General features: G+C 42.1%; 1 protein-coding gene across 1 annotated transcript; it reads right to left on the reverse strand.

Annotated features, from left to right (window-relative positions):
- Positions 1–32,119: 32,119 nt before the first annotated feature.
- CD83 (CD83 molecule) lies at positions 32,120–46,543 on the reverse strand. Its single transcript, XM_030487938.1, has 5 exons — positions 46,424–46,543; positions 46,164–46,294; positions 35,908–36,124; positions 35,689–35,792; positions 32,120–33,877 (listed from the first exon to the last, which is right to left on the reverse strand). The coding sequence occupies exons 1-5, from the start codon at positions 46,464–46,466 to the stop codon at positions 33,719–33,721; spliced, it is 654 nt and encodes a 217-aa protein (XP_030343798.1). The 5' UTR covers positions 46,467–46,543; the 3' UTR covers positions 32,120–33,718.
- Positions 46,544–64,645: the final 18,102 nt, after the last annotated feature.

Genomic DNA, 64,645 nt, shown 5'->3' on the forward strand with positions numbered 1-64,645 from the left:
AATGTTGTGGACAACCACAAAAGTTTTTTAACATAGGTTTAACTACAAAGCCTAGAAAGATGTTTTGGCTCTGAAAAGAAGCTAATAAGGAGCACTTCAGTTGAAATAGGTTGTTCCATAGCTGTGAAGTATGCACAAAAACTTCATTTATTAAGTTGGGAAGAACTTTAGCAGAATGGATGTTGTTATTTTTATATTGTGCATTTAGATTAGTACTGCACAAAATACTTAAATAACTTTAGGTCATTTGCAATAAGGAAAGTGTACTTATGCACATTATATAACTTTATGCAGGTATTAAAAACATTTTGGGTCTCTAGAGCATTTACTGAATCAAACTCCATATTTATTAGTAAATTGTATGAAAAGCCACTTTCATATACACACAGCTTGATTTCTCTAAAACTAAATGTGAACTAGAGATATTTCCATGACTCTTGCATTTAATTGCACGATAGAGAAAGAAAGCACAGTTGGAAAGAGAATAAAACAGTCCCCTGTAGCATATTATTAGCTTTTGAGCCCAGAAAAGGAGATTATGGGCAATAAATAGAACAGGACAGTCTGATGTACTTATTACATCAACAAGTGGAAAACCAATATGAAAGAGAAAAACGTGGGGGGTTTTAAGCCTTTTTCTTGCAAAGATTGAGTGGGTTATCCATTTAGCTATCTGGAAAAACATCTTAAATCAGGCTTACGTTCAATCTTTGATGCACCTTTGCGCAGCTTGAAGGAATAAATGGAGTGTAGCAGTATCCTTTAGAATATAAAGGATCACTAAGCGTGGCACTCATACCCCTTCCCTCTTGAGCAGTTCTCCATCTTGAGTAACAACCTAGTAAGTGTTATTTGTAATGCAAGTCAAGGCATTTCTACATACTCCTTGATTTTGATCTTTGCAGCTTCCACTTCAGTTTTCAAGGGAAAACATTCATGTAAAATGATGCCCTTTGACTGATGCATGACAAGATTCTCCTACATCCTTTGAATCTGGCAGAATACTTGTTATGTTCTTATTCTAAAGAATATGAACTTCAACATTAGCACCAACCAGCTTGGAAGAACCAGAGACCTGAGAGCATAGGGAGCTCTCTAGGCAAAGGCAAGTGTATAGGTTTGATCTTACTCACAAGCTCAGACTGCCCTTACTATAAAATCGTCATCTGGGGCAACCAGCTCAAGCTTTCTTAGTTGCCCCTAAATAATTTTTCGATGTCGGAAATGTGTGTGCATACATGTACCAACCTTTTGAGTCTCCTTGAAAAGGGGGATTTTTGGGTATGCTACTGAGTCATTCTGTGCTTTTTTGGTAAAAAAATGCCAAACAACAACAAACTTTTGAAGTAAATAAAGAAGTGGGTTATCCCCTGTGTTTATGCAGCACTGAGCATGGTGGGGTCATGATTCAGAACGAGGTCAGAGCAACACAGACTACAGCCAGAAAAGAGTTGGTGAGCAAAGTTATTTCTGCTTTACCTGTATGCCCATGTATTTGTCACAAAGCATATGGCCCGATTCTGACATAAGGGTATAAGAAGTCTCCATAGTAAAAAGAACAATATCAGAGGAAGCAAGGGAACAAACTGGCCAACTTATAATTGCTCTACTACCAATTTACTCCTTCAACAGCTTGCCCGGATTAGACATAATTGTTCATACTCTCTGGAAGAGTGATTCTGAATCCTGTATGTATAACATTATCTCTTGTCAGAAGATGCTTTTATAATGCAATCTGTATTAACTGGATTCTACACACCCTATTACATGGATACTTTTTAACATTAACAACTTTGACCTCTGTTTAACTACAGGGTAAGGAGACGGGGCTTTTCCAAGAATATAATTCTTTTCATTTTTCCAGAGAAATGAATTTTGTTTTAATTTTGTTTGTCTCCAGTCACTGTAACACTTGTCTTGTTCCCAGGGTCCTTTTATAAGAGGAAATGATCTTTCCATGTGAGCTTTTTTTTTTTCCCCTCAAAATCTCCCCTCAGACTTCCTTTCTATCAACAGACAGAAAAGAAACTCTGGTTTTGCTGGAAAAACAGCAAAACCCCAGGTTCTTGCAAGTACCCTGCCAAGCTGCTGTCAGCCACTGAGCAACAGAGCTGCCTGGCTTTACTTCGGGGCAGGCAGGGGAAGGAGGTTGCATGGTGCCTCTTTCTGCAGAGTATTTAACTGCTATTAACATGCAATGTGTCAATATTTAACATGGAGCATCATCCACGTGTGACTGCAGATGAGGCAGACCAGGAGAATCCTCATCTGCCTACTGCTTCTACAGCAAGTCAGAGAGGCAGTCACCTTGCTGAAATCACAGGCTTTCCCTTTATTGCTGTTCCCCTTCCCACCTTCATTCTGCTTTGCCTAATTACTGTGTGAGCTCTTCAGGGCAGTCCCTTCTGCCATATGCCCAGCACAGAGGGGCTCTGATGTGGGTTAGGGCCCTTGGGCACTGAATGCAATGGATGTCATTAATAGGTCAAGGAAAAAAAAAAAGTATGCAGTAAGGATGGAGAATAAGCAAAACCATGAAAATTCCCAAATGTTTACTGGCCTGAGCTTGGAGCAAACTGTTCTTTGAAATCTTAAGATTTGGCTTAACTCTTTGATGCTGCTTTTACCTGAGTGAGGATCAGTGGTTTTGGCCAGCCCCTCTGCTTCCTTCTTCTCTTCCCTTCTGTCTTTATACACTGACAAATCCTCTGGATGGGACAGGGTTTTGGCTTGCAGGGGAGAGATCAGAGAATCCTCTGATCCACCAGCCTAGAGGATTACAGTAGAGCAAACACTTCATTTTGTCATATCAGTGATTCCCATATAGGATGCAACCATTAAAAAAAACCAAAAAACACAGCAAACAAAACCCCTGGTAGCTAAAACCTTTACAATGACAGCACCAAGGCAGAGACTTCTCTAACCTAACTGGAAATGAGGATGGGGAAGGTGCTGCATTGCAATGACTGTATTACATGCCACATAAGCAGGCATTCATCTGCCAATACCCAAGAGGGAACTAATGTTCCCTTATTCCCCCATCCCTCCACCACCATCTAATCTGTGCCTGCCCTTCTAATTTCCTGGCAACTGTTCTAATGTACAGGCTAATAACGCTTGCAGCAATCCTGGGAGACATCAATGCGCAGGCTAGCTATGGGGTTACAGGGTCCAAAGGAGGATTAATTAGGGGAATTGTGGCATCTGGAAGGGGGGAGCTCTTGAGAAGCCCTTCATCCAGGTGCTATGAGCAGGAGTTCCAATAAGCACCCAACTATTTATGTGGAGAACCGGAATGCCATCCCTAACTGAAGTTCAACCACTAGTAAATCCCCTTGATAATTTCTCCTCCTTTTTTCCTCAGACTATCTCTTTGTTGTTATTTCCAACTATAACTTAATGAAAACACATTTGAAAGTAAAATGATGAATTTCTCAGGGACTCTGACCCTTGGGGACGGCCATGGAGATACTGCAGAAGGAGCTGAGTACACAAGCTCCTGTTAATTAGAGCAGAGTGAATGATTCATAGGAAATAATTTATTCAATTAATTTAGCCTCTCTTTCTTTTGCAAATTATCTATGAAATGTTTATGATTTTATTGCATTAAGTTGCTTGACAGTGACTGATTTCTCTGCATGTAGTTGACCCCCATGCAGTTTGAAACGTAAGCTCTGGCTTTTCATTTTTTTACTGGACAGAGGTTCTGGAGTTAGTGTTCTTCCTTGATTAAACAACTGGCTTTTAATATGTGCCCTGAGAAGCTGATGTTCATTGTTACAAATGTAGAGGTGACCTTCTGTGAATATTATTAACTGTGGCATAGAAATAGTTCTGCCACTGAACCCATTTGCTAGAACAATGACCTGGAAAGTCTGGCACTTCCCCTCCTGTGTCCAACATGAGTGTGTCTTTGTGAGCCTTCCCCTCTGGCATGCTCAGGGAATTTTCTCTCTTTCTCCTTCACCAGACCTGTGCAAAGTCCTTTGCTTAAGCTTATCTCCATGTTGAGGCAACCTCTCCAGAATATCAATTGTCTGATCAAAGCAGCCAGGAAGCACAGTTGTTAAAATCAGTGTCATAAAATTCATTGCCAATAATCTGATGCCTACTTGCTGGAGTCCTTGTCAGCAAGGTGGATATTTACTCACCAAGAAGCATTCATGATACTTACTGTTTCTCACAGTAAAGATTACAGAATGCTTCACAAGCAGTAGAAAATCCAAAATTGTACCTGTAATGCCCCTCCACCATCAAGCAGCAAACAACCCTGCTCCCTAGTCTTGCAGCATTTCCATTTGTCTGGCTTCCACACCTAGGGTAAATTAAATTCACACAGACGTTAAGTATGGGCAACTGAATTCACTTATCTGTCTGTCCAGGTTTAGGGCAGGCTCATTGCTCCAGTGGAATTCTGCTGCCCTGAGAAGAGGGACACATGGTGAGCCTGACCCAAGGTGGGCAGACTTTTCTTGAGATGCGTCTGAGTGCATGGGTTGTAACTCTGCTCTCAAGGTAACGTGAGTTTTGGTAACAGCGTCTCTAACTCCATCATCAAAAACATCTTTAAAGAGCAATGGTGCTGCGTGAAAATTAATGCACGGCAGCATTCTTGTAACAGGTGCATAATATTTCAGTAATAGGCTTGTGGGATGTTTATTCACTTGCCAAGTTCATTTATCAGGTATTGGATTCAAAGGATTTCCCAACAGGACATCTGTGGAGATTAGTGAGCTAGGCAAATGTGCTTTGAACAAATGCATCCTTTCATTAGGCAGTCATTTGGATAATTCCAGCATCAACATGCTTGCTGCTGGAATTGGTCAGCTGGTAATTGCATTAACCATTTTTCCAGTTGTGTATGTGTCTATACTTTTAGATCCTACAAGGGCAAAGTTTGGCCTGTGACCTGTCAGTCAACAGGCATCTGCCCATTGTTGACTGTACATGTGCAGTTTCAGCTATCCTGGTGTTGCCCGAAGTAACCTTTCTTGCCTGGAAAGTGCTGCTGTATCAAAAAAGCAAAAATGTGCTGTGAGATTTTGTCAGCACAGGTTGGCAATACTTTGTTTTGAAAAATAATTGAAGAAAAATTGTCTTCAAGATGTAAGAACATTTTATTTCAAAGCTGTGTAGAATAAAGTATTCATTGTTTTCATTTTCTTGTCCTTTGCAGGTAATTTTATTTTGTTTTTGAAGGTGAAAGTAAAATTAAACATACTTTTAGCAGAAGAAATTTGTCATTTGATTTGAACTCTTTTTTCCCCTGGAAATTTTTCTTAGGAGAAATTTTGAATGGATTGTCATTTTGATGGAGGATAAATTAATATTGAAATAAGAGGAATTTCCATGATAGGAAAAGTTCAGAAGTTCAGCTTTAAGATAGCAAGTTGTATGACAGATATATTGGAACCCATGTTTTATTAGCAGATTAATGAAGAAATAACAGAATTTTTTTATAGTCTTGTTCCAACAACTAAATGGCTCATTCCTTTTCTTATCTGCTGCATCCTATAAAATTTCAAGTCTTAAACACTGCAGTGACTAATCATGGAAAAACTAATCAGCTTGCCTTACTAACTGGCCAGTTATCTCTTAATAAATGAAGCTTTCTCCTTTTTAGGAAGATCAGCTTCTGGGTCTATGAAAATGAGGTGCTATTTGGGATATCTGAAGGGGAGAACCATCATTCTTTCATTGATTTTTGAAAATGTGGGTCACCATACATAAGGTATCAAGCTTATAGTTACTTGAATGTGGGGTTTCTGTGCTTTGAACTGTAGAAGTATAAACATAATGGAAGATTTAAAGGTTAGCACATGGTTTTTCAGCCTGCTGTTGCTTTTCTTCTGATCTTTTTTTTGAGCCTTTTAAATTGTCGGTGGCTGATAGACCATTTAATAAATGAATTTTGGAGCACAAGTATGCCTTATGAAACCAAATCTTACCAAGTCTTTAGTGTGAACGGAACCAGGGCCACGGAGACAGCACAAAAGTAAGAAGGGCTTTGTGGGAAACAGAAAAGGAACAAAGAGAGTAAAAGCATTTGCAGAAATTGGAAGGTGACCTAAAATGCTTGTGTTCTGCTTTCCTTTTTCTTAAGGGACATAGTTTGTTGTTAATTTTAAATCATAATATTTTACTGTCAATGCAATGGTACCCTCCCAGCAACCCTCCTCCCTTGTTTGCATCCTTTGGAGGCCACTAGCTGCTCATGCAGACTAGCGAGTGGAGGTTTGCTCCCAAGTAGAGACCATAAGCCAAATTGCTTTCTTCTGTTCATGGTAATAACTCAAGAGCAGATGTCTCGGGCCGTAAGGCTCGAATTGATTTCTGAGAACCCCAGGAATGGTGAGGTACAGATCTGTGGTTTGGGCTTGGCCTGCTCCGAGGACGTGTGCCAGTTGTGTGCTCCACATCTGGGTTCAAGTCCACATTCCCCAAAAAGCCCTGCTCAGAGCGCAGGGACATTCCCAAAGGCAGGCTTTGCTCATGCCTATCTCAATGTATCAATCAGAAATGGTGCGGGAGAGGGATGACAGCCTTCACACACAGTTTGCCATGGCAATGGTGCAAACAGGTAGGGCACCACCACCTCAGCTTTCCCTGCTGGACAGCCTGCATAGAGCCATAATGTCTTCTTGTGTCCCACCATGATTTCCCTGTGGTCTCCCCAGGCTGGGCTCTACTGCGGGACCAGAACCTTGCACCCTGCACCCAGCCATGGACAACTGGCAGGAGGCAGTGGGGAAGGATGCTGTCAGGCACCCTGCTCGCCGTCACGAGCAGGCTCCTCTGGATGGCTCTGCCATGGAAACATCTGTGTGCAGGAGCCCTTCAGCAGTGAGGAAAGCCAGAGTGCACTGCTGCTTTCTATCAAGGAGGGTTTAAAAGCAACTTGCTGGTTGATAGAAGCAGCAGCTGCAAGCAAATTTCCCCACCCCCTCCCCACCTTTTTTTTTTTTTTTTTCTTAATGACAGCAATGTTTTAATCAACTTGGGCTGAGCATGAAAGTCAGATCGGGAGGAATAGCTGGGGAGGGGAAGAAGAGTGGAGGAATGGCTGGCTGCTGGCATATGTCTGAGCTGAGGGATGCTCTCTGCCTAGGACAGTTAACCTACACAAAATGTTCTGGCTTCTTGCCTGTGTCAGCCACATCATGCTGCTCCAGCCTTTTGTGCCAGATCTCTGAGATGGTGACTGTCACTCTGACAGAGGGAGAGAGAAGGAGGAAAGATAGAAAAGATGGGAAAGAAAAAACCACCAAACCACTGAACCCAACACCACAGCCCAGTAACAAGCTTGCTGTCAAGCCCAGGTTGAGCAGCAGTTTTTTTTCAGAAATGAGCTCTGATGAAAAGGTAGTGAGCCTGTTGTGTGCTTCTGCAGAATAAATCAAGGCCAGGCTGAAGGCCTCAGAGGGTGAAGGCAGCAGAGCTCCACAGAAATGGCTCTGGGTGTATGGTATTTAATGGGGAACCTGAGCTCATACAGTCTAGCCCTGAGCAAACCAAGACTAGGGCTGGGATTTATGTTTTGTTCCTGTTAAATCCAGGTGGAAGAAACATATTGATTTAAAGAAAATAAAAATTCATAGTCAGAAATGCCTTGATAACACCTTTGTTTATACCCATGGATGTTCTTATGCAAGGGGGATTACAATAGCCAGTTTATCAAAACTGCCCTGGACTTGGGTTAAATCTCATGGTGGTCTCAGGCCAGGATTTTTGCCACCTCCTCCCTTAAACTTCATCTTCTGGAGAAGGCCGTTAGATCTCACAAAGAAGCAGCTCCCTCTTCAAATTGTTCTGGAAAACCAAGTGGTTGCTCTCTGCCCCCACACTTCACGTGCAAGAGTTTAGACCCATGTCATTATCCAGTCTGCAAAAAGCCTTTTATCATTAACAACACAACAGGTTACACTGCACAGCATTCATGGGCTTCTTCAGTACCAGTGAATTAGCTGGGCATCATCAGCACAAAGCAAAAATGTCCTCCTTGGGCCACAAATGGCTGCAAATGTCGTCTTGGCCTCCACGGCTTGAGACTGGAGCTGGTGGGTCCCCTAGCAAAGACAGGAAGCATGGAGGAGGGACTGCCCTTGCCCTGTGAATGTTGGGGTGGGAGAAAGGGGGTACAGCAACTTCACGAAGCACAGGGGGAGTTGCAGCTGATCCAACAGTGAGTGTTCGGAAGTGAAGAGACTGCTGCAAAACACATCTTAATAGCTAAAAGCTGTGTGCAACTTCACTTTGAGACCTGGCTGCTGATCCCATGGCTTGCGCTCAAATTGTGCTTTCAAGCTGTTCTCCAAAACCACTTATCTACTTCAAAAATATTTTTAATGGGACCTGAGATCCTCCAGTAGCTTGAGTTCTAAGGGAAAAACACCAAATAAAGCAAGATTCAGGTCAGGATAACACATTATTCTGGGATATTTGAAGATGAGGGAAGATCTCTAAGGTCATTTGAATGAAAGGACTTGAGGTGGGGAGGCTTGCAGATCATTTTGTTTCTTTTATTTAGACTTATCACAGAACAAGAGAAGCTTCTTGGGACCATTAATGTGATTTTTTTCCTTTTTTTTTTTCTTTTTTTCTTTTTTTTTTTTTAACGTCTCCAAAAACCACAAATCAAGAAATTTGTTGGAAGTGAATAGACAAACCATTGGTTTAAAGTACACATTCGGGGAGCACAGAACAGCTGCTTTTATTGTGACTGCCACCTAAGGTATGGGTCTTTCCTTGAGCTAGCCTGTCACACTAGGGCCATGCCGGATGCTTTGCAAAAACCCTCTCCGCACCTCCCTCTCCCATGCCAGCAGCCTCCAAGGGGGAGAGAAAGAGAAGGTGGACAGCAGTTTACAACAAGCGCCTTCCAGCTGGTAGGAAACATTCATCTGCTCCAAATGGATGGTAGGGCTGCTTAAACAAGCTGTGTATTTATCTAACATATCCTCAGAGAATTATAAAAGCGACACTGCTGTACTTCAGTGGAAAGGTAGCAGAAGTTGAAAAAGTAAACAGAAAAGTCTGGTGGATGGATTAATAAAAGCTTCAGCCCTTTCTGTTTTCTTAATGTACATCCACTGATACCTTGCTGGAGGTGGAACGCTTGTGATACTCATTTGGCATGCAGATTTAGCTGTGGTTGTTCGGGTGCCGGGTTACCACCTAGCGTTATATGGGACATAAAAGAAAAGGAGGGAGGGAAGTAATTTCTGTGGTTTTAGTAATTTGTTTGGGGTTTAGGTGTAAAGAATCATGGAAGGTTTTGTTTTCAGGGCCCTATTTTCTTATCTCTACCGTTAGCAATATTATCTGTGTCAATTTCGTTGTTCAGCTGTCTCTGGTGGAGAATGTCTTGCAGGCATCAACAGTAAAGGTCCTGCAGGTTTTACCTGGATGTTTTAGCTCTTGAACAAAGGCTCTTTTCTCTCATATCTGTTAATAAAAAATACTTCACAAAACCCTGGAGCTTTTAATAACTGTATAGATATTAGAATAGGTGGAAAATTTTAACAGAACAGGGGAGATGTTCCCCAATGCAACTTTTGCTGTGAGAGTGCTATAGACATCTCATGCAGCAGTCTTCTCTGTCCACCTACACCAAAAAGCCTTTGGCAATGGAGCAGGCTGAGGTTCCTCAGGTTTTAATGTGGAGACTTCCTCGGCCAGTAGCCTCCTTATAGCCCACCTCTGTAACTAAAAGCAGAGGCGGAGCAGACTGTAGAAAGGCGGTAGCAGTTGGGAATGGCATTCATTGCAACCGCTTTGATCCGTGAGTTGGGCATTGAGACCAAACCACTGACCTGGCTCCAGCTGGCCAGTGGAGAGAAGCTACGCATCCTGACATGGGCATGTGTCCCACTTGCCTTAAGTATCCACCTTAGCATGGTGTGACTCACTCCCTGTAGGTTGCCCTCACCATGGACATTGTGCCCACTTAACCTGCTGGGCCTAACTAGTTGCTTTATTTTAAGGTAGATAAAGTTTAGACAGTAGGTTAAATCCCATCTCTGGTTTCTGAACAGCCAAAGCAACAATCAGTTGTTAAATAATAAGCGTTTTGTCATACTGGCTTTCTAGCAAGTCCTGTGGTCAAAGCAGACTCCAGCAATTAGCTTTTCTCAGTCTCTGATGAAAACTATAGTGTATCATGTCATTCAGCGGTTAACACTGGACCTCCAGAAGTAGGTACAGATGCAAAATAAGCTTTCTTAAATCTTGATAATTGGGTTCAGTACTTACTAAGTCAAAGTTAGATATTGGAATAATCTGCAACTTGAACAGAATGCATTTAGGTGTGTCATAAGCGTGAATAACTTGTAAGCAGTGATACACCTCTTTTAGCTGATCAGAATTGCCCTCAGAGGTATATGTAGCCATATATAGTATATTTTGTATATGTAGCTATGGTATATTTTAGACAGCATCACTTGAGGACGTGTCTTGTTGAGACACTAGATGTGTCTGAAGGAGGATACAGGGTCCTTGTAAAGCAAAGCAGAGCATAACACTGCCCTCATTCTGTGTAAGACTACATATCTCATGCTTGCCTGGCATCCTCAGCATAATTCCTGATTAATGCTGCTGTTACACAGCTAGTAACATCAGCCTTATGCAGACATCCCCTCTGGAGTGGGGAGGAAGAATTTATGTATGTATTCTTCAGCCTAAAAACAGGAAAAATTATGAGCTCAGTTTTACTTGTGCAAATTATTTGAGAACCAGATTACACAGGTAGTCTCACGGACACCAGGAGGGCAAGACTACTTTTTCCTATAGCCCCAAAGAAGTAAAGCACCCTTGTTCAAGAAAGACCCCAGAGCACGAATGTGTGTCTGCTGAGCATGTGTGCTAGGGCTCAGGTTTATGTCAAGCAGGGCTCTCTGTCTGAGAGCGGCTTTGGACCACATTTAGAGGCTTTACTCTAAAGAAGGCAGGAGCTACTATTATAAAGTAGGGGTTTCATCTGCTTGTTAAAGTGTGTCAGCTGTGGTGCTTCATTTGTGATCTCATGGACATCATAAAGGCCTGTTTCTTGATGGTTGTTACCAAATGAGCTGGAGTCCAAGTCCACTTCTGAGCCCTAAACCCCACCAGGGACCAGACCAGTAAGTAACCTTCTCTCAGGTCTCACTGGCTGTTCCTCACATCAGAGGGGGGGGGATGTTTTCAGCATCCCTGATACAGTCTTCAGCAACAATGAATAAAATAAGCATCAACATCTTTGGCTCATTCCTTCCAGGTCCACACTGCAAATGCTTTCTGATGGCCCTGCCCCAAACTCACTAGTTACAAGCCATTTGTATGGAAATGATATTACAATTACTATCCTAGAGCTGCATCCAACCTTGGCTTCTGCCAGCAGAAGATATGGGGTACCAGATGGCAGAAATCCTACCCAGGCACCAAGCAGTTTAGACTGCTCTTTTTGCTAGGAATTTAAATGGTCCATATGCTGAAAGTATAACGCTCAGCTGCACCCTGGCTGCCTCGTAGAGGTCTCTCTTGTCTGTGCTAAAGGGGAGGAGCAATTAGCTCATAGCAGCTAGGAGTTTGTATCCCCCCTTGTATCCCAATGTTAGACTGTGCTAAAGTCATACATGTGTTAAAATGTCCAATTGCGCATCCAGAGGAGGATGGTAGTGCCTGCATTTACAGTCTGATTGTCAAACTGGGGGTGTTGTGATGGACACTTGAGAGAAAAGCAAAGACTGAAAGTGGTCTGGGTGTCCGGTCTCCCCTTGTTTTCAACTATCTTCTCTGGGATCGGCTGGTGAAACCCCAACCTAAGGGATTTAAGGGTCATAGTCATATGGATTTCAGAGGATCACCAACGTTGCTCTCTGGGGGATTTCCAGCCTGGTGAGGCACCAGACCCTGGAAGTTGGAGGCTGCAAATCCCTCGGAGAGCTGCTTTGCAGAAAGCTGCATGGTGCCTGGAGCAGAAGGTTCTCAGCTCTGGTTATAGATTGCTCACCATGGGGCAGCTAGGACAGCCCCACTCTTTCATTATCTGGGTGATTTCATTTGATTGCTGTTAAGGGCTTACTTCTCCCCTGAGCAGATCCCCTATTCTGGGCACCCTTCATAACCCATCTTCCAAAAACCTGCTGTCGGCCTGGCTGAATGAAGCTGTACCCGCTGTAGGGCAGTAATGCCCTTTGTTGTGTAAAAAGGTAACCGAAGCACAGTGCTTCAAGTGAAAAAGTGCCCCACTTCGTGCAGAAACATTATCCCTTCTCCTGATTTATAGCCTCTTCTCTGGTTCATCCAGTCTCCCCTTGCCCTTTGTGCTGGAGTTGAACTCTGGCTGGATGGCTAGGAGGGCTTCACTGAAGTGACCCCTGGAGAAAATTCCTTTCCTGGTCAGCTCACTCTGAATTACTTCTCTGTTTAAAATGTACTCTCACTGTCCTGGCCCACTGCCTCTAGATTTATTAAGTGGTGTTCTTTAATATTAATTGGTTTTCTATTTACTGGACCAGTTGCCTGAAAGATGTGCTTAACCCTGAATCTGGTTACATTGTTGTTCATTATTCACTTTTTCTCTCTCCAGTTCTAGAACTATCAACCAATGACGGTACCTCACATCTGACATTCTTATCTAAATCATTTACATACATTTAATGCATTTGAAAGATAGGGAGGTCAGATTTTTAGAAATCTTGCAAGGTCACTGCAAATAAAGCTATGTAATTTGGGTTTTGCTTGTCTTTTTCGTATGGAAAACTGTATTTTGATATTCATAAGGAGACTTTTATTAGCAAATGTAAGAGTGCCTTGAAACAGATATTTTAATCATGCATGTAATTTTTTAGGTTTGTGACTATTAGTATTTAGCGTGCTTGTTATCCTTGATGGTTTTTTGCCCAGAGGGTCTCCAGATGAACAAAGCAGCACACACTTCAGTAAATTATTCTCTCTGTATTTGTGAGTTATTGACCCTTTTAAAAACACTTTTTGCTAAAATATATATATACATGTAAAGTAATACAGTGTTGTTTCTAATGGGAATGGACAACAAGCATTTCCCAGTACAAATTACTCTTTCTAGCTGTTCCTCTCAGCCATTGTTACCAGACATAGGGATTACCAGATAACTTCTAGGGGTTCCAAGCCTGTAATAGGAACCCATAGCTCCTTGGAGGCACCACTTCAAGTACTGCTGTTATGGTGGCCATTAAATCAAACTTCTGAAAGGTTTCAGGCATGTAAAGACAAGGGCCCAATAACAACCATTTTGGACTAGGTCCTCCAAAGAGTCTGAATCCCAGATGCTGCCTCTGCAGCAGTAGGGCACTGAGGCTGCATCTCCTCACCTTATTGTATTGTGGGGCAGGCAAAGGCAGCTCAAGTCCGAACAGAGATCTGAGCAGCATCATGCTGTGTAGACATCGCCGCATGAAACTCTGGCCACTAACCCAGTGTAGGAGCCCACTGGGCTATTTGGTGTTGCAGCAGGGGCACATTGCGAGAGGACAAACCTTCTCTGACCAGATGAGGAGGAACCAGTCGTCATTTGCTGCCAGAAAGCCCCTTAGGTGCTGGCAGGTGGCCATAGACGAGAGTTGTCTATAGTCTACTTTTAAACTCCGCCTCAGCACCTCTGCCCTGTGTGTGGTTGGTTCTTCTAGAATCAGCTGGATGCTCCTCATCTGTGGCCCTTCGTGTTTCAGAGATGGGAAGACATGGTTCACAGGTTCAGTCCAGGCTTACAAACATTCCAGTTCCCCCTAAGGCAGTTCATGGGAACCATAAAACCTTGAATTGCAGGAAGCTCAACCCCTCCTTTTATGTATGAACATCTTCAGTGTTTTATTGGGCTCAGGGCAAGTTTGTTCATTTCAACAAAAACTATTTCTCTTCCCAAATACAGCAAATTGAAGGCAATCCTGAACAGTAGATATGAATCCATTTTCATAAGTAACAGGTCTTACATCTCAGTAAGTAGACTCCATTTTCACGGAATAAGTAGATAAAGGGGCTGAAGTTTGGAAACCTTCAGAGAAAATAAGTATCACATGATGAAGATGGGGAGATGAAAAGCTTTCTCATATACCATGCATTGAGCTGGTATCTATCTCCATGGCTTGTGTTACCATACATCTTCTCACACTAATTATGTCTCTGAAGTGAGGAAGTGCTGTCATTCTCATTGGATACGTACAGTTTGATGATGGACGGATGGGAAATCTGTGAGAAAGCTAGAAAATAATCTAGATTTCATGAGCTCTGGACTATGAAAAGCAAATTAGGTGATTAAAAAATGTTATAGATTAGAGGATAAACCACCAGACTGGGAGACCGGAGTGTATTTTAGCAGGAATGTATTGCGTTTACTCTTTCTCAGCTTACAGTGGCGAAATAAATATGTCAACAATTGACAAAGAAATTAAACTGATCCAATAGCTATTAGCATTTTATACTCCTTAGGTGCCAGTAATCACAAAATAACCCTTGAGTAATACATGTGCTAGTATCAACAGTAAGTTGCAGTATTTGTGCTTTAATACTGAAGCTACCCATGCACAGAAAAATAGAACGAGCAAGTAATGTTTGCAGGCAGCAAGAAGACTAGAGCTACCATGCTAAATACAAAACCAACCCTTTAGAAAACCAGTCTGGTTATTAGTAAAATAAAACTATTAGAAATTAAATAATCATTAAAATGAGAAAACTAGACAAGATAAATTCCTTCATGCTAAATGTAAAACTAAGTGAAGCAGGAAAAAGAAAAGATTTTCAGGAGATCTTTGCTAAGAACATAAAAGGTAACAGTGATGATAATGATGGTAGAATCAGCAATAGCAAATGCAACCACCTTTAATACAGGAAAAGAGTCAATGGATCCAGTAGATGATCAAGAAGCAAAAGAAGTATTCAAGAGAGGCAAGGTCATTATAGAAAAGGAATATTAATCATTGGTCTCACTACTCATTACCTGTAAGGCAAGGTCTCACACCAGAACTATATTTGTTGCTGAGGGGCCACAGGGCAAGGGACATGGCAGGGCAGGGAGTTACCCAGCAGAAAGGTTCTGGCTCTTGTTCTGTGTATTTGTGTGTTTTCCAGCAAAGCTGGTGGATCATGAAGTGACAGATTCTGCAGAAAAGATAAAATTACTCAGGATAATAAAACATGAGACAATTTTTGAGGCAGAATATCGAAGAAGTCTACAAATCATTCATTTTTCTGCCAGTACAAGACCCATAAGGTACTCAACAAAAACTGTGAAGCAGCAGGACTGAAATAAATAAAAGCTGCTTTTTTTTTTTTCTTTTTCCATAATATATATAAACTCTTAAATTCATTGCCAATGAATGTTACAGATGTCAACTAAAACCAGGTTCAAAAACAGATTAGGCAGCTGAGGACTATCAGTGACTAAGACCCACAGGCCTGAATGAATTTCAGGTGAGAGTCAGAATGGCAGTTTCAATACCCTGTGGAGAAAGTCATGTTGCTGGTGGTGCAAAACTGTACTTCTTGTATAAAAGTATTCTTGTACTTAAAATGGGTCCTTAGATGGTGAAGTGAGCTGTCAAGAGTTTTGTTCTTTGCACAGTTGGTCAGAAATATTGCAAAAGAACTATATTGCCATCAGAAATCAAAACACTTTGCAAAAGAGGATTGGTTTCAGCAGACTCCTGGAAGAAAATCAGTGGAAAAAGTACTGACAATGTAGCGTTGAAACATCCCATTCTATTTTTTATTTTGAAACAACTTTCTGCCTTGAACTGTAGTGTTGAAACGTCTCATTATTTTTTTTATTTTGAAACAACTTTATGACTTCATTTCTTTTTTTTTTACTTTGTATTAGCTTTTTTTGCTACAACATAATATTAGCTCTAAAAAATCAAAGTCAAAACAGAATGTTTCAGTTGCCATTACAACAAAACCTGTCAATCAACTTGAAATACGTAGTGGGTTTTTTTAATTCCCCTTTGCTGAGAATTTCAGACTTTGGGTGTTTCATTTCAGTTTGGAATAAAGTCAAATTTCAAAACCTGAAAGACCTTTAAAAAACAGGAATCCTTTAAAACTTGGACAAAGTCATTCTATTTTCTTTCTCTTTCAATTTGCTTATCTAAAAAGTCGTAATAATATCGCGGATCCATTTTTGCAAAGATTGAGCACCAAAGAATCACATATTTCTGTGTCTGATGGTAACATTGAGTGATCTCAAGCACTGCCCCAATTCCACTGCTATCAGCTGTGCCTTCTTTCCCCTAGTCATTTGTTCACAAATTTCAATAGTACAATGTACGGCATATGTCTTCTGTGAGAACTGCCCATGACATGTTTCAGACCTTTCTTTTTCCTCTCTCCTTTTCTTCTTGTCCCTGTCTAATGTTTTCAGTTTGCCTTTTCATTTGTGCAAACTGGGAATTATTCCCTTCTGGGGTAGGAGATAGTGAGAGGAGTTACTTTCCTGAGGGCTATTAGATTTTCCCTTGTCCAAGATCTTCTTATGGTTACTGACTCGCTGGGTGGAGCATGCAAGCTCCTGACAGTCCGAGCAGAGATGAGCCAACTTTGGCAAGACACTGTGAGGAAGCTTACAGTGCCACAGCTTATGCTATAAATACAAAAAAAAAAAGGAAGACCTCATTCCCTAAACTGCTCGCATTACGTCCTCAAATTGGGGACATGTTTTGTGCTGTACATTAGCCATCTGCACCAGAGGGAATGTCTTCCTCGTTTTGTTCCCAGGATGGAGGCATCAGGATTGTTTGAGATAGCGTGAGGCAGGAAGAGTTTTCTGGGTCCTGGAATGCCAATAAGTACTTCAAACATCTTTCTTGGCTTCTCGAGTCCCTGCATCCAGCACCCCAGAGCATGATTTCTTTTTATAAAAAGAAAGCCTGTGCTATTTTTCAAACCAATCACATGCTGTTCTAAATGGCTTAAAAGTTTCAAGGACTCCAAATGCTGAAAAACAGCTGTATGCTGATGTGAGCAGCATGTGTAAGGATGATTTAAGTCTAGTTTTTATCCTATTTAACTCCCAGTGGCTTTTATGTTTTCCATAAATGGCTGAGAAAAGTTCTTGGCTGGAAAGAGCCATAAAAACATGTAATAAAATCTTTGTAGTCTCAACATGAGCAATTCATCATATTTTTGTTTGTTTGTTTGTTTTCTGTGATTTTGATTGCTTTCTGTGACTTTGACATGTCTTGGATCTCTAATGAGTCTCTTGTTCCCCACTACACGCTGATCCACAATGACAAACTGTCCTTTATCCTTTGGTTTCAAGATACTGACCCACATCCAGAACAAAACATCCATTGCCTGGAATGGCCACAAGGACAAGGACCACATATTTCCTACTGAAATGTAAGTCTTCCTAACAATCTCCTGAAGGATAGTTATTCTCAGCAACCCAGAGGCCACAAAAGGCAGTAGGACTCCTTAGCAAGAGTTTAGCAGATTACAAGTAGGTTTGGGCTTTGAGTGTGCCCTGTTGCTAACTTGAGAAAGCGCTCTGTGGCACCCAGCCCAGCAGACCTGCTGACAGAGGATTCCAGGTCCTCCTGAACAGATCATACGTAGTACATGTATTCACAGCACATCTCCAGGGTCAGATTTAGTGATAATTTGACTCAAACTAATATCTACATAAGGGGATTTTGCAGATTTATAATTTCCAAAGGGCACATCTGCTAATATTCTATTATAATTTCTGAACTCCATTTCTTTCATTAAGGAGCTAATTTTTTTCCCAAGAGGATCATTAGCTTTTACCCATTTTGATTAATTTAATTCATATTACCGATAGCTACCTAAGGCTTTATGAACTGGATGGGAACTTTTAGCTTTTGCTTTAACACAGTCTTTCACCATGAGAAATCTTGTCACCTCTAATTGCATTTAGAGGAATTCCAATTCACTTCCTTCGACATTTTTTTCCAGATCTATACTGAGTAAGGTGCATGTTACACTCTTCACAATGCTCTCATTCTGCCTGCATAAAACCATTAAGCATGGAGGGCTCTTTGTCCAGGATTATCCCAAAATCATTCTCAGGAGACTTGATCCCAAGAGGTATGGAATTTCCTTCACCCCCACTGAGCCACAGAACAGCAGGTTTTCCTCTTCTCCTCATATCTGTTGCAGTGGAGTTTAGCCTTGGGCTTTTGTCCTCTGCAAGTCTCCCTGGGGTTCTTGAATCCAAATTTACAGCAATCTTGGGACATTCATGCGCAGGAGAGAGTAAGTGGCCAAGGGAATTATCTTTCCCCTGTCATGGACATGGGGATGAGGAAATAAAAGCAAAGAAGGGACCAAAGGATGCTTGGTGTATGGCGCCTGGGACAACACCCACACTTTCACAATAGTAGGAGCAGATGCTGTTAGTGGATCAGCCAAACTGGGCTTCTTGGACATCTCTGGTGGCTTCCATTCTCTGCAGCCCCTGTCAGGCAAAAGCCAGCATGCTTTGTCTTTCTCCACCGTCCTGTTTCAGCTCCAGGAACCAGCCATGATCATAAATACGTCCATGATCAGCAATTTCTTCTCACATCCTGATGGAGACTTGATAACAAAGTGCAAATGCATGTTCCTGAATTCCCCATTTCTTTCCATTTTTGCCTGGATTTGCAAAGGCTACAAGGTTGTTAAATTTTCATTTCTATTGACTGTCAATGGGAATTCATCCTAGCTGGATGAAAATATCACACTCCTCAGGCCTAAAATGCAACTCTGCATGTTCCTAATTGCCTTGTTATTTTTGGATGCTTAGCTTCAGCTGTGGGGATTGTAGCTGATCCTTCAATTCCCTGATATTATCCTTAAAACTGATGGGTCATGATCACAGGTAAAAACATGTGACACAGGAAACAGGTTTTCAAAGTTCTTTACAGACACAACTATAAATGGCAGAAATGCAGTAAATGTTTGCACGGGCAAAGTCCGAGCAGAATCTGCACTGCTCAAATGGCACATCCTTGGACACCACACAGTTGCTATTTAGAGACCTTGAGCGGTCACCAATCCAGCAGGAACCACGGGCACTAGAAATAGTATGTACTGAGGCTGACATGGCAGCTCCAGAGCTGAGCAATAGTGCTGTAAAATCTCTGGGATACAGGCAGATATGTTAAAAAATAGGTCTGGATGCCAACTTTGGCCCATACTATTGAAGCTAAGGTACTTACAACCACTACTATGTGAATTCCCTTGCTGCATGCGTATTTTGCAGTGCACAAGTGAGAAGCAGCCTGCAAAACCTTACCTTGTTGCATGCTGATTGTGAGCTGGAGACAACACTGAGGAACAGCACAGAGAGGACCTCATTCTGAAATGGTCAGCTGCCCTGCACATACAGCACAAAGGCAGTAATCTCCGTATCTCACCACCCTATCAATCTTTGTTGACCATCTCTATGTGTCTCCATAAGAACATTTGATCTAATAGCCTTTTTAGAAATTTCCCTTCATTTTCCAGTATAACCCCCCAGTGAATCATTAATGTAACAAGATAAAGATCTCTAGCTAAGGAATTATTCTTATTATAAAGTTCCCAAGTTCTAGTTGCAAACCTCTCCAGGGTATATATTAAACCCAAAAGGTCCCACACAATCATTTAAATCTACGAAATTCAATTCATTTCTGACTCCCTCCAGGCACTTGTTTTATAGTGATCTAATAAAGGGGAGTTGTGGCTGTTAAATGATAAAGTCTCCAAAGGGGACATGGGAACTCTGCACACTAGTCCCCAACATTTGCTGGGAAGCTTTATTCCTCCCTCTTGCCCGCATCCCTTTTGAAAAAGAAACCTTTCAAAGTCTTGCAGAATGAATAGATGATTCTGTTTGTAAAGAAAAGCAAAGTCCATAAAATTTCTTTATGTAAATGTACCGCTCAAGGATATAGGTTACGAAAAGATTAAGCACTTAATTGTTCCAGAAACTGTGTATGCCTTCACCAAATCACTGAAACTGAAGATGAAGCTGATGCACATCTGCTCTACTTCCTTGCTTGTGCGGGAACATTCTCTGCAGTGCTTTTTCTGCTACTTTCTCCAATCTAGTTCTAAATTACCTTGAAATTATCATTGGTGTGATTCTGTCATGTGATAATGCACATAGATTCCCTGGCAGACAGTATCTGATGGTTTTGGAGTTTTTTCTACATTCTTGAAAATAGAGAGGTAGGGATAATAAAATACTAGCTCTCCTGATTGCATCAAAAGCATAGCTGCAGGTATATTAGTATCATGCACTAAATCACACACAAGAGACATCAGAAGCTTTTTTTATGGTTGGAAAATGTATTTACATGAGGTGGTGTGTTAGAAAAATGAGTTTCTTACCTGATAAAACTTCCTACCTAATGCAGACACAGGCATAGGTCAAGCTTGATACTACTACAGCGAGTTAAAAGTGACCTGAGGAACCTTAGGGCTAATCATCATCAGCTAATGCAGGTTTTGCAGTATCCATTTTTGTCCATGCTAAAAGATTATTTACACTCATTTTTAACTGTGTGATAACTACTGTACTTTACAACACTGTATTTTCCCTGCAAAAATGAGACACAAAAGAGAAAATTGGAGCTTCCTTCCAAAATGCAAAAAATAAGTGCTCTGAGGTGGATCCACAGAGGCCGGTGAAGAACCAGCTTTATTTCCAAGGAAGCCAATTCAATTTGTCCTCCAGTGCCCACACCTTAATGCATAAAGTGTTTTTTGGGGTTGCCACTCGGACTAAATATTTTTTTTGGCCAAGGGCAGGCTTTGTGAGAATGTTTAAAAAAATCAATATGTGAGGTTTTGTCTAAGGTTACATGTTTGTTAATGTTTTATTGATTACACTATTGGTTGTAAATTATGTAACTTAATAAAGCTGGGGACTCTTTCTAATAAAGACAAAGAGGTTATTCCATTAGCTGGCAACTTAAGGCAAAGAAACTTAATAATATAGCACATTATAAGACCACAGCCCAGAGACTGACAAATCCAATTCATCATGGAAGTGGCTGTGATGTTGCAGACACTGCGCTATGTCCTCATGGAATTAGGCAGTGCAGGTTAAGTTTAAAAGTGAGTGAAGCCTGCTTTCTGAAGCTGTGGCATGGCCATAAAAAACAGATGAGAAGAGTGAAGTGGCCTGAAAGGACACCCAGAGCTGTTCTGGAGCCTGGGGCACCCCTGGGCACCCCACATATGGTCAAGACAACATGTATGCCATCGCAGGCTTCTCTCTTGTGTTCATGTTGTTAGTTAAGACTTCTTTTCAGCATCAGTTTTCCCCAAAACTGCTTCCCACATCTCCTCGGAGATGAACCTGTTTTGTTTTATTTAAAAGAAAGCTCTCATTATCCAGGGGGAAGAAAAAAAAAAAAGTCCTGAAAATGCTTTTAATAGGAAGCGAAGCAGTGAATTTCCAAGTGGCTAAAGCTTGCCTCTTCACAATATAACTGTATTTCCACAGCTGTGGAGGACAGATACTGCAGCTCCCCTTGGCACGTGTGGGATTGACAAGCAGTCGGTTGCAGAAGTAGGTCTAATATGACTTGGCTTCAGTTGCCAGACACAGGAGTTTTTTAAGAACAGAAAAAGCATCCCATGCCAGAGAATGACAGAACACCTCCTTCAGCTGTCTCAACAACATGCTGCTTTTTATTTAGCTGAGAGCAGAGGCTCCAAATCCTGCCTCCCAAGTGGTGCCCAGCCCTTGTCCCCTCCCATCCACACACACCCCTATTAGCACGTTCTTGGGATCCAGGCTCGGTAATTAAATGCAGGTGCCAGCAAGTCTGCCCAGGTCACTCTTTGGGTGCTTGAAGCACTGTCAGTCCACAGAGGGCATGGTGGGCACTGGAAGTTCTGATTAGCACAAGCCGGGAGCTGGAGGACTGGGTCTGCTGGCAGCAGACTGCTTCGCTCCAGGACAGGCAGACCTTGGTTTCACGCCTGGACCATCAGCACAACCATTAATTGATAACATGGAAACCATCCATCAGGTGACATGGCTCCCCCTTGTCAGGAAGTGCCGGGTGTTGCAGGGAGAAAACACCTGGAATCTGTCTCTTGGGTCAATGAATTTGGGCAGCTAAAACGGATGTACTCAGGATTCCTGGTACGTTTTGCAAATATAGGGTCTTTCAGCTCCTGTCATAAGGAGCTTTTCACTTTCTCATCTTCCTAATTAAGCCTTTTATTTTCTTAAGAAATTCAAAGATTGAGGCCAGATTCTACTCACGGTTACATTTGTGTGAAGTCAAGGCAATTACTAGGTGCTGCATGCATGGAGCAGGCTCCGGCATTATGGATTTGAAGCTGTGAATTAATCCCACAGAAAGGCACATTTACATCATTGAGAATTTACAGGGAACAGCATAACAAAACTGTCTCTGTGTATTTGGGCTTGCTTAGTGGTGGATGTGTCCTGCCCTGCAGTATCTATTGGTACAAACCCACTAAGCTTGTAACCAACATCCTAAACTGAAGTCCATCCCCACAACTAATATCTTACCCTTTCACTAAAATCGCTGCCGTCTCAATCCTGGAAGAGTAACAAAAACCTCACAGCACAAGTATTAACTCAGAAAAATCCTGAAGCTTAAATGAAATGCCAAAATAAATTGAACGTAAAAAAAAATCCATAGAGACGTCCACTTTTATATGATTCCATAGCAAGGACAAGACCAGGCCATGCCAAGAGTGACCACGCAGTGTGTTTTGAACAAGGCATGTCTTGCAGAGTGAGCCCGTGTGCTGATGGTAGTAGGTTTTATTTTTAAAACCAAGCAGTCAGTGAAATGGTGGACTGCTGATGCTCTGCAGGGCACAATATGAGCTCCAAAGCATATGACCCACATAACAGCAAATTATTCTGACTTGACCGTTACCCACAGGTAATGAAGCTAATGAGTTAATGAGGAGCTGCCAACCCAGTGTTGGTCTCAAGTGGGAGATGTTGGCCTGAATCCATTCCCATTGCAGCAAATGACAAGTTGCTCGGCTGCTAGCACAGGAGCAGCCTCAAATCCTTCATTTGTCTGCTATGGAGTTAAATTTTATGGGGGGTATGAATAGTGGCGGAAAGGAACAATTAAACACAAATTTAAGGTCATGTTTGCAAGCTGAATTAGTGCTGTAAGAATAGAAATCTCTCAGCTGATGGTTGTTATTGCCACATTGCCATTACTCTGAATTGCACCACCAGTGCTGCCAGTTTAACACTGACCCTGCTCCCCATACCGCTCTTCCTGGCTGTCTCTGGGCCACCAGTTTCTGACTCCAAGCAAGCTGGAGAGGAGAAGGGAAGCCAGAAAAAGCTGCTACATCACCAGGATGAGCACATAGCTCACCCAGGTGAGCTGTACTCAATCTTTATGTTTTTCCATCTTTCTTTTGTCTTGCAATGTGTCATAGGGAGATCATGAGGGGATGAGGGGGGCAGCCATGAGGGGACATCATGAGGAGGGAGTTGAGGTGGTCGTGAGGGGAGATCATGAGGGGAGAGCAGGGGTGGTCGTGAGGGGAGCTCATGAGGCAAGAGCAGGGGCAGGCACGGGGCATGAAGGGCAGCCATGAGGAGGGATCTTGCGGGGAGATGAGGTGTGGCCATGAGGGGTAGGGGCAGCAGTTGTATAGCATGGGACAATATGAGGGGGCACATGGGGGTGGCTGTGACTGGAGATCATGAGGGGCAGCCATGAGGGGAGATCTTGAGTGGAGATCAGTTTGCCGTTAGTGACGTGGTTTAGTGGTGGGCTTGACAGTCCTGGACTGACGATTGGGCTCGATGATCTTAAAGGTCTTTTCCAACCTAGTTGATTCTATGTTCGCATCTAATTATAAACTGGCAGTGCAAATGCTTGGTATCATTTTAATATTTATTCTCGTGAATAACCCCTTTAAAATGAAAGAATTATGTTTGCATGATCAAAGCCTCTGTAAAGTCTGTGTCCTCTGAGGTGGCAAGTGTGTTTTATATTTGCTCCATAAGCTGCTTTGAACACTGTGACCACTGCAAAAATAATGCATAACAATGAGTTTTCAATAACAATACTTAACAGTGCATCTCTGATGAGAAGGGAAAATGTCTGATTCAATCATAACTTTCTTACTTTTTTTCTTCTTTACGAGATTGTTAAATAAGCATGAATGAGGTACAGTACCCGGGATATTATTTGAGGCATAAGCATCAGACTCATTCACAAAATCCTCTCCATTATTGCATGTAATTGAAAAACAAAAGAAAATAGTCTCTTTGGGAGTTTAACATATATGATTTCTTTTAAAGAACAAATGCTGTGGGAGATAGGCGCATTAATTCTGTGCATGCTCTTTTTCACTTGCATTATTTTTAATCCTTTCAATAACTCAAGACCCAACGCTCCCAGTTAAACGTGGTTTTTTTTATCTTTTTTAATTAATGGTTACAGTCCAATGCCAAGTTGCTTTCTCTACATGACTTGGATACTTAACTTTATTGCTCATTGATTTATGTTATAGTGGGACCCAGCACTGTCAATCATTGTGCTAGGTACTCTGCAGACTTCTGACATACGTGATCAGAAGCAATAGTTGGGCAAAAGCAATAAGCAGGAGCTCCGGGGTAGAAGGGCACATGGGAGGGAAGGTAACACCAAGAGGACAAACCCCTGCCCCATTTTCCCAACATACCTTCTCCTTGTCCACTGTGTACAGCTTCTTAAAAATATAAATCGCTATAAAGTGACAAAGAAGTAAAACTAACACTGGAGAAGGAGGTGGAGGACAAAGCAGGCTCTTGATGGGAATTGTATTTTATTAAATAATCTGTGGTAGGAAAACATTTGGAAATTACTTTTGAGGTTTCTTATCCACTGCAGTTCTTTTATTCCTGGGAGAAGCTGTCTTGCTGCCTTTCCTTATTTTATTGACAAATATGTGCTGAGGTAGCAGCTGGGCATGGAGCGATGGCTGGGTACACGGGGACCCCAGCACAAGGGACACATTGAAAACATACTGAGAAGGTCTTTCTCTTTCTAGTGCTCACAGGGGGTGCCAGTGGTGCCATTTCTTTCAGGCTTTGGGATAGAGTAGCTCTCATCCCCTGCCCCGATGGCACCAGGGAAGTTCCTTGTTGCCAACCCCACAGCATCTGGGAATGCTGCAGAGTGGCAGAAGGTGGGAGGAGAGAAAAGATGTTATTGAAGATCATAGGTCAGGTTCTGGGAAACACTTTAAACTTACCTTAATTTTGTGTACTTAGCATTTCATCAAAATGCAGCTATGTTTTAAACAAATCTCTGAAGCCTTTCTCTCCAGCGAAGCCCATTACGTTTTGTGCTGCACAACTTTGATCTTGTGGAACAGTCTCTTTATATTAAGTAATAAGGCATCATTTGGTTTGCATTTCGTCCATTCTTTATCACATTTACATTCAGGTAATTGCTTCCACATGGTCTTTAGTAAAAGAAAAACCCAACTGCATTTCAGGCATGTTTACATTTATAGATGGATCAAGTATGTCAAGTGTGGATGCTTTCCTCTTTTTTTTTTTCTCCAAAGTGACCAATCCTCAAAGACCACTTTAGAGGGGGGAGGATAAGAGTCAGTAATTGATGTTTCAAAATTTTCCAAAATTGCTCCCAACTGAGATGTTTTTCAAAGCCCTAATTTACCATACACAAAGCTTTAACACTTGCCATGCCATCATGTTTATGTCAGGGTAGGCCTCCCATGCGTTCAGTTGCATGTTGCTATTTAATGTGGAAAAAACTTTAACTCTTTCTAAGCTGTGAGCTGTAAATAAGATAAACCTGTGAATATTTCTTTGAAGCGGAAAAAAGCTGTATTTTGTCTGTCCTAGAAATTTGGGGTGAGTGACTCCACTGACCTCTTGTACTGCTAGCAGAGAGAGAAATAGTTTGCCAACTGCAGCACAAATTGTGAAGCCTAAGAGATAGCAATGTGAACATATTAATGCTAAGATACAGTGATTTTTACTTTTTTTTTCTTTTTTGCATGACAGCTATTGTTGAGGAGTAGAAACAAAGTATGAGCTGTACTGGAAGATGTAGAACAGATCCGTGTTCTGCGTGCTATATAAAGATTAATCTTCATACACCGATAGTTGTTGTCAGCAGAGTTGACTTTTTTTTTCCTTTTGCTAATGTTAATGGAAATGTACTAGCACAATTTACCGGAGACATTCACAGCTGGTAAGATGGAGTGAAATGGAAAGAAGCTGCGAGAAGACAAACCCAGGAGATTTGACACCTGCTTAGGTGACAGGAAGAATGAACTGAGGGGAGAACCTCTTATTCTAGGGTCATTGCAAACTGCCAAGTTCAGTTGTTTAGGAATGTAGCAAATGTTGTAGGAGTGTTGCTTGTCTTTTTTTACTGATCTTGGGCAGGGGCTGGGGCAGGAGAGTAGAGTGGGGGAGTGGGTTTTTGTTTTTCCAAGGGTAGAAGCACTTTAACTGGTCCATCTTCTAAGTAGAGGGCAGTGAGCCAGTCACAATCGCCTGGATCTTAATCCACTTGACTGTTATTTGTATTGTAAGTAGGACAGAGGGCCTGGCAACCTGATTTGCATGTAGATAGTACTCTGTGCATTTAACAGAAGTGCTACTGTAGTATGCAAATGTCTCGTTTCTGCTTGGGCCTCAGTGGCGTCCAAAAAGTCCCACACAGATCTTCTATTATCCTCGGCACTTTCATAATATAGGGGCGCTTCATAGCCCTTAACATAGCATTCCTTCTCCTATCCTTAGCAAGTAAGATAGCAATGAGGGGTTCCTGAGTAACTTAGGTCCTGAGAAATGCGGTCTAGATGGGGCTTAGCTGAAGGACAAGCCCCATCCAGGACCAGCGTCTCACAGCCTAGCAGAATGGTCCCGGTATCTGATGTCTGGGATCACAGTTTTTAGTGAGTTAAGGGCACAGTTGCAAGCCCAAGGATGGGAGCTGTGTGAGATGGTATGGAGAAGGGGAAGCTGCCTGCCCCAGGCAAGAAAGCGGTTTGGCTCCATCCTCAGTGACCCTCCTGCTGAACTGCCCCATGAGGGCAGGGCTCAGTTCCTGAGCCCTGATGTCTGCAAGGACAAAGGTTACATAGAGCATCCCAGTTGCATAGAGCATCATCAGAAACGTTTCTTTGCCATGTACACAGGAGACTGGCTCATTCACCATGGTGTGCCAAAGGCTATCATCTTTTTTCCTTATTTATTTTATCCACGTATAAACCCCAGTGTGGCTGAGTGCTGCACAGACCAGAAAATGATGAGACAGTGTGCTTGGCTCTATGAGCCAGTGTGTGCATGTACAGTCACTTGCCTGTTGCTGTCGTATAGTTCTGAGATTCAGGGATGGGATGCTGACAAGAACTGTCTTTATTAAATGTCACATATTATGAACACTTCCAAAATTCAAGTGCAGGGTGTGCTGGAGGTGATGAATTTCTGCAAGGGGCACTAGCAGAAGTATTTAATGAGAAAAGCCAAAAGACAGAGAAAGGTCTCTAACAGTGCCCCATTCTATCCTTGTGCATTTGTCCTTGAGTAAAGACGTGAAGTTTAAAATATCAAGTTTGTTGTACAAAATACTACATTTTTGACCTGCATTTGTATTAGTCTTTTACCAATGGACAGGGACTAGTTGTCCATTTTTGAGGCCCAAATTGTCTATAGTTTGGTATTTTTCTATCATTTTCATACATTTTTTCATACATTTCATACTGTAGTCTACAAATTCTGTGTGAGATATCTTTGGTCATTACTGGCAGAGGACAGATATCTTGGAGTGGTCCATTCATATTGTGATCAACATCTTTAATAGCAGCAATAAAAAATCATTCTCTGACCATGAGGAGTGTAGAATCATAGGATAAATGAGGTGGGAAGGGACCTCTGGAGGTCACTAGTCCAACCTCCTGCTCAAAGAAGGGTGAGCTATGAGATCAGACTAAGTTGCTTAGGGTTTTGTCCAGTTAAGTCTTGAAAGCCTTCAAGGATGGACACTCCACAGCCTCTGTGAACATCCTGTTCCACTGCTTAGCTGTCCTCATAGGGAAGCAGTATTCCTGTCTCAACTACTCTTGTTTCAAATTATGCTCATTGCCTTTCATCTTCCCACCATGTATCACTGTAAAGAGCTTGGCTCTGCCTTCTCGATAACTTCCTCATAGTTACTGAGGAGACTGCTTTTAGGTCTCCCCAAACCCATCTCTTCTCCAGGCCAAACAAGTCCCAGTCCCTCAGTCTCTTCTCACAGGGCTAGCGTTCCAGCCCTGACTGCTTTGGGGTCAGTTTTAGGGGCCCATAACTGGATAAGTTATCTAGGTGTGGTCTAGGGAGTGCTGAGCTGAGTAGGGAGATCTACCTGATGTGCTGGCTGCACTCCTTTTCACAGAGCCCCAGATGCTGCTGGCCTTCCAGACCTCTAGTGTTCGGTATGCATCTGCAAGGTTATTTCAGCAGTAATATGCTCAGCACGCTCTCCATTACAGGAGCTGATGGAGCCCCATTGGGTATGCTGCCCACCTGAACACCAGCAGCCGCACCACGAGAATGCAATGTGCTAGCTGGCACTAATGAAGGGAAGGGGTTAATTTCGCCTGGCTTGTACACTTCCAGCTCAGAGGATGGAAGGAATGTGATTAAATCAGTGTTGATACCAAGTCTGAGAACAGATGTGAGAGTGAATTGGCAGAGCTGGAATTCAGATGGGACGAAAATAGCAAAAGGGAGTGGGTGGAAACTGTCACACATTTGTGTTACAGGTGCTTGGTCTAGACCCCACCATTTGCAGAGACTTCTGTATTTTTCTTCTTACCAATTCTTGTTGATCCAGTTTCTCTTGTTCCTTAACGCTGATATCCAGCAATTCAAGCCTCTGGTTCTCTCCTGTGAAAGAAAACATGGGTAAAAATTTCCTTCCTAGTAGGCAGTAAGTTCTAAATATTGGCAGGTTCCCAGCCTCTCATGCAAGACAACACCTGAACTAATTCATTGCCATTCATAGGTAGAGAAACTGAGGCACACAGTACAAATGTCTTTTAAAACAAACAAAAAACCCCAACCATTACAGGCTGTTCCTACTCCCATCACAGAAGCAACTGAAAGACTCTGCAAAGAGCAAAGCCCCTGTTTGCACTGGGCTTGCACAAGCCATTTTTCCCCTAGGACCTGTCTCTTAGTTGTTGCTCCTTATCTTCAATCTGTCCATGGGGTTGGTTTGTGTGGGTTCTTTATGTTTTTTTACACTGGCTGTGACATCTGTCTCATAACAGTGCGAAGGCTTAAAATCAGCCCACGCTGTCCGTTTGCAGGGTAACAGATGCACTTGTAACTCAGCCACAGGAGCGTAGTAAGCTTTTCCATCAAAGGGTGGGAGGACTCACGGGGCTTGGGTGTAAGATAAAGCCTTCAAAGGACCCACCACTCCTTGCAGTGACCTGTGTCGCTCTTGCCACCACCCATTCCCTGGGTGGATTTTTCAGGATTTACGTCACTGCTCCAGAGAGTTAACAGCACTCTTCTCACAGCTTTACACAAAAGTTAATATCAGCTGTAGTCAGCGAAAAGCAGAGCACTGCAAGCACAGGACTTGACAGCAAAGTGAAGCAAGAACAGTCCATCAGTTTGTTCCACAAATGACTAAGAATTAGGGTTTCACTGATGTTTACTTAAAAAGGAGATGTGGGGAAAATACAGAGGCAAATGCTTACAATTTACCCAACTATGTAGCTGTAACATACTGTAGAAGCGTTGTCTTCACGTTGGGATGAGGAAAATCAATTGCAGCTCCCAAGGGGCAGATGTGTTGGTTGAGAAGGTCACTAAGTACTAGCAGTTGCTCAATGAACTTGGAACCAGATCCCCTCTGCACTGCATTGCTGAGAGGGAGAAGGAAGCGAACGCGTGCACCAGGGCAACACTCTTTATGCTCTCCAAAGTGATCTTATCAAGGGCAGAAGAAAGTGGGGAGGGAGGCATTTGACATGACCAAAGAGCCATATTCTATTTGTATCATTCACAGGCACATACTGAGGATTACTTTGGTCCACATTGTTGAATACAAGCATGCTTGTATCTCCTGCTCAGGAGAAATAGATTGAAAACTGTTCAGCCTTTACAGAAAATATTACTGTTGCAATGCTGTCAAGGTCACTGTCAGCCTGGGTTATCTGCTGTGTAAGGGCTAGCTACACAAATCAGGCTTAGCTAAAGGCTATAATTCATACACTCAGCATTTTGTGGATTATGTCCTTTAGCTTTCCTTCACTGACATTTTGGATATTCATTTAGCTCAGTGTATGACTGTTGCAATTTCTCTTTGAGGTAATTTCTCCATGTGATGCAGTGTTTCTCTGTGTATTCCTTACTCACAGGCATACAAACTTGTTCTGTATGAATAATTTTATATGTAATGCTTATTGTTATCTTTGAACACAGATGGTTCACTTTTGGACTAAACAATAGAAAAATGCAGATGGGGGGGTGGGTGGTGGGAGGGAGTCTATGAAAGACTTACAAAACCCACAAGGAATATTAACGAGGAGGCTCCTGTGGTTAAGGCATCCACACAAGAATCAGAAAACCTCAGGTCTCTTTCTGATTCTGATTCAGACTTCTTCATGAGCTTTCTGAATTCCAGGTGTCCAGCTTTTATTTATAAAACAAAGATTATGGTATTTCCCACCTCATGGATTTATTGGGATTAACTGAATTCCTGAGTCTAAAATGTATTGTAAGAAAGTATTACGAAGAGCAGTTCTAGCATATATTTATGTTATGATGTTATTTTACAAAACTGAGGGCATCAATAATAAGTGTTGGAAAAAAAGCCCAACTTCTTCTGTCCAACAAGCAATTATTCTGTATAATCAAAACAGCCTTTAGATTGTGCAATCCACAAATACATTCCCTTCAATAATGAAGTGTTAAAGTCTAAAGAATGTGCACATGTGCTCATGCCCTCTATGCCAGGCTAGCTGGGGCAGTAATTTTGAAATACTTAGATCCACAGGTACTGCTTAGATCCACAGGTCCATATTGCAAGAAAAGGACCATCTCTTCTGGGGTACCATGCTGAAAAACATGTATACCTCATTCTGTAAGATTTTCAGCCAAGAGGATTTTTTTTCCTGTTAATGCTGAAGTCACCGTATATCATATCCTTCACTTGTCTGGTTCTCGTTCATAATATTACTAGCTAGCATTAGTTTTTGTCCTACAATGCCACATATCTTTATATCCTTTCTTTACATCCTTTACAGGCTGCACAGGCACCTCTATCACTTTAGGACATTGCCTCTTTCTCTCCAGCTCTGTGATTCAGTCAAGCATCTTGGCATAAGACTTTCTCACTTCTTACTCCTTCTAAACAATTTAGTGCATTTAAATGGCCTTGAACATGATCACTTCCACTGCACAGCTGGGCCTACAGCAAATCCCCAGAATCAACAAGCCTGAAACTTCTGAGACTGAAATTTGACTTACAGCGTTGTTGCCTCAGGCCCAATCTTCTGTATTGCAAACAGTTTGGCTCAGGGTAAAAATAATGGGTATAGTTGCTTACAGAAAGTCCCTTTTTCCATTCTGTCCTATCTGATCCTATTTATGCTTCTGAAGAAATAATTTTTAAGTGTTTCAGCCATTGCTGCTGGTTAATTATTAACTCCTGTCAACTGACTTTTCCCTTCCTTCCTCTTGTCTGCTCTCCTAAAAAAAAAAATCAATAATAATTCAAAAATAAATAAAAAACCTTATGACTGTCAGGTATTAAGCCTTTCTGACCAAATGGAGACACCTGATGTGCCCTGCTTAGGTCAGTTATTATACATGCACATTCAGTTTGTGTTGTTGCCACCTAAACATACACATTACCCATGCTGGTAAACCATGTTTAAAAATGACCATGGGTAGACTTGCAAGTCAGCAGGGAACAGGTGTTTTAGAATGTACTTTGGACAGAAAGTGAAATTTTGAGGAAAAATGAAATTATCTTAGGTCCTTAGAAATGCATAATGTTTTCCATTGCTTAATCAGTTATACGCAGACATGACCTCTCCTGCAGAAGAGGTTAGATCAAGCATCTACGTTATTTGATGTAATTATGTTGGTTGTAAAATAAAATGCAATTGATACGGAGTATTTCTGTGTTTATTTGCCATATGTGGTGCACAAAAACAAATAGTAGGTTACTTCTGAATTTTTATTTCAAGTATGTAACACATATTTTTATGTAAAAACAGACTATAAAAAAACAAACGTGGCATTCATTTACCATGCTCTAAGTAAATTGCATACCCCTTGTAACCAATCTTCTGACCAGGAGCCCCTTTAGGCCCTGCTCATAGAGGCAATACTGAGTGATCCGCAGTGCTTTTTTTCCCATCAACACCTCAAAATTAGTCAAAGAATTACACAAAGAGCTTCCTTGTCAACAACCTGGAATTCCAAACTGCTTTAAAAATCCTAATGCTGCAGTTTAGTTCTTGAAGGCTTTAATTTTTTTTTTTTTTTTTTTATTTCTTTTTTTATTGTGTTCTTAAGTGCTTGCAAATTCTCATGTTCTGGCTCAAATTCTGATGTGGCATAATCAGCCACAGTCACTCCAGACTCCTCTTGCTTCACCTTCTGCACCAACAGCCTGATAAGGGAGGCTCCTTGATTTCAGACTCCAGAATTCCTCTTGCTTTCTTTGGTCCAAGAGAACAAGTCTTGTACTGTGTTCTTGCATTCAGCTTTTCTCATGTTCTCATTTCTCATACATACACATTGTCAGCACCAAAAATAAGTGCTTATATGTCCCATCTTCCATTCCTGTATTTCACGACTGACTTAATACATCCCAAAGATATGGATGATTTCTTCCAAGCCATGGCTATGGTCATCACTTGTGTAACTTGACTGACATAGGTGTCACATACATTTGGCTTCATGTTTATGAACCACAAAAAAAGTCATCTTTACATGTCCTTAATGTCACAGGCTTCTTCACTCTACTTTTTGTTGTTTTAAGGTTAACAGTCTTGTCGAAGCTTCCTATGGTTTGACCTATCTAGAGATGCCTCTGGGAAATGTGTCCCTATTTCTCCTGCAGAGATAGAAAGTTCCTCTCAGTCCAGGAAGATTTCCAGAGTATTTTCCCCTTTCTTATGTTTCAGCCTGTTTGTCACTCAGATTCAAAAGTGAATGTTGATTTGATCCACCCAGTACAAGACCATGAAGTCACCCCTTCAGCTTACTTGAACATCACGTGACAAGTTACATCCTATTTGCAGTAAAGGAACTACATCCAGAATCAGGCTCAGAGAAGAAACAACCCTGCACACTTATCTTTTCATACTGCAGCACCTGTTGTGTTTACTTCTGAAAGATGAGAGCTATTAGTTCGGTGAAGAGCTTAATCCGTCAGCTTTGCGCTACCATGGCCTCCCTATAACTCCGTCTTCATGTCACAGGCCTGTTCTTGCTCAGAGCAAGAGAGCTGCACAGCAGAGTGAAATAAAGTTGATACCAACTTCGTAACAGTATTGTGTAGCTCTAATGGTATTTTTTAGCCACCTAACTCCCTAAAGTTACTGTAGTGCATAACATTGTCGAAGGCTTGTCCAGCACAAGCAGATCACTGGCAGGTTTCTGATACCTTCAGGCTGTTCTGAAGAGGCTGTATATTATCATTTATTTCCTCTTCATACCACTCAGCCATCCAGCTTGTGTTGTGTTTACTGATGAGCCCCCAGTCCCATCAGCGTCAACTTAGACAGAACCTGAAGTAAGCTCAGTTTTGCAAGTGCTGTTGCCGTTTAAAGCCTGCAAAGTTGTCGTTTCATGTACATTGATGAGGGTGAGCATGTGCTGCATATCTGGTCTGGGTTTTCGACTATTGGGAGACATGCTCTCTTTTCTTAGACACATCTAAAAGAGAAAACAGAAAAGAAAGCTTAAAACTGAGAATTACAACGAAAGGCCTTTTTTTATAAAAGAAGTTTGAAAGTTTTACTTTTTCTCCTTGCTAGCCATAGCTCACTACACCTTTTCCTTTTTTTTTTTTTTGGTGACTAGAAACACACAGTACAAAGAAAAGCTGCTGTTTCTTGCTCAGTCAAGGAGCTTTATAGGACAAAAGGCTTAGTCACAAAAGGAAATTTATATTTAATTCAAGTTTTCATAGGAACAGGCCTTGCATCAAGCTCTTGAAAGTATGTTTCCACCTGCCTTCAATATAGGCTGGTGCCCGAAATACTTTCATCACGTTGTCAAAGTAAAGACCCCATCCTGCCAAACAGTCTTAATGTTGCTGTTGAGTTTAGTGGAGATAAGGCACAATCTCCACTAAAGGAGAGGACAAGGCAACCTGTAAGAACTTAACAGGCATTTTAAATAATGAAGCTCACTTGTGAGATCAGGGCAATATTAAATTTTGATGAAAGTTAGGCTGATACCTGAGACTGGACCTCACCCAAGAGTAAGATGCATGTAATTCCACCAGAGTGGTTGGCTTAACTAGACAGCTCTGCTTTTTTTTAACTGAACCACTAAAACTGGGACTTTTTTTACGTATGGGAAGGAGACATTTCTGTAGAGATCTGAAATTCTTTCAGGACACAACAGAACAGGGGCATCTGTCTCTTCTGAGTGATATCCTTGCTTTCATACTTTCATCCTAACAAATTCCTACAAGATATATCTTGTCAAACTTTAGTCTGAATGGCACAGATTACTGGCAGGATTGTCAATCGAAAAAAGAGACAGGCATAAATTTAATTGCTCCCTGAAGATGCATGAAAGGCTACATTTAGCTGCTGCTAATTAGATATTCTCCAATCAACAGTTATGATTCATCTGCTGAGGAGCAAAACAAGATGGCAAATATGAAATAGGCAGCAAAAGTTAAATGTGACCTCCCAAAATGCTGGTTTTGTTTTGGTTTTAGTTTGAAATGCAGCTGATGTTGCATTGTATCGACACCCAAGGCTCATGCTGCCTCTAAGCCAGGAGGTGCAGACCTCTGCACGAGGGGGTGACTTAACCCCTAGTGCAGACAAAGCATGGTTTCGCTTCTGTGAAGTGAGCTTCTCAAAAACCTTCTCTCCCCACCTTTCCCAGAACTACCAGCCAACATTAAGGGCATGGATAAAACCCCAAGATGTTCTTTTCCAAGGATTTTAAAATGTCTGTTTAACAATGAAGATGTAGCTTCACAAAAATTCCCATCCAAAAAGGTGTTATCACCAATTTACAGGCATGGAAACTGAGGCAAAAAGTAGGTGGACTTGAACTTGTCCATCATGCCAGCACACAAAGCAATGCCATAGGTAGGGAAGGGATCCCAGGGGCCTGTGCCTCCATCTTGGGCAAATGGTGTTCTCAGGTACCAAACCAGAAGAGCTGCTGATGTACCCTTAAACTGAAGAGTAGCCTGCATTCAGAGGAACTGGAAGCAGAAATGGGCAGTAGGGTGCAGGAAAATAACTGTCTGGTTTGAGTTAGGTCAGGGTGCAGTGAAATGTTTTATCTCTTAGGCACTCCATCCTGTGTTACTTGTACACCTGAGCTTCCTCTGGCTTTGAAAACACTGTGTGAGTGTTTAAAGGAGTTGACCACAAATTAAGTGATGAACACCAACTTGTGACTGGCTGTGTTAAGGTAGTGCTAGCAGAGAAAACGAACAGGGGTTTCATTTGTTGTTTTTAGTTGGATTATTTATAAGAAAGGGAATTACTTACACAGGTGAAAAAGATGAGCAGCAAGTAAAAAATCCCAAGGCAAGTCAGCATGAAAAGCTCAGCTTTGTGTTTTTTTAATTTTTCATCTTCTATTCCAGGGCAACCTAAATGTAAAGCAAGGTGTTTGTTACATTGTTCTGGTGTTTGTAAAATATTTTTAACTGTTACCTTCACGAAATGCCATGCAGAGCATGGGACAGTCAAAAGTCTCTACTGTACCTGTTACTTTTAATGTGACTGTGCTGCTCAGATTGTGTTCTCCTCTCTGTTCCCCCAAAGTGCACTTATATGTCCCGCTGTTTTGGCTGGTCACATTTTTGATCCTCAGCGAAAAGAAGGTGCCATTGGAGAGCTCCAGGGACCCCCCAAGTTCTTTGGGATATTGAGATTCCACATCAAGGACTTTCCATGCTATTCCTTCACCTTCTCCAGCCATCTGGAAAACACAAATATATTTCTCATCTTGGGCAACAGTGTCATCCTGAGTTTTAGGGGAAAGAGAGTTTTAAAGCCACCTTATGGCTTAAAATGCAGAGGCTGAGGAGAGGTGGGGGAGAAGGGGAACCTCAAAAGCATCAGTAGGTTCATGCTTATAATCAAAGTATATTTGCTTTTTTTCAAAATAGGCACTACATTTATAGGCAGATACTATAGAGCTATTCTGTTACAGCTTCTTAATCTGCCTCACCTGGACACAATCCTAGTACAGATTTTACATAATGAAAGGCAGGGGAAGAGTTTGCTCTCAAAGTGTCTACGCTGAGTCCCCAAAAGAGTTCAAACAGAGAGAGACAGTCCATGGGGATGGAGCTGAGGCAGCGAGAGGCAGCCCTACCTAGCTACTTAGTGCTGGCTCTGGGGACCGGAGGTCCCCAGGAGACCATGGCAGCAGGCAGGTAAACTCCACCACTACCTGCACTCGCCCTGCCGGCACACTTTTCTGCCATGCAGTGGTGGGAATTAAACCCGCCTACCCAGCAGGCATGCTGCAGTGTAGCAGCTCTGCCAGCACAGGCTGGCATCCTCCCAGCGGCCCTGCAGCCCTGAGCTCCTTGTGGGAATGCAGCCTTGGAAACTGCACTTCCCCATGCCAGTTTCTGTGCAGCTGACCCCTGAAACCACGGTGCCTCTCTGGAGGAATGGAGGTTTTCCCCCTTCCCCTCCCCTCTTTATTGAACCAAAGAACAAAAAATTGCTTCGACTCCTTCAGATTCAGTTGCGTGAAGGTCACAAGCAGGTTCTGGTGCACTTGGGGAGCATTTGTATGTTGAATTTCTTAATTGTAACCAGAAGAGCTACATTCCTTGGCATTGCTGAGAGGCTGCTGGAGGAATGAAGTGTATTCCCAGAACAGTTTGTACTGCGGGGCGATAGGATGCACTGAAAATGGCAATTGGCTGGGAACCACAAAGAAGAGAGAAATCACTAACTTGATTTGAAAGATGGGAGAAGGGTTTGAATTAGCCCATGTCCATTCTTATTCATTGACATTGCTCCCTGGGATTCGAGGCAGCGTGCCCTCTGTGAAGGTTTCCCAAGTAATGAATTCAGTCTTTCTGTGGACTAGGAGAGCCAGAGCAAGCTCATACAGTCCAAGTCTCAGCTTTTCAGCCAAACCTATAACTAATGTAAGCCAAGGCTTTTTTATTATTGTTGTTTTATTTTAATAGACACATTTTTGGATTGCATGTTGATGCTTACTTTCTATTGGTATAGCTACTGCATCAGCGTATAACAGTTACACTGTAAGTTATAAAGATTAACACAATTTTCTCATACTGAGGCTAGGAGTATCTGGTTTCCCTTTCATGTATTTGCATGAGAAAAGTGTATTTGGGAGCCTGGAGAGAACTGTGGGCCTGATGCTCTGTTATATTTTGCTACTTATGCAGCCCTAACATAGTGTAAAACAAGCTGCAGGTTGGGGAGCTTTTCAGGAACTGGGGAATCAGTGTAAAGGACAAGATTTTCATAACTGTAAAGATCTTTTCTCAGAAAGGTTTGGGTTTTTTTAATGTATTAACTGAAACACAAAGCAGTAATTCCCTGGGGCTTTCCACACTTCACCCAGCAAGAGGGAAGAAAGTACCTTCTTCCTCTTAATTCCCCAGTAAATTTGCCCCAGCTTCTCCTTATTACACTCAGCCCCAAGCAGCTATGAGACAAAGAGCATCTGTGGTGGTTTTCAGCCTGTAGGGACTTCACTGTGCTACAAGGATTTAGATATATTCAGGCCCCGCAATCAGTCAGAGATGTGGCCAGAGGAATTCCAATACCCAGGTTAGGCTCAGCTCTAGTTACAAGTGGGTCAATAGCAGTTAAGTGGATAGAGTTGACCTCCCTCAGATCTAATTTTTGCCACTCTGACTTCCCTTACCACCCCCTTCCTCAGTGAAATTTAAAACTCCTACAGGGCAATAAAAAGAACCAGCCTGGCTGCCCTTCACGTTGCACTAAAATGCAGATAGGATGTCCAAGCTATACACAGAAATTTAGTTTTCATTTGTTTCGTTGTTTGGGTTGTTTTTTAATTCACTGGTAGCATAATAATTGCTGTCTTGGTTGGTAAATGGTGCTGTGACTCTTGTGGCTGAGACCTGCGAATCAAAAAACACTTTGATCTTTCTGTATGCGATCGTAATCACCACTGCTAGTATAAGGGAGAAGTCAATTAAGTCCATGCATCCTGTGGCTGACCATGCACTTATTCCCAGTGAGAATTTTGGTAAATGATTTAACTTCCCAATTTTATGGGAGACACTGAGGAATAGGGTTTATTATCGCCTCCAAAGCTTTTTGAGGTGCTCAGTTGCTGTCACAAGTATAATGAGGGTGACCTTGGAGACAAGCAAGTCAGAACTTTGCCTTACACAGACCCACTCTGTGTAAGGCAAAGCAGCGTCCGTAAAGCTGCCCTAACACGCCTTTCCCCAAAATAGAAGAAAATGTTACATTGTAACCTGATTACTTGTGGGGAAACTAGTGGCAATCTGGAGGGGGGTGTCGAACCTCTGTATTTTGGAAGGAGAAGGAACGATTCATACGTGTGGGTTTAATTCAGGGTTTGCATGCCTCTCCTCCATTAAATCTCCCCTTTACTGAAGAGCAAAGCAGGCAAGGCAGTCCACGGAGGTGCTGCTGCGGCCTTTTTTTAGGCTAGAGAGACATCTGGTGGCATTTTTCCAGCCTCTCCACGCAGCGCAACCATCCCTGCTCAGGGGTCACAGCAACCCTTTCTCTGATGCCCGATCCAAGCCTTTTTCCACTGCAATCCTATCTCCTATTATCTTATTAAAAAAACATCAACCCCTCCCTTTTTAAATCCTCTAAGTAGTGAGGAATCGTCTGAGCAAATTTGCAGAGCGTGTCCGCATATCCCAGCTGTGTAAAAGGAAGTCCATGAGATGTTCAGTAAGGTCATCATTCTGCCTCTTGCTCTATTCAAGCTAACCTCTTTTCCCCCAAAACCTAATTAAAATTACAAATATGCCACTTTGTTTGCCACCTCCTGTGAATTACTTGGCAGACTCTCACTAGACAGATCATTTTGCAGCTCAAGCTCCTAGGATAATCCAGCACTAATTCATGCCAAGTGTCCTCCAGGTGATACCACAGCCCAAGGTAAATGCTAGGGGTTTTACCTAATTAATTCCACACAAGCTTAGAGAGATCGAAGTGAGCACTGTCAGTAGCAGCAATCCACTTGTGTAGGGACCATCTTTAAGCAGCGAAAAAATATTTTCCGCCTGCATTTCCTTTGTGTTCATTTCCCTTCTACCTTGCTGGTGAGCAAGCAGCAGCACGCTGGCTCCCCCTGCTCCCCAGCTCCAAAGGAAGGAGAAAAGGGAGCTGGTGTTTTCCTGCTCCCGTGTTTGCTGTAATGGCTCTACCAAAATTCAAAAGGCAAGTGATGACCGTGCAGGACCAGTAGAAATGCTACTGAATCCATTTGCATTAAAAGAATCTCGTTGCCATGCTGGCTGCTGGAGGTTTCTGAAGCAAGAATTTTGCCGGGAAACAGGGACCTGCAGGCTGGCAGCATCATTCTGCCTATCTGCATAAAACTACCCACTAAGAAAATCAAACAACAAAAGAAATGTGAGTGTATGTTTATTGTCACATGTGCATTGGCCAGCGGCAGTGTCTGTGACAGGCTTTTTCAGAAATCAGCTGTGGGGCTAAGTCCGTTGTTTTCCATCACCTCCATACCAATGAGAGTAAATGCTGCCCCCAGGGGCTGATACTGTCCAGCATCTTCCTTAACAACCTGGACACTGGGATAGAGCACGTGCTCAGCAAGTTTACAGATAATACAAAGCTGGGAGGAGTGGCTGTTGCACCAGAGAGTTGTGCTGCCATCCAAAGGGATCTCAATAGGCTGGGGACATGGGCTGAGGGGAACCTCATGATGTTCAGCAAATGGAAATGGCAAGTCCTGCCCCTAGCGAGGAACAAATCTATGCACCAGGGCAGGCTGGCCCAACCTGTTAGAAATGCCCCGATGTCCTGTTGGACATCAAGTTGACCATGAGCTGGCGATGAGCCCTTGTGGCAAAGCTTCCTGGCTGCACTCAGCAGAGCATCTCCAGCAGGCCGATGGAGGTGATGCTTCCCCTCTGCTCAGCTCAGGTGAGACACACCTGGAGTGCTGGGTCCAGCACTGGGCTCCCCAGTACAAGAGAGACAGGGACATATTGGAGAGAATCTAGTGAAAGGCCACAAAGATGATTAAAGATTTGGAGCATCTGACGTATGAGGAAAGCCTGAGAGAGCTGCAACTGTTCAGCCTGGAGGAGACCAGCCTCAGGGGCATCTTATCAATATGTGCCTGATTGCCAGGGGGATAAAGAAGCTGAAGCCAGATTCTTCACAGTGGCCTCCAGAGGCAAAATAAGAGACAATAAGCACAAACTGAAATTCAGGAAATTCCATTTAAACATAAGAAAAACCTTTTTTACTGTAGGGGTGATTGAACACTGGAATGGGTTGCCCAGAGAGTGTGAGGAGTCTCTATCCTTGGAGATATTCAAAACCCAACTGCACACAGCCCTGAGCAACCGGCTTTAGTTGCCTTATTTTAGTGAGTTTAACTGAAAGTTATTCTAGTTCCCAAAAGCTTGGAAACCCTTGGTCTAAAGTAGTTGAAATTTTCCAACATGTATTCTCTAGTCAACTAGACCAATTCCTGTTAAGCTTTTCCTAGCCCAGAGCTTTTTGGTAAGAATAGTGGTGGTGATACAGTGGATATTAAAATGGCATGTTTGTTTGAAAATACCACTGTGCTGATATGTTCTGTTCTCTGACTGGATAAATTATGAGAAATAGGTAGAATAATTAGGCCTCCAAAATTTAAGTGCTCTTAAGCAAATATTTCTTCTTCAGAGAACTAAAAACAAGGTGGAAAAAGGAGGAGGAACACTTTTCTTGTTCCTAGCTGGCTGAGTTTTAGCTGCAGATTTGAAAACTGCTACACAATTACATGATAGTGCCACTAGACAAAGGCAATTCACCCATTCTGTAGTGCTTATGCCCAACTAATCAATTAAAACTTAATTTTGTCATGTACATGTGAGATCAAGCAGTTGTTAGCTTCTGTTCTCTGCTCCCATTAAATACCTTTTCTCATCGAACTTTTCCCAGATTAAGGTGGTATGTTGGATCCCAAAGTACCGATATAGTCCACTTATCCAAACTATAGTCCAATAGTTTTTATTTAAAAAAAAATAAAGATTCAGGTCCAAAACTGATGTCAGTTTAAGAGCGGACTGAATTAGCATTGATTTATTTTCTTTTGAGGGTGGGATGATTGTAAAAATGGTTTTGTTTAAAATTATACCAGGAATAATGGCCAAGCTGAAATTTCTAACTGCAAGGGATCTGAAAACTATATAGAGCCAGAAGGAATGTATTTCCTGAAGCAAAATATCTAGAATTCTGGCAATGCCTGACAGCCAACATATAGTGAGTCACAACTGAGCTGAAACCACTAAATAGGTGTTTTTTTCAGCACAAAAGCACTTTCACATTTGATTAGTGCTAAAGGTGCATTCATATGGTTCCTACACAGTGTCATGTAGAGATACCAATGTTAAATTTGAAAAAATCCAACATATACTGTGGGCTTATGTGAGTGGAATTTGACTTTTCGGGGGGGGGGGGGGGCGGGGCGCGGGGGGAGGAGGGAAGTGGGAGGGCAGAAGAAAAGAGAAACCAAAACCAAAACACAAAACAACGGCAAACAAACTGCATGGCACGTGAGCCAGCTGGAAAAGCCCTCTGACTCAGCCACACAGCCTCTATTGTTTTGTTGAGGTTTTTTTAGCTAAGGGCATCCAGTGCTAGCTCATATCAGGCAAAAGAATTGTTTTGATCAGGAAATCATTTCCACTGCTCCCTTGTTGTCTAAATCATCAATGTTTGGAGCTACTTGGAGCTGAATAGATGTCTGAGGAACTTCACTGCATTTCTTCAAGTATGTTAGAAATCAGACTGAAGCAATTTGGTGACTATCTATGCTAATAGAAAATAGCTATGCACATTTAGCAAAAGTAATTTCCTTTGAATGAAAGTGTCTATAAGGTTTATTCTTATTTTGTAATATGACTTCCCCCTCTGCCATGATTTTATAGTTTTCAGGGAAGTTTTATAAAGTTAACAGAAATCACTGAAATGCAGCCTTCTTTCCTCTTCCTCAAGATTTGTTTTAGATTAAGACTTTTTGGCTATCTCATGAACAAAATAGGGAAATATCCACTGGGACTTCATTTGTATGTGTTTAAACTTGGTTTTCAAACTGAATATGAAGTGATAATTATGAGGGTTTATGAAGTGGTTCTCATTTTCAATGTGCTACACAAAGAGAAACTGTTCAGTTTTCAATGGCCTTACAAGGCAGAAAGGTAAGTAAAGTTTCATTGCCCAGATTCTTGTTTCTTAGGTGGGCCGATTCGAACAAGTATTTCCATATGCAATTCCCGGTGCCTGGGTGCATGCAAAAATGACCTAGATTTCAGGTCTTGATTGGCAAACTTCCACATTGCTCATATACAATATTATGGCATGTAGGGAAGCCCAGCACTCCTAAAAAAAGAATCACACTTAAAGGATATCATCATTATGAACTTCCTAAATTTTTCATGGTCATATAGTGAACGAGATGAGAGCTGCACCAGGCTGGAAGAGGACTTGGTGCTCTACCTTCTCCCCAATATACTAGGACTGCCTTCTTCAAGTATTTCTAAGTAAAAATCATTTTGTCTGAGCTGAGTGACTCTGGTCCTGATTCTGAACAGAACTATTTACACTCATAACTCATGTATTTGCATACACTCACATATGCAAATAACCTAATTAGCTCCAAGGATACTGGGTACACAACAGGTTAAACACATGCACACCTTTTTGCAGTACAAGACATTAGCAAAAGTGAAGGAACTGATGAATGCAATCTAGTGGGATTTTGACACCAGAATATGAACTCCTTTAAACAATTACTTCTCCATACAGAACTGAAAAAGCAAGTACTTTTAAATAGTATCTCTCTATTTTTAAGCAGATTATAATAAACTATTTAAAAGTACCCCTTAACTGGTCAGAGCATGCAGAGGTGCCAGCAGAAAGGAGGGGTTTGTTCACTGAGTGTTTACCATGCACAAGCAGCTGCACGTGCAGCTCCATAACATTGTCACCATCATTTTTTTTAGAGCAGCAGAAGCAAAGGTTAATTGCTTGCATTTACTGCACAGTTCAAAGTGACCTCATACAAAAGATTTAGCCGAACAGCTGCTTGAACTTTACAGTCTGAAATTTCATACCATTTGTTGGAATTACCTTTTAATTAGCCCTTTGGGGGTATATGTGGTGTTTATTGATTAATCCTTCGGTAGCTGTTTTTTAAATAACAGATTAATTCTCTATGTTGGGTAGCCCAGTCACGCTGCACCGTTCCCCTGCACTCCTTTTGCAGGGTTGGATGGGGACAGAAGCACACAGCCAAAATGAGAAGAAGAGGCGAGGCTTCAAGCTGGGGCTTCTTTGCTATTTAGGTAGCCTCACAAGTAGAAGTATTACTTCTTCAGCACAAAAGAGTGAACCTAAATTACTTTTTCCTGCCAAGAGTCAGGCTCATTGGCTTTGGTGCTGTGCTTTTCCTAATATGGCTGTGGCTGTGGCTTGGGCTAGCGTCACCAGGAGTGGCGTTAACTGCCTGTCCCCACTTCCTACCTCTCTCCTGGGATGAGTAACCAGAGAACTACAGTACCCTGGCAGGTGCCGTCATCCCCTGAGGATGCTGGCAAGAGCTGAATATAGCTAGATTTTGTTTCTTCTTGTAGTTTTGGCAGTGCCATCAGAGAAAAAAACCACGAGTTTCTGTCATGCTGGGCACTGGAAAAACAAGTCTTTTCCTGAGTGAAACGGATGAAGGAGGAAAAGTGAGGAGACCATGGAGGGAGAAGTCATTGACAGGACAGGGCGGTGAATGTGCAGTGACAATCTGGACTGTAGCAGCCTGACTGCTACAAAGGGAAGCAGCACTAGTGAGGGCTGTCGAGGAAGGGGCATACACAAGAAGCATCATGAAATATCACCCTTCCCGGCATGTGCAGTCATTTTGTGCCCAGGTAGAACTGGAAAGAGCTACAAGACAGCACAGAATTGTGTCTACAGGGTTTCCTTACACTCTTTCGTCAGGACAATGGCTTTTGGCTCCTGTTAGCTGCCTGGCCATTCCAGCTGCCACTGAACTCGGGGAAGGACATGATTCTAGAGGACCCCCACAACTTCAGCCTGCTGAAACTGTCTTCATTTTTCTTGACTTCTGACACTGGTTTGGGGGAGAATTTTCAGGGATCCAGTCAACCTTGCTGTTTATTCTTCTCCCATCCTTTACCACTTCTGCTCAACTCCTCCAGGTCCACCAGACGCATGGTTTGCTTCCAATGAGCTCCCTGCCCTGCCTAAACTCTGTGAGGAACATGGGACCTTAAATAATTAGCATGTGTCTGTGGGGAAAATATATGTCCTTATGCAGCTTTTAAAGCAGCAACAGCAAAAAAGAATAATCGGACATCTATCCCAGCTCACACAGTAATGGTCAACCAAATGAACTATTCTCTCCTCTCTATCTCCCTCCCATGCCTAGTTCAGCATTTTGGAAAAAGGAGACTATAGATGCTGCACTTGCTGATGGGCTGGTAGCCAGATGTTCAAAACAGCTCTTTCAGACTTTGGTACCTTTGAGTTGTAGTTGTCATCTAATCAGTAGGCAGATGCTCATTGTTCTACCAGCACTGAAGCTCAAATACATCGCAAGTTTCAACCATAGAAGCCCTATCTAATAACACTGTTTGTCAGTTTACTGTAGGGAATAATTTTAAAACTATAGCTGACCAAACTGCTGGGGAAGCCAAGGCTGTGGCTTTATGTTCCGACAGAGATAAATGAACAGTTTTCACCCAGCAAAAATAGGTATTTTTCCCTTCCACTGTTCTCCTATCGCATGGGAAAGTAATTCAACTCTGTAACAAAATCTTTATTTGCAGATTGAGTTTCCACTATTACAACAAGCAAGAGAGTTGACTTCACAGGCAACCAGAGGACCACCAGGATTGGCCCATGGTAAGCAGCAGAAGTGGGGGATGGGGGAGAACAAAACTTTACCTTTTTTCCTGTTAATTTGGCTCATCCCATAAGCTGAAACTATGCACTGAGGTATAATATATGGTGCCATACAGCAAGTTAACAGCTACTTCTTCAACCACTGGGCAACTCTGCCTCTATCTCTATGAGATATTTCATCTCAAAAGTGTTGAGCAGGACTTTTCTGCTTATTAGCCAATTGATTCTTGTAGTCCCTCCTGCAACAGAGTCAGCAGGGCTCCCCTTCTTTGGAAATGGCCAGTCAAGGTGTAACTTTTACTTCAGGACTGCTAAAAGCTAACTCAGAATTTCTAGCTCTCCACTTGCCTTCTGCATACCCTGCCTTTATGCCCACTCCCACCAGCCAAATCTTCCTAGAAAATAGCAAGTACTCATTTAGTTCTTCTATTTCAAATTAAAAACCAGCTCTTGGTTTGGGGGGAGATTAACCACGGAACAACATCATTGATGTTGCAAGGTTTAAATACCATTTTTTGCTCTGAATTAAAATCTTGGCAAGACTCCTCTTTGGAGTAGTATTTGACAGGCTATATGTGGGGCATCACCTGAATTCTGATCCCTGGAAGCCAGCAATAGTTAGAACAACAGGCCAAGAACAATTCAAGGATCACACTCGAATAGTCTGTCTACAATGTCATGGAAAACGCATGTTCTCCGAGATCAGCTCAAACGCTTTAATTGCTGCTTTATCTCTGCTGTACTGGCAGGAGGATGCCTCTGCATAAAATAACACATTTTATAGAAGACAAGCCAGCATCAGGTAGGAAAGCAAAGCAGACTGCTCTTATGCTTATATACTTATGCTTTTTTCTTACTTTATACCAAGACACTGTCTGGTAGGTGATGGAGGTGTCCCGAAGAACTTTACAGGGCAGCAGCGCTTCTTCAGCACATCTCACAGCAATGTCTGGGACAGCCACAGAAGCCCCACGGATCAAGCACCGAACTGCAAAGCACAGGTACACATTGTCTTTAAAAGAGATTGCTTAGGTAATCCTTCCCATCCTCCCAAAACATATGCCCACAAAATAAATGTGAAAGACCAGAAAGAAAAAATGCAAAGCTTCCCACTTACCATTGCACAGAATGATGAGTAGAGTGTAGACAACCAAAGGCATGGCTTTTACTGCTTCAAATTAGAAAGCAACAACAACGTGCCTCTGCACAGGATGGGCTGTGAGAGCAGAGTGAAAGTGCTACTGCTTCTAGAGTGGTATTTCTGGAGGCAGACCGGGAAATCCCCTACATGGCTTATCTCAAAGTTCCCCGTCACAGGGAAAATACCTACGTGTAGAAGCCAGTGCTCCTCCCATTATATGTTAAATCATTCTCATTTCTGCAACCGCCTGCACTGGTAGCACCTCAGCTCCTTTTTTTTTTTTTTTTTCTTATTTTTTTTCTCCCTTTGTGTTGATCTGAACTGAAATAAGGTTGATTATGAGGCACTGTGGGTCAGCGTGAAGGGCTGAATTGAAATCAGCACTGAAATAATCTCTCTCTCGGGTGACAAAACAGCAGGGGAAAGGGTTTGTCAGCCCCTCAAAATCCCCTCTCAACCTTCTCTCTGCAGATCTAACAGACTAGTATCTATGCAAAGGTTGGCCATATGAAGTGACATTTCTGAAACCACATTTAAGCCTGTAGGTTGTAACACCACAAAGACACTGTGACTTGGATCCAAGGGCTATAGAGGAGTTTACAACAAGGCTGAGCAATGCATACTCTATTTCTGTAGTGTTACACATGCAACTTCCCACGTAGGCACTCATGATGTGAAAGTAGTTTCTCTTCTTAGTGTCATTTTCAAGACAATCAGGGGCAGCTGGAGACATAATTCTACCAAAGTATATGTTCGAAAATTTCCTCATGAAAAAAATAAAAATCAAGGCAGCTTCCAGAAGAGGAATCATTTGGACATCCCCTCAATATATCTGAAAAAAAACCAACCAGACAAAAAAGGTCCTTTCCTTGTGATCTGTAAAAGCTGTTTCCCCCTGGAGAATTTTTGAGGAAGTCTGAGGTTGATCACAGAAGCATTTGCAAATCATGAACCTCTGAAAGTTGCTGACGTCTTATTTTTGGAAAAGAGTTGTGGCTCCTGTCCTTAGGCTACTGAGATCACAATAGAGAGAAGCCAGTTAGGAGGGGGTTTTTGGAGTTTTGATGGGTGAAGAGTAGGCTCAGCCCCGTTTAAAAACCAAGTTCCTGAAAGCCACATCAAACTGGGCACCCTAAAACCAAGAAAGCATTGTGAGAAGAAATCAGTTTGACAAGTCCTCAGCATGCAAAAGTCCAACTCAGACGGGTAAGCACTGCGGGTAGGTAAGACTTTCAGAAACCCCAATCTGTTCTGTGAGGGAAGTCAGACAGGAATTTCACCAGGGGCTTTGCTGTTGAAATAGCCTAGTTCTTTTTAAAGCTTTTTGCTTCTGTCTTCATTGGCCTGCATTGTAAATGTAACAAGCTGTAAGCCTTCTTTTACTCTTTGTGTTTTCTGTTTTCAAGGACCTCAATCCATTACTTCGAAGGTACAAATAAAGTATAATCCCAGTGGATCTCTTGAGAGGGAGAGAAAATCCTGACCTCTCACTTCTTTCTCCTGTGTGAAATAATAGAGTCCTTGAGAAGACAGAAGTGAGGAGGGGTTGCTGAAGGAAATCTTGGAGAGAAGAGGGCTCCAGTTAATATATTTCACATCTGTTCTTCACTAAAATGATGGCTTTCCTGCCCCCATGAGTCAGTCACACATCAAGCCCACCTCCAAGCAGGGCACTCAGCTTTTACCCAAGTGCCTCTTTCTGTGAGTCCTGCAGAGCTACGTATTTATCCTTCATAAACCAGCCAAGAGGCAAAAACCTTATCTACCTCCCTTTTCATTGTGGGGAACCCCCCAGTGCACAAACCACAGAAAGCTCCTGCCCCTGCTGTGGGTCAGCCCACAGCAATCTTTCCCAAAATGGCCTGACCAGATGTAGTCTGGAAGGGCTGTGGCATGCCTAAGGCTGAGGTCACAAGTTTGCCCACACAGAAGTGCTCTGAAGGAAAGCATAACAGGTCAGGCTTCAGTTTGATCTGGGAAATGTACATGCCACACACGCTTGCCAAGGTGATGTTAAACAACATTATTCCTTGGTTAGTTAAAATACAGGATTAAAATACAGGAGTTAGGACTTTTCAAAACACATGCTTTTTCCCTCTAGGACAGGCATAGCTTCAAGCAAAACAGCCCTTTTCCTCCAGAAGTATTTGCAAGCTCAGCTGCTGTTCCACAGCACAGTATGTGAAGCAAGAGAGCAAGATATGAAAAACAAAAACTGAAACTCCCTTTGCTGGGGAAGGAGAAATCATTTTGCTTCTAAACTTTCCCTGGTTGGGTTTTTTTCTTTAGGGAAACTTTGAGCTGGGCTGTACTTTCCATCCTAACTTTTAATATCCTTTATATGGTTTCAAAGAGCAAGCCTATTATCTCCAGAGCCTTGGAAGCTTCTTCAAGTTTCTCTCCAGACCTGAGCAGCGGAAGCAATGGGACCTCAGCCGGACAGGTTCAGGTGTGGAAGTGAAGAGGCAGTGATTGCCTGTCAGCCTTCTCCATGAGAAATAGATCCACATCTTTGCAGGGCCCTCAGGAAGCACAGGAGCAGCACAGTTACGTGAGCAAGTGGAGTTTATCATTAAACGCATTGTTCTGTGGATCTAATGAGACCTGCTTTCCTGCAGGTGTGTCCTGTTGCCTCTTCCTCTCCTTCTCTCACCCATACTGCTCACTACACCAACTGTAAGCCCTCAGTCTCTCTGAGCAAGAAGCACCATCTGCTCTGGTGAGTCCAGAGCCGCACACGTGACGACTGACATTAGCAAGCAGCGTGTAAAATGGCTGTGTTCTGCCTACCTTTGCCATAGCCAGGGCACTCGTTTGGATCTCTGTCTTTGACCCAGCTGCTGATTTTCATGAATTTCATAGGCATTAATTCTTTTTGAGTCCCAATCCCTCTGTCAGTTTGATAGAAAGCAGGTTCAGAACATACTGGCTGATAGACAGCCAGATGGCATGATCACAGAAATTTCATTCTCTGTGGGAAATGAGGCTAGAAGCACAAGGATGTGGAATGGATTCATGGGATAAGGTTAAAAAGTCAAGACTCTGTATTTTTTTCAGTGTTGATAGAGCCTTGAGAATGTTGTTCATGGAATGGTATCCTTTTTTCTTAAACCAGGTAGGTACTGGGTCCCTTGGATACTCAGGTAGTGGATTTTTCTTATTTTTTATTCCAGTGTGTGGCTGAAAAACATATGTAAGGTTCCTTCTTACTTCATGTATTTGCCCCTGAGTGCCAGCATTCATCAGGAAGCACAGAGTTTTAGAAAAAACAAAACCTCAGGTCTCTAAGGAGTACAAGGAATACAGAGCTCTCCACAATGAAGAATCAGAGGTTAAAAGCGAGGTGGCAAAGCAGCATTTAGCATTTCTGGGAAGGCATAGATTTTTCTGTATTGGGATATGATTACCAAATATCCCTTGTTCCACTGCGTTTAGGTTGCTCCTTTCAATAAGGTCCATCCGTGTGCCTCATGTCTATTGTGAAGCAACTGATGAGGGGGGCTGTTTATTTATTTTTATTATCATTAATCTCCTACGTGGCAATAAATGCTGTCTGCTTCAGTTCAACTGACAAAACCAGAAAGGCTTTTATGTTTAGTAGACAGCCGTTTCTAAAATGACATACTATGTGTAATGTGGCATTGTCAGCCAAAAGAACAATGACAGAAGAATCAAGAGCCACAAATGCAGAATAGTCATGTATTTTGAGGGGCCCAGCAGAGCTGCATTTACTTTCCTGTCATGCTAAAATCTTGATGTTCACCATGCCAACAATTAAAAGCAACTGAGAGTTTCCAGATTGCAGCTAATGAGATGTGCGTAGATTACTCACAAACTGGAGCTTGGAAAGTTTAACGACAAAGTTCTCTTCCCTGCCCCTTCATGGCACATATTGGGTTAGGGTCAATTTTGCTGTTTAAACAGTGGCAATCCAGCAATACTGAGAAACCAAAACACTGGAACTCTGACCTGCTGGGCGGCGCAGAGCTTTGTGCTACAGACTGTCTTCTGCTGCCAGCTCAATAAATAACACCCAATTAATTATACACAAGCAGCCAATCCTCTGAAACGTCTGGACTTTGGAGTGAGCCAGTTGAGATGTGCCAGCCCTGCTTGTCGAAGTACTGATTAAGCATGCTCATATAGAAATTGAAACGTGACCCAAAATACAGACCCAAAATGAAGGTATCAAAAATCAGAAAGCAACTGTTGAAACTGTCAGCCTGGGAGTTTAGAAACTGTCTTTAAGTTTCTTTAAGGAGCAAGAACTTACCCTGTGTCTACCTATGCAACTGTACGAACTGGAATAAGGCTATATTGAAGCTATTGGTTAGCTAAGCAGGCTAAGGCGCTGCATTCAAACTGTGGTGTCGCTGGAGTACAGATTGAAATCTCATTTTCAACAGGTCCCTGGTTCCTCCTTTGTCATCAGTGTGCTAGATGGTGCTGCCATCACCAGGACTAGGGACTTCTTGGACCAGAGCTTGCAGACTTTGATGGACTCCCCATTGCTCACCTTTCATGTGGGGTCGCCCATGCCGCCTTCTCCAGAAGGTAAGGAGCAGATTATTGCCTGCTGTCTACTGAATTCTGTAACAGTAGTCCCCACACAGTCCCAGCCTTGCAGAACTCCTTCTTGGACCTTGCATCTCCTTACCACACCTAGCCAGGCAGTGTTTTAGTAGAGATCTAACCCCTGAATCATGCAGTGGAAATATTTACTCTTTCTGGTGCTCTTTTATCTTGCCTGTACACCTTCCCTAGACATGCATGCTATGGGACTTCTTACATTGGAAAAGAATGAAGGATCCCAGTAGGTCAGCTTGTACTCTTAGCTGAGTGCACAGCCCACCAGGAGTGTAGTTCAGGAAACCCTCTTGGGAGCAGCCTGTGCTAACAGCAGGTCTCACAGGGTGCCCTGACTGTTGTGCCCAATCTGTGGACCCAACCATCCATACGGACCAACTGTGCCAAGCTGAGGCCCCTCTCCTGGTGCCTCCAAGACCTTTTGTTTTGGGGTGGGTATTTTTATACCTTCCCCATGTGAGGTCCCACTGAGTCATGGGACTTCCTCATCAACTTCCCCCACCATCCCCAGCAGCAGAAAGAGGAAGCCTGGTGACAAAGTCCTGGTTAATGAAGAGCCTCTATCTGTTCCCTTTTCCTCTCAGGTCTCCCAGCGTGGCACCAGTGGGCACTGTCCACTGGCTCTTGAGATGCTTTCAGGGTGGTGTGCCCTGCCCCTTTTGGATCCCAACCTGTATATTCCTGACCCTTTAACCCTGATCTTCCTCTCTTCTCTCCTTTGTTGTCCCTTGAGATCATTTGGCTTCCCCAGGTCTTTCAAAGAACAGTGAACTAGTAACCAGTGAACTGAGATCAGTGCAGGCATATACTGACCTTAAACAGAATACTTGTGTAGCCTGAAAAGAGTGAAGCCAACTCACCCCCACTATGTGTAATAACTTTGTGTGTTCACCAAATTGTCTTCTCACCATACGCCCTCTTTTCAAGTTCCTTCATAAATAGGTTAAACAGCAGGAGCCTAGGAACAAAACCCCCTCAAACATCACTGGAGACCTCCCTCAGATGTGAACGCTGGCCATTTATCCTCCTCTTTAAATAGGTTATTCACATGAAGACTTTTTCTCTTGTCCCATGGGGCCTTAACTTCTTTCAGAGTCCTTACTGGTGGACCTTTATGTCTTTGGAAATTGTTCCTGGGACTCTATATGGCTGACCTTGTTGTGGTTTTCATTTAACTTGCCAGAGTTTATGATCCTTTCTATTTCCCATTCTTGGACACAACTTTTCTTTTCTGAAGAAAGTCCTCTGCTTCTAATAAATTCCTTTATCCTGCTGTTAGCCATGTCAGCTTTCCTTTTGGTCTTTCCAAAGTCTTTGTCTGTAACACAGAGGCTTAGAGCAATTGTACTCCTACATGTTATGTTTTAAATAGTCACCATGCAAACATTTTTGCCTTCAGTCATCCATTTTAGTTTCTTTTTAGCAAGATTCCTTGTTCCTATGTAATTCTATTGTATTTGGGGTGGTTTTTTTGCTTTTGTTCCCTAGGCAAGAACATTGAGCAGGGGCATTTTGAACCAGGTTCTGCATGTTGCTCAGGCCTAATATAAAAGCTTCTTCTTTTGTAGGCCTTTTCATGCAGCAACACTATTTTATTTCTCTGCAGCATCAATCTCCGATGTGACATTTACCCAATATGCAGGTGGGAAACTGATATCTTCTGTTACTGTTGCATTCTTGCCCTGTCAGCAACTCTGATCTCCCTCAGCATGTAATAGATGCAGACATCTGATCTAACCCTGATATGGCATATTTTTGACTTAGGCTAGGAATGTCAAGCTATATAGGTTTTGAGCTGCTTGTAAACACAATTAGCTTGCTACTCAGATTTGGCACAAAACTTTCTCTAGTACATGTTACCACTTCTCTACTGCTGGTGCCTCCTCTGGTTTTGGTTTTTTTTTGCCTATATACTTTTTACCTCAATTCTAGAGCATCAGATTAATTGCCTTTTTCCCATCAAACTTCTGATACGCATAGTGTAAGATCATCCCTGCTTAAAATTGGGCATTTTTGTTTCCTTATCTTGTTTATTAGACTTCTAGCATTTATAAAGAAGCATTCTTTATTTTTATATATATATATACTATGGGATTCTTTTTGTTTGATTTTTCTGTATTCTTTCTCTTTCACTTTCACCAAATCATTGTTATTCACTGGAGGATAAAGATTTCCCAACTTCCTGCACTGAATATATGCCACCCTGAATCATGTTTTAGCACTTGTCAGCATCTCCCTTCAATTTAAAAATATCTCCTAACACCTTTTCAAGTGCCATCATTGGTTTCATTTTAGTTTACCTGAATCTGACTACATATGTTCTGAAGGTTTTTCCGTTTTCTAACAAGTTTAAATCCATTGTCTTCAACCATTTCCTAGCCACTCACTGAGAATTTGTCTCTGTTTCTTCCAGTTCAGCCATGCTCATGGTATTGGAGGCATTCCAGCTGAAGCTACTGTGGACCTCTTGGCCTCCAGCTTACCATCTGACTGCATGCATTTTGCCTCCAGAAACCCTCTCCTCCCTTCCTGAGGACATTGCTCCATACACTGTGTTGAAAGGCTCCCTCAGGCCTTCCCCAAGAGCCCCCAAGAAATAGTCCATGAAATCCAGCAAGCAGATATTGCCTCCAGCAGTCTAATCACCACACAGTCCCTTCTGGTGTTACGCAACCGCATGGATGAATGCCTGATAGAGCATCAGTGTCCCTATACCACTGTATCTTCCTGAAAACTAGGATGTAAAGAGTGATCTCAGTGCAAAAGTGTATGTGGTCTCAAGCTGTGATATCATTTCTGCCTGCCCCCACCCCAGGATAAGACTTCCAGCCTCAAAGGTTTCCCTCACTTCAGCAGCATGGGAACTTCATAAGCCTGGAGGTAGGACGGATCAGTGGTGATCCTGAAGAGACTATCAGTGCATCTATCTGTTATCCTGAATATTTTTTTAGTTCAAGTCTCAAGGACTAGGATATTGGGCTAATTGCACTGGATACACATAGTTGTTACCTATGAACTGAGTAGATAATGATTTATAGTGCTCAGTGAAGCAAGCTGATGAATTCTTGCCCACTCACTATTTAAATAGCCAGCTGCTGCTTTAGTTTGTTTATGATTAGGAAGGGTCTGATGGGCTCTATTCCCAGCTCCAGGCACAGATCCCTGAACGAGGAGCCATTCAGATACCTAAACCAAGGAGACAGGCAAAATCCCCCTCTGGCAGATCTCCTTTTACATCACCCAGCACTGCTGGTCTGGACAAGTTGTGATCTTACAGCGAGTCTTTGGTTTCTCTCTTACTCCTTGTCATTCACATCCAGAGAGGGGAAACTGAGAACAAAAAGCACAGTTTAAGGGATGCTGAAATAATCATTGGTAACTATATACTTTTACATTGCTTGTCCGCCAGCATGCTTTGGATCTTCCTTTGTTTAGATTGGAAGGACAGTTTACAAATATTTCAATTCAACTGCCCTGAGCAGAGGCATTCCGCAAGTGTCAGAAATGGTGACTTGGAATTAAGAGACTTGTACTTAAATCACTGTTGGAGTGGAAATATGTTCAGTCTTTTTGGTTACATTTCTTCTATATACTGACAGTTGGTCCTTCATTCTCCTTTAGCTTTCAAAGGGAAGATCTACTGCCTGAGAACGCCACACTCATGGAAGACAAGACCCAGGAAGCAACAACAAACTGGAGAGCAGCAACACCAACAAGGACTGTGAAGCACCAGGTGTGTAGTCACCACTGGAATGGCAGCTTGATGGGAGGTAGCTTGGGATGGAGCCCAGCCTTCCTGGATGCGAGGGTCCAGGGCAATTAGAAAAAGGAGCGTGCTTATCTGAGTTCCCTTAAAGTCCCTGGGAACCACAGTAGGATACCAGGCTCTCTCAGACCTTAGCTCACACAGCCTCCCTCATTCCTTCAGCACAGGGCTCTGCACACGAGCTGTCGTCAGCAAAACCTTTAGTAGCCATGCTGATAAACGTAAGAGATGGAAAGGGGAACCACTGTTTCTTGAGGGGGAGGCTGAGGAAACAGGTGACGTGGTGGGAGGATGAGCAGTGAGAAATGGAGAAATGAAAAATAGAAATTTTTTGCTACAGCTGGGACATATATACCTCTTCTAAGCATAATGGAACTAGACAGCAGAGTGGGCAGACACAACTTGGTGGCCTTTTAAAAGAGGAACAAGTGACAAATATGTGAAGATACTAAACTGAGCTATGTCCTGAGGGCCCTGATTCTCAATCTCTGAGAGGTGATTTTAAGAAGCTACTGGTCCAAGTTGCCTACCCATTGCCACATGCTATTGCTCCATCACTGACTTGTCAGAAATAGCAGTGTGGCCACACCATAGGCACCATTTATTGACATAAACTGAGGTGTCTGTGGCTAATTCAGTTCACTAGGATGTGGACTGTGGTGGCCAAGGGACCTCATTCCTTATCAGGTGTAATTGAACAGGCGACTGACTGAGGTCAGAAACCTGAGCCACAGCAGCCCAACATGACAGGCACCAAGAGTTGCCAAGAGAGCACAGGGAGAGCCTTGATACCATTTAAGCCAATTTGCTTGTCTTTCGACCTCCCTTTCTCTGTTCTCAACAAGCTCCTTTATTGCCCGAGCTTGCAGAAGGTATTGGAGAAGTTTTACAAAAGCCCTGTAAGCTTGTTCTGTTCGTCTGTTGCCTTTCCTTTAAGGAGCTTCATGCCAGACTGAGTAGCACAGATGAGATGTAGTTCCTTGACACGGTTCAGAGAAGAGCACTGGTAGTTTTATAGCATGTCTGTCAGGGTGCAGTGAGGGCTAAGGAGAAATCCCAGGGCCTGGCAGCCAGGGCCCATCCCATCACCCCAGCCACGGTAGCCTAGGCAGAGGCAGCGTCAGCCCCAGGCATCTGGCCCCTCCATGAGGACAGGGATAAGCCTAGGGCCATGCAAGGCAGGGCTGTGGGGAGCTGGAAAGCAGCCCTGCTGTGGCATCACTGGGGCAGGGATTCACAGCCCTGGGGGGTTGAAATGGGGTCCTGGTCCCTGGATGGGGTGGGGGAGCCCTAGGGCAGCTGGGGCAGGGACTGGCAGGGCTGGTGGTGCCCTCAAGGCCCTGTCAATGTCATTGGCCAAGATGACCTTTTGATCATCCCAGCTCATATTAAGGAACTACAGAGAAAAACCTACTCCAGCAAATGAGTTGCAAAACTAGGCTTAATCCACTGTAAACAAAATTCATTATTGCCACCTTGGTCATGTGCTCTGATAACCACAGGGTGAATTACCCCTGCAAAGCCAAAAAGATGCCAGTCTTACACTTGGTGCCAGCTTTGCACTGCTTCTGGAGATTTGGTTTAGCTCTGACTACAGCAATCCCTGCACATGCTAGAAGGAGCTGCTAATAAATGGCAAGTAGTCCCACAAGAATCATGACTAATGGCTCCTGCTCAGTTAGATAATCAACCATTTAATAAAGGGTGAGCTTCTACCTGTTCCCTTCCATGGGGAGCATTGATGCTTTACTTTTCTCCTCCTTAGCCACTCATTTCCACAAAACTGGTAGGAATTTAATATTTTTGAAACCACTCTTTCTCTATTAATCTTAGCTGGAATTGCCCAATGGATTCAGAAGTTATTAGGAATAGCTAGATGTATGTACAGATGGTTGACAGAGACGGGCACAAAGCATTATTGTATTAAGAAAGCACTCAAGTTTATAGCAATACAGATTTTTAAACCATGTTAACACCCAGTGGATAGCTACTAGTATGACGATTATGTTTCATTTCTGCACAAGCCTGCCACAGTAACAGCCTAAGAAGCTACAGGACCTCAGAAAGAAAGGGCCACTGCTTAGACTTCATGCCTTGATGGTCTTCTCTGGGAAGGAGTGATTGCAGGTGGACATGGCAGGAAGGCTTGCATAAATACTCTTCACAGAATGAAAGTTTTGCTTTGAGCATGCATTCCAGATCTTTCAAAGCTGCAGTTATGATCTTTCTCCCCTACAACATTTTATAAGTTACATCCCTGCTCACTCTTTCCACTTCCCATGTTAGCCTTTCCATCTTGTACCTTGAGACCTGAAGGAGTGGAGGTTGCTGCTCTTACTGATGTTGAGTTTCTCAATAGCTAAAAAGCCTTATTGCTTTATTTGTGAGTATTCGTTTCTCAGGGAAGTTCAAGCTTTAGGTATAAAAATTTGTGAGTAATTTCTCCTTAGGACTACTTAAACTAGAATAAGATCTACATTTTATATTGATTTGAGGTTTGTTTTACTTGTTCATGTATTTTTGAAAAAGAAGAGATGCTGCTTGAATGTTTCCTATGAGGCATATTGAACACACTCTAGGAAGCACATCTGATCCAAAGGTCAATCTTTCTCAGCAAGCCAGCCAGTGACACATTACCCAATGGTTTCCCAATTTTGGTAATGAAGACTTATAAAGTAGACTGTAAATCATTTTTATTTATTTATTTTTCATTAAATTTTTGCAAACTACTGAAATACATGCTTTGAAAATTTTTTGTTTAGTGGCCTGCAGGGCATAGCGTCTGGTTTTCTACCTACAGGATTTTTTAATTTGGAAAATTCCAAGTCTTCCAATAAATTGATCTGGCAACTTTCACTGCAGAATTACAAGTTGAGTGGTTTCCATTACCAGCCATGCCTACAGTTCTGACTTTCTGAGATGTATATTTCTTGTACGACTTAAGCTTCTTTCCAATTAAAGTCTGAAATGGCCGTGTCGTATCTGTGGGCCACTGTACACTTATTGTGAAGCATCTCATTTAACTAACCTCACTGCCATTGGCTTTAAAATGATGGTTCTCATGTCCAGACAAGCACTCTGTTTCTTCCATGAGAGGCTTGGTTACCTCAGAGAGTTGTGCCAATCACGTCAGGGAAAAATCATCTCTGCAACGCTCTCCATGCTGGCCCTAAGTACAGTAGTAAAAACAGGTCAGTGAAATAAAAGCTGTGACCTGTTACCATGTATGGCCAGGAGGAATTACTAAAAAAGACTCATTGTGTTGCCTCCTCGCCCTCTGAATTGATCTGGGTGTTCCAGTTTAGTCTATGCATTTCAAAAGCAGAACTCAGTGTTGTCTGAGTATTCGAGATGTCAAGGCCACCCAAACAAGCAGTAGATGTGTCATTTGTTTGTAATGATGTCTTCTTACAGATTATTCTCTAAACTGTATCGTAAGCTAAAACTCTAGTTTGTTCATTTACAGAACAGGACAGAGCAGGGCTTTGATGGATGAAAGGAGAAAATAATACTTTTTTTTTCAGGAAGAGCTTTTTATTGCTATTCATCCAAAGACAGAGCAACTGACAGCTGGTCAGTCTGAGTGATTTTGTTAAAGAAGGTGGGGAATAACAAATCACGGGAAAGCCTGGCTGTGTTTCCAGGAGAGAATAGAGCATTTGTCTCTTATTTATCTAAAGTGGTCAATCAAAACGGCAACTTCCCTCAGCGAAAGAAGTAGAATTATATAAATTTTAAAATACCACAAGCAGTACATAGCTATATACGCCATGGATACTGAGACATTTCCTACTGACAGTGGAAGCAGAATGTTTATATTATAATTTATTCTTGATGGCTCTGAATGATAAATGTCAAAACCAAGTGATCTTAGAGGGAAATGTATTCTGGATGATTCTCAATCTGCTCTGAAAAGCATATTCAGACTGAAGAAATTGGTGGAACTGATATTTTTCAGAAGTCCTTGGTTTTCTCCTTTCATTTACAGTTTCTAAATACAGATCTGTAATATTTTTTCCATGTGTTTGCAAGGTCTGAATTTCTCTTGAGATGACTTCCTAACTTTTTTAACCACCACTTTACCCTCATTACTCATTTGTCCTGTTATTTTACCTTTAAAAGTTTGGAATCAAGGAGTTGTCTTTGAGAAATGTCTGGTCAAGCAGGTATAGATTACAAAAGCTCATGTTCGGGGCTCTTTATCTGGTTAGAGGTGGGAGGTGAGTGAGACCATGCAGCCAGTGGAAAGGGCCTAAGTATCTCTGATCTCCTCTACTCTCCTTTATACTTTGCCCTAGGCATGGTTGTGCTTCAGAATGAGTGCACTTCTTTCCTTTCTGAAGATTTCACTAGTTGTAGTGCTATAGGATTCCCCAAGGTGTTATTTGAGAATAAATCACTTCTAAATTTTTATTAAAAATTGAGACAAGAGAGAGCAGCAAGAACAACTTTGGGATCTAAGTCTAAATTCTGTTCAGTTTCTGGTTTTCAGGTAGTCTCCGTGTAAAATGTGAAAAAATATACAAGTGGAGAAACTGATTTTGTTTCAGAAGTGGTTTATTGTCCAGTGTAGAAGTGGATACTCCACGTACACAAGAGTTGTGAATCTGCTCTGGTTGTTGAATCTTACTGGAATTTTATTTTCCACTAGTTCTCATTTCCACATTTTATTTCCTTCCTGGCACACCTTTCCTGTGTGCCGTGTACCCAAATCTCTGTTTGAACAAAAGCAACAATATGGGGTTTGAAGAAAGGAAAGAGGAGATGGGATAGGAGCCCTAGGTACAGATTATCAACCAGCAATGCGCCCCAGCAGCCATATGCTTAGCCTTGGCACCGCACTACACGCACTCACCACTCCTGAGTTAGTTGGTTTAGCTGAAGAGGCCAGAGCTGTGCTTTCCACCATCAAAGGTCAAGATCACTGATGCGTACAAGTGGTCCCTCTTCAGGCACTAATGAAAATAAGGCTATAGGCTGCCTTACATTCTCTCTTTCTACATAGAGGTAGTTGTTGGAAACGCACCTCTGGGTGACTTTTTAAAAAACAAACAAACAAAAAAACCCCACAACAAACAAAAACCAAGCACTAAGCCACGGGGTGAGAGATGTCTGGGTATGTTGGAGGATTCCTTCTTTGAGTGGAGGGGGGGAAAAAAGACGTGCAGAATTTCTGTTTTGACGAACTGACTCTAGGTGGCAACAACACGCTGTGTAGCCTTACCAGAGGCTATTCAGGCAAAGACTTTTAATGATGCTCACACAGAGGCAAAAAAAACCAAAACAAAACACGTTTTTAGAACTGCTTTTAGAAGATTTTCCAGCTGATTGCACCACCTGCACATTGCTAGAAACATTTCCGATGAAAACAGTCAGTTTTCATTGTAATAGAGGACCTGGTTTTCAAATGTATTTTGAATAAGATGCTGTGTGTTTCATTTTCTAGGCATAATACTGCAGGTGTGCAGAGGAAAATTAACAAACTATTCTCTTTTGATTATCTTGCTTGGATGGGCAATCTCAGGAAGCACGTGTATAATCCTGATTTGTTGTGATGCCTGTAGAAGTCCACAGATGGGTATGTACAATTACAGTTCTGTAGCATTTACCAATGATGCTCTTGAAATGCCAGTTCATCACCTTGTCAAAAAAGCAGCCACACAGATACCTATGAAATGCTCGCCACATCTTCTGTGTAAGATGCTGTATTATCTGCCAAGATATTTGCAATGCCCTACTTCATTCCCTCTTCACTGTGTATTCAGCTTCCTGGGCTTAGCAGTAGATGAGCAAACACACGATATAAAAATTCTCACAAGTATGATGAACTGCAGTGTTTTCACATTTTTCTCAAAGTCAGTTTTACTGTTAACTCCACTGACCCTTGAAATATTTAAATCTGTTATTGATGTGTTCAGAGGCACAGGGAGAATGCAGATTAAAAACCACTAGTTTTGATTACCCATTGCAGCAAAGAACTGTCATTGTGACTACACTATATACTAGTATTAACCACAGAAAATCCTTCAAGTGTGATGACATCATGTTTGTAGCAAGCCAAAATGTCTGATGGCATCTACAGGATGTGATAAACTTCTTTATTACTCTGTCAGAGCGGCAAAGCTGTGAAACCCTGTGATTAAATCAGCTGTTTCATATAATTGACCCATTCACCTGCATGTTGTCAATTAATCTCCTCTGAGGCTACTTCCAGTACTTCAAACCTCTAAGCTGCTTTCAAAGAGAAGAACAGTCCTTTAAAATGTAAAAGTGTATCACCTGAAAGCGATTCCTTCCTTTCTTAACAAAGTGTGGAATTTCCCTTTAAATGATACTGAATCAAGTTTCCAGATTTACAGTATTCTGGATGAATATCTTATAATCCTCTATAAACCTGGTAGACTGATTTGGTTTTTTACTAAATAAGTATAAATGAATCATGATTTATTCCTACTAGGGATATACAAACCTGTCTGGGATGACAGTGCCCTAAAAAGGAAAAGGAGAATTCACTAACCCTTTAAGGTACTTTGTGTCAAGGTACGCTGTGTAATACTTAAGTTTATTACTTTTTTTTCTGTTCAATTAAGCAGTAGTTTTGCTACATACTTTTGAAGAGTGGGGACATTATGGCAAAAATAATGGAAACACAGCTGGAAAAAACTGGTTATATATATATAACATATTGCCCAAATACATATAATAATTGTTCTTCAAGTTTTCTTGTGCTAAGGCGGCACATTTGTGTGAAAATAATGTTGCTATTCAAGGTGAGTATTTTCAGTTGCATTCTGAGATACCCACACTTCGAATCAAGGTCCTAGAACCCTTCCTCAGAAGCATGTGTACCACTGTGAGAGCTGAGGTGTCAAAGTTGAGCACTGAAGACTCATTTTGGACAGGCCGTGTGATCCTTCTCAACCTGCACAGCTTGATAAAGTATGGTCATGTATAGCTATCATAACATCCACCCCATGCTATCTGCAGTAACCCTCCAATGCAAAAAGTGACACTTTCATTACAACCACTGTGGCTATTTTCGGGAGTAATTCACCTTGTGGCATCTGAGGTAGACAAGGTTTCTCACATCTGTCTCAACACCTCTGCTTTCAGGTGCTAGTAGCCCTCATTTCCCTCATATGCTCATATGCTCCCCTGCACGTTCATGATTTTATTTCTGCTTCCCATACAAGGTGTCCCATTCTTATTCTCACACCAGAGAAAGCTCACCTTGCACTCCTTAGAGGTGACATTTTAATGCCACATTCCATATATTTTCCCCCAAAGCTTAGCCTGCACTAATAGTCTCTGCATTGTTTTTTCACCTAGTCGGGCCTCTAATCAGGCTGCTACCTAGCTCTGTTCCTTTTCTGCCTTCTTCATAACAATGCTTCTGTTGATCCTTTCACATGTTGCTTAAACTGTGGTTTTCTCTTCATGCCAGATCTGTGTTGCGCTGTGGGACTCCATACTAGAAATCCACATCTTCTCCATGCTAGAAGCTTTGTGTGCCCCATGTAATTTTTGTCCCTCTTCCTGTTTCTTATTCCTTTCTCTTTCAAGGTGTCAACATTTTGAACACAACTGGATTATAAGGCCAAAATGAGTAATGTATTGAGACTAACATGTTTTTCTGCCATCAGCTACTTCTTTGATCCACAGGAGTTTAGCAAGTGCATTGCAAATGCTAGCTGTCCTTACTGCAAATGGGCAGAACATGTTGCTTGCTGAGAACCCAATGGGTTTCCAGATACAACAGGGTAGATCATATTCTAGCAGTCACCACGGTCTTACCCAGTACTGACATGGGCAAAATCAATGTGTCTACAGGCAGTAAGAATTAAAGTTCTTTTCCTAACCAAAGCCTACCTTTCTGAAACTTTTCCCTTGTCCTTCATTTCAAATCCCACAGTTACTGCCTCTTCAGTTGTTCTCTGTTCACTTTTCATTTTGGTTCTCCAATTGACTTTTGCCATAACACAATTTAAGGGTTTTTTTCCCACAAGGCAAGCAACATTTAACATAATGTAAATTTATTATATGCAAAACTGTTGTTAGGATAGCAATCATTAACTAATGACAAATCATAGATTCAGATATTTAAATTACTATTGGAGCTTATAGATCTTAGTGACGCAGGAACATTTACTCAATATTATTCTGCCTGTGGTGGCCTTCTTACTACACGCATCATTAACTCCTTTATGTGCAGTTAAGCAATGAACAATAAAAGAATAAATTCAAAGTAAAGAGGAAGTTGACAGTAAAAGCTCTAGTGTCTTTATTTGGCTTCTCAGGTTTAGTTTTTTAAACCTAAAAGCTGCAGTCTTTGGTTTTCTTGGTTTCACTTTTTTAAACCTGAAGAAGCAGCAAACTGTGATTAGACAGGCTGTAAGCATTAGGGCTTCTGATATTCTTTCACAATGTAATTAACATAATCCAACCAACTCGTTTGTATCAGACAGAACACGTATTTCCTCTGGGAACTAATATACCTCAAGAAAACTAAGACACTAGCACATAACATGAATTCTACCAGTTTCATGCCACTAATAGACACAGAATCACATTCCAGGGAAAGCTGAGCTCCCATTAGATTAATAATTTCTTCCTTCTGTTGTTTGGGGCATAGGTGGGAGGTTTAATGGTTCATCAACATCTTCATGGAAATCCATCCTGGCTTAAAAACTCCCAACCAAACAACAAAACATTGTATGTGTAGTGTTGATGGCAAATGACTACTAAAATGCAATTGTTTTCTACACTTGTTTTAGCTGTTCCATTGCGTTTCATGATGTGGATGGGAAATGCAAAGGGAAACAGACATTGCTGGTACCAAATTGCTGCACAGACTCCAGCTGTGAGCCAGTAATTGGTTTTTTTATGTGAGGCAAGAAAAGATGAGCACATTTTGAATCTGTTAGTAGTACAGGTTGGTCAATCTACTTGAACAATCTCAGTCTGGTTAAACACACAAATAGCATGGAAAAACTGTGATTCCTGTGTACTGAACTGATAGCTTCAGCATGAGGGCTTGTTTGGGTGACGTAGCTTATAGGAGAGTAAGAAGGTAATAAGTGTAGTAGCGCTCTGCAGTACTGGCATCATAATTAACCATCAAATTAAAGCATGATTCAAGTTTCTATATACATAATGGCTGCGTGAGGTGTAAGTAGTTTTCAGATGGCTGAACATTTTGAAATATATGTGATCTTGTCACATTGTTCCAAGATATATGAAGCCCCTACTTTTTTTGTGCACTTACTATGTTGTTGTACTGAACTCCCACTATATGAAAAATGTGTGTCTAAAATGGGTGAATCTAATTGATTATGGGGAAAAAAAATAATAAATCTCCTGTCTCCAGTAAAATTTTGAAGCTTTGTAGGACTGATGACTGCAAGGCTTGAGGTGAAAATTTCAAAAGTCACTTATTGACTTGGAACTGTAACATATTGAAATAATGGAAATGTTCTGTCTCCAAAGTAGCTAGCTTCTGTTGGTTTTCACCCAGTAAGTTTGCATCTATTTGAAGAAACAGTAACAGCCACATATTCACTCTACCCTTGAGATGGGTTTAAGTATGAACCACACAGCGGTTACTAGCTCCTGTAGTCAAGAGGTTTTCAGACTGGAATCAAATGGTGCTTGACAGGACTAATCAGAGCATAGTCCATACAAATAGACGATTATGCCCATTACATGGATGTGCCTTTAGATAACCTGCGTCCCTAAAGGCCAGATCTGCAAAGAAGTTTAAAAAGGAGGATTTGCACTTTCCCAGCAATATAGTCCTTGGTGATCTGTGGAAAAAGAAACACCCAGTGCTATTCAATTGGAGAGGA

The sequence above is a fragment of the Strigops habroptila genome, chromosome 1 (genome assembly GCF_004027225.2).
Source record: "Strigops habroptila isolate Jane chromosome 1, bStrHab1.2.pri, whole genome shotgun sequence".
Lineage (NCBI taxonomy): Eukaryota > Metazoa > Chordata > Aves > Psittaciformes > Psittacidae > Strigops > Strigops habroptila.

Coding starts and splice junctions, on each gene's coding strand:
- CD83 (XM_030487938.1), bottom strand. CDS start 46,466: ATGCCTTTGGTTGTCTACACTCTACTCATCATTCTGTGCAATG. Junction 36,125..46,163: donor AGACAGTGTCTTGGTATAAA/GTAAGAAAAAAG, acceptor TGTGTTTTCCAG/ATGGCTGGAGAAGGTGAAGG. Junction 35,793..35,907: donor AGTCACATTAAAAGTAACAG/GTACAGTAGAGA, acceptor CTTTACATTTAG/GTTGCCCTGGAATAGAAGAT.